Below are 71,295 nucleotides of genomic sequence, written 5' to 3' on the forward strand. Positions count from 1 at the left end.
TAGATTCAGCCTCTCTCCATAGAAAATATTATTTGGAAATGAAGAGAAACATGACAAAGAAAAACCAAACCATCTGTTTCCACTGCGTTCCCTTCCACATCACGTCCTGGTCAAGAATTACGCACGCTCTCACAATAATACTGATTGTTTTGTTATGACAGCGTTGCCTGACGTTATGACACATCCACTTTTGGATGGAGAACGAACGCTGGACGGCAGTCGGAATTTAAAACGTTTCAAATAAATCGCACGTCAATCTTTTTGGTGGACACTTTCTTATGTGACTTAATGTGTTTGTGGCCATACATGCTGTGTAAGCAGGCTTACACAAAATCAGTCCCTTTTTCTAGGTTCATTTTAACTAAAGGTAAAGTTGAAACAACCCAGCATTTTAGAACTATTTAATTTTTTTGCCTGTGGTGAGTTGATATAACTTTAATATAACTTAAAAAGTAAGTTTGAAATTTTTTTGAAAAAGTTTGAGCATAACTTTTTAGATGTGTTTAAGCATTTTTTTTTAATTAAGGCATAGATGTTTTACAGTGAAGCTCTTTTTAACAAAGTTTGACGTATTCAAGTCAATTCCACAGTTTTCCCACATCATTTGTGCAAAAATGTTTGCAGATTCTTTCTCGACGTATACGAAATATAAGCACATAGGCTATATATATATAATTAACTAAAACCAAACCTTTAGTAGACTCGATGTTCGAAGTTTTAGAACATTTCAGTAATAAGTTTCTCATCTTAAAGTTTTTGAAGTTGAGTTTTGAAGGTGAATGCTTAAAAAGTTTTGTAGACAAAAATATAAATGTGCAAATCTAAACTTTTTTTGACAAACTAACATTTTGTTTAATAAAAATGTCTTTTGATGAATGACTTTGATTGAATAATGAAAAAGAGCAGCCAATAAGAGCTGCAGAGTAGATGGGAACTTCTTTAATATTGTTTAAAAAGCCTCTCTGCTGGATGAAATGCCAATAGAATATTTGGCAAAATTCTAGGCAAAAGACTAAATTTTTAAAATATTTTTTTTATTTTATCGCAACATAAATCTCAGATCCCTTTGTGTTGTTGCACAGTTTAGATTAAGCTTACTATTTTTTCTAAAATGTAGAAAAAAATATTAAGTAGTACGAATGTGGAACCAGTTTGTGTGAAACCAAAATACAAACATTCATGTCTTGCACATCTTTTCAGATTGCGTCTCAACTGCTCTCTTTCACCTTTCTTTCAGAAATGAGATCAAAATTCATCTTGTTCCTCTATCATACTGCCAGTCGGGTCGGGTCTGCCCGGGGACAGTTCTGTCAAATGCCAACATATCATGCAAACAAACTGTGGTTTCGAAGTTAAAATATGAGCCACTGGGACCTCTGAGCAATATCCTGCCATGTGCTTTCAACTGCCACCTCCATCTGTGCATCACAGAAGCCGAAATGTGATTTGACAGACCGTCATGGGTAAGTCCTTCTTGCTTTCAGTCAAATGAGATCACAGGGCCTTCTGGTCATTCATATGCATCGATTCCGCAGTATTGTTCGGCTTTGTGACTCACATCTGAGCTGTTTGATGGAAAGCAGGAAAGGCTCCCACCCCCTCAACCACATGAACAGCCTCCTGAGCCCCCACCTCATCCTCCCACCGCCAGGTTTTTAGTGAGGAACTAACACATTCTTGTGGGCACTCCTGCATGAAGCCTGTCCGTTGTTCACCTTTGTTTTGATGTCATACTAGTTATCTCACCATGAAGCCAGTGACCCCGTATAAGCAGGACGCTACCTGGGGGAACAATGCTGGATTTCGGCGTCCGCTGAGATGAGTTTAAGAGTTCTCCTCCCCCGATTTAAGACACAAATCAGCGGACAGAGAGAAAAGATGGATAGCGTGAAGCCCAATTTTCTGCAGATTAAATCAAATTAGCACAAGAGTGCTCCTGAGAAAGTGGACATCAGGGGTGAGGGGTGATTGCTCTTATCGCCGCCCGCCCCTGCTCCTCCGCTGCTTTCACTTGTTGTGCGTCCTCCATCGCACTGCTGCACAGCTGTTGAACGGACCCTCGGACAGACCCTCACACACCCTTCACTAATGCCTCGAGGGCAACGGTGGAAAGCAGGTGGCAGGTAGAGTGATCTGTCCAGGATGGACCACTGGTCAACAGCTGTCAAGAAAAGATATTGTGCTAGTATCTAGTTTCTGACTAAAACCCATTGTAGTCCGATATGACTCTTACACTTTTGTTAAAAAAGCCAATGCCAGCAAGTATCTCATATCCTGAAGAATTCAAAACGTATGATTTGTGTTTGAAGTTGTCATTAAGAAAATGTTGTTGGCATTCTGCAGTTGCTGTTGTAACTCATATTTTCTGAGGTAGCCTTACATTTAAATTACACTTCACTGTCCGGAAAACTGACCTTGACTTCATGTTGGAGTATAATACTGCAAATGCCAAAGCATCCAACGATCGTCAAGAATATGGCATACAAGTAACGCCTAGCAGTGGCGGAGCCAGACAATTTTCATAGGGGTGGACAGACTGAGACCATAGCTCACACAGGGGTAGCACAGAAACTGATATAATCTTTTTTTTCCCTATGTGGCAAGTCACTGTGGATCTAGTAGTGTTTCTTAGTCACTCACTCATTTACTTAAACAGGCAGTGATTGCCATGTAGAATTACATCATGACGATCCACATAAGCTTTTTAATGTATTACTAAACTGATTTAAAAAAAAAAGATCTGAAACAGTGTGGCATTGCAGAAGGTGGTGTCTTTTTAATTGGTGATAAAGCTCACACCATAATGACAATTTACACGACATAAGAATATACCAGAATGCACTTTTATCAAACAAACATTACAATATCACAGAAAAACCAAAATATAGTAACCATAACATTATGCGCAAGCATTTCAAAAATATTCCTTTGCAATACTTTGCATATTATCATTTGGCTGCCAACTGCCAACAAAACATTTTAATTCACTTTCAAGGATATGACACAGACAGACCACCACCATTAAGCTAAATCAGCACTGAAAATTAACTTTACTTTTAATGGCCTTCTACAACGCTCTTTTAAATGACACTGACACAGTGAAACTGTTTATAGCTTGCTACTTTCATACTGGTAAATTAACAGCCTAAATTAATTTAGCAAACTTTACCATGTCTGTTTCAACTTCAGCACGCCAGCCATAATATACATAAATTAAGACAAGAAACATTTCAAACATAGTGAATAAACTTAATTCTTCTTGTTAACTTACCTGTGACCTCTTCTCTCGCGGCGGGAAACAGCCAGTCCTCCTACTGCACGCGCAAAGTCCGTTGGAGCACACGCGAACAACAACAACGCTACTTCTTCTTCTTCTTCTTCTTCTGTAATTGTGTTGGTGGCAGTGTTACCAACTCTCTTCAATGGAAAGTAGCTAAAGCCTGCCCGAAAAGTCGCTAAATGTCGCCAGATGACGTCACGCGCATATCAGTGACGACATCACGTAGTATCTGACAGCTAAGTGCTTCAGGTCTGCTTCATATCTCTACTCTCTGAGCGGTTGTATACAGGATTATATTAAAACAATACACCCAAATGCACAATAAATAGGTTCTTAATGACTTATTTTTCTGTTTCTGTTGGCAGACAACAAAAACGCATGTAACAGTGAGTGAACTCAACCAATTAAAACTACACACCAACAGTCACTTTCGTTGAACAGCTAAAATCCGTCTGTGTTCTTGTTTATGCGTTCATACAGTCATCGCGTTTTAAATCATAAATGCTCAAACAAGGTCAATAAGTGATTAGTTCTTGGAAACGCTGTTTGTACATGCGTATCTCATTCACGCATCAGTGCGGTCTGAACTGAATGTGCTGCTTCTCCTGCCGCGCACTGAACAGAATAGACACAGAGAGGCGGTGCTGCGCTGGGAAGGCAAAAGCTCGCTCTCGCGGAGCAATAGACGTGAAGCAGAATGCTTCGCTAAGCCGCCAAGGCTTATTCAGAAAGTAGCTACATTTGTCGTTAGTCGCTTTTTGAAAAATAAGTCGCTAACGGGGTCTGAAAAGTCGCTAAATATAGCCACAAAGTCGCCAAGTTGGCAACACTGGTTGGTGGTTGAAATTCAAGTTGAGTAAAAAACAACAACAATAAGAATGAATGGAGAAGTACTTGTTTGAGGTGCGCTGTTGAAAAAAAACAAAAAGGAAAAAAAAAAAAAAAAAAAAGATACAAAAAAAAAATAACAGAAAAAAAGAAAAAGGGGGAAAGGGGGGTAGCCAAAGATTAATTTATGGTGGCCTTGGTCACCCCCTGGCTCCGCCCCTGCTAGTCCAAACAATATAATAGCAGGGAAAGACAGCAAACGGGCAGCCTTGAAATCCAACGCACGGCCATGGAAATGGCAATTCATTTGACGACTTGACGAAAGATATTCTTATGAATTTGTTTGATCTCATTTGTACGTTTTAGTAATGCTTGGTTCACACCAAACGCGAACAATCGCTTCCCATGCTTTTTATTACGCGCGGGAAAAGTTCGTTATTTTCGCGTGAGTGACGCGATCTGACAGATATTTCAACCTTCGCAAGAGACGAGATTGACGCGAGTTCGTCTATACGCGTCTTTGCATTGACTATGTATGTAAACGCGTCGAACGCTTAGTTCGCGTTTGGAGTGAACCCAGTGTAAGATGGGGCTCCATTTTTGTCTCATAATCATACAAACACTTTACCCCCAAAAACTGTGTGCAAATACTTGACACAAAAATAGGTCAAGTCCTACTAGTTGTTTTTTTTTCAGTGTAGGCTACTAATAAGAACAAGCGAAACTCTTGAAGAATAAAAAAGATTTAAAAAATCATCTGCCTGTTTTGTCTGTGAATAAAATAAAAAACTTGTTCATTCATATTTATATGTTTATTTATGATGAGCTGTGTTCAGAAGCATGCAGGTGAGACTATTTGTTCTCTTTGTGACTATTCTTCTAAAAAACAATAGTCTAAATTTCCTAGAACAGCACTAAATTCAGTTATGCACTTATTTCTGAAAAAAAATGGGACACAAAAGAGACGTTTGCGTGGAAACTTAAAACAGCGTGTTTAAACAGAAATGTAGGCTACTCAAGGGCAGTTTTATTACATGTTGTATAAAACAGCTCTCTACTTACATCTGCAAAAGTTTGACTAAAACAAAAACTTTATGGACAACATGTTTACACGTCTTGTAAGCATCTCTCATTGTTAGGATAGCCACAGCATTGTGTTTGGTGAACTGGTGACAAACAAAATCTGACAATCCTAATCTTAAACAGATCCTATAAAACAACTTTAAGATGTACAAATATTTCAAATATGCACTGCGAGATTTTTATAAGAAAACCAGAAACATTATGTCCGGTCACACTAAGATGATTTTAAAAGAAACGTCTCGAGTGTACCTTGTACTCTGCTGCCCCCTAGCATCAAAAAATTGTCTTAACACTTGTAACCAAACAAGTTGCCAATTACAAAGAAACAATACATATGTGAGAAAGACAGTATTATAAAAAGAGAACTTTATACTAAGTATAAAACACAAATAAAGTAGAGTAAGAACATCTAAAACATTTTAATTGACTATGCACGGTTACTTCCTATTTGTTGTTAAGCCAGCTAATGCATTCTGGCGAACGGACAGCTATAGAATGTAATTCTACACTCGCTGCCATCATAAAAATTGTGAAGTAACGGTAGAATAGACATTTGCTGATGAGAAACACAGAGGCTATGTTTAGTGGATTATTTGGTTGCATGTAAACGTGGCTGAGAGAAACAGCAGCATCTGTTCTTCCTTCGTGCTAAAATGCAATCGTCTTTTCGTCTCGTTTTCCGTTTAAACAACTAAATTAACGTTAAGGCATGATTATTTCTCTGATCTATCGATGCTGTTAAGCTACCTCAGAAAATTGAAGGTACCCCAATACCTCACCGAAAGTTTTCCAGCTGGCTTATATTACTGCGAAAGTTTTTAAAAACATTCTGAATCATGTGAATCTTTTGTTGTCTGGTCTGCTCCTGAATAAATGCCTCGGACTGTGTGTGTGTTCTCAGCTGGAAGACTATGTGCTCTCCAAACGGATCTGGGGAGTTGTGATATATGCTGGCATCTACGTGGCACTGGGGCAGTAGCTGTTCGCCTCACAAACAACCGCTCTGGAGACTTCCCATCTTCTTGGGAAAGTGTGTTCAGTGGGGTAATTTTGTTCATCCCTCCACTAGCCACTTTCTCAAAGACCATTGAGTGTTTGGGTGGGGATCCTTTGGTGCGCTCTGCCTCCAGCTGGGCAGGAAAGCGGGAGCAGGAGGAGGTCTATCTGGACCTCTGAGGGTTGAGGTGCACATGCTTGTGGGTGGTGGAAGGGGCACCAAGTTTGGCTGATTTTTTTAAGGTGGTTTCAGTGGGTGGAAATGATGGACCAGACGTGTGGGTTTTGGAGATTTGGGTCTCTCGGGAGGAATCTGGGCCCCAGGCGTCTCGTACTCTGGCATTTAGCTCCATATTAGACCTCGCGAGATCATTGCATTGGCCGTACTTGGAGCTGTTAGCTCGTAGTAGAATCATATCAAGGGTCATAGGATGGTGAGGACCTCTCTTTCTAATCCGGTCTCTGACTGCTTTCTCACTCTGGCTGAGAAGCACGCTGTTGGTCTCTTTATCTATAAATAAGAATAAAATGTAAACTTCCTTAAATTTTGTGTGCAAACATCAGTCTAAATCTCTATCTAAAATGTTAGATCCAAATTTAATTTTTGCTTGCACAGTGGAAACATATTAAGTCATCAGCTTTTGCACAATACTGATGCCAGCTTGAATATATAACATTAGGCAAACATGCAAGATAACAAATACCAATACATTTTGAAATTCATGATTCACATTTTCATCCCCTCTTACCCAAATATTGTTAATACAAAAATACAATAATTTTCATTGTAAAAAGTGTTGCACACTTTTGCACCCCAGTAAAGGCTCCAAAAACTAAAACACTTCTAAGCATTTTTACATTTACATTTCTGCATCTGGCAGATGCTTTTATCCAAAGCGACTTACAATGCACTCAAGCTATACATTTTCTCCATTCGTTTTCATGGTTGCGTTGCTGCAACACTTTACCAATAAAGATATTGGAACTATTTGGAATCATTTTATTTATTTTATTTAATATTAATGCAAAACTCCAATTCCTCCAATCTGCTTTCTTACCCAAACTGGTGATGGCACTCCAAGCAGCTAGTGTGTGGTTGACTTTTTTCTCAAAGTCTTTACTGCATTCACTGACAAGACTGCCAGCTGATGGACCAGATCTGGGTTTGGTAAGAAGCTCAGGCTGCAGGTCGATGAAGGCCCTCCTGTGCCGATGAGCCTGAAGCTTACTCCATGTCGTTGCCCTTGTGAGCTCTGGCTGAGCATCTAAACAAGGCACAAAAAAAAGTGCGACAGATGTCATCCTTCACCATCATTATTTATCTAAAAGGTGATGTGTGTAATATTTAGGAGGATCTATTGGCAGAAATGCAATATAATATTCATAACTATATCTTCAGAGGTGTATAAAGACCTTATATAATGAAGCGTTATGTTTTTATTACCTTTGAATGAGCTATTTCTATCTACATACACCGCGGGTCCCCTTACATGGAAATCACCATGTTGTTTCTACAGAAACCCTAAACGGACAAACTGCAATACAGAGCGCATTTCAGAAATACGTTATCTCCTTCGGCAAAGAAGCGAAAACACGCCGATATCTTGGTCCTGTGTCAGCCGCCATAGTGCTTCGAAAGAGAGGGGTGAGAACTTGACTAAGCCATTGGTTGCAATTTGCAACCTCACCGCTAGATGCCACTAAAATTCACACACAGGACCTTTAAAGGGGGCATGCAATGGTGTTTCATGCATACTGACTCCTTTACAATGTTAAACGTGCTGTCTTCTCGTGCTTGACATGGTCAACTTGTCAAAAAACGAGTTGGACGTATGACGTAGTATTTCTGTGCTCGAATACACTCCCCCAGCGTTTGTATAGGTTTCGGAAAGTTTTTTTCGAACATGAAAATCTGTTTCATAACAACTTTTCTCAGTCCCCTATTGGACATTCTCCCTGAAAAGCCCGCCCACGTGTCAACCCGCGAGAGCCAGATGAAAGAGCAACGCGTCAACCTGGGAGAGGGGGAGAAGGAGCATGCGCACACGTCAACCAGCTGGAGCAAGAGAGAGAGAGCACTGCGATCGAAGTTAAGCTGTGTTTGTTTGTTCACGGCATTTCAGTGATGGATGTTATATGAACGGTGGATATAACACTGGATTTGGAGATCGTTTGAAACTGATAGATTGCGCGGTCCCAGCGCTAAAAGATGCCGGACATGAACCGCACGCAGTAAGTGAAACTGAGTCATATGTCTGTGTTGGCAATGGGTGCGCACGTGCTTTAGTTCCACCCCCCGCACGCGTTGTATGTTTTCGGAAATAACCGTACAGCTGTGTCAGTCTTTTATTGATGTGATCAAACTAAAGAGTCTACGCATATTTTAAGGGTGTGATACTATTCTGCAAGTACTCAAGATTAACATGAGATATGCAGAAACCGTCTGAGTTATGGCCACTTGATGGACAATGCTGCTTTTTCAATATTAATTGTGATACTGGTTGACTTTGTTGAAGAACATGATATGCATAAGTGCATTCATGTAGTATAGACTAAATGTTTAAATACAGAATACAATAAATGTCATTCATAAATAAATGAATGATGTATTCTAAAACACACATAAAGCAAGATAACTTGAGCATGCTTCATAATAGGAGTTGAGGGGCTTTTTGGCTTACATGAACTCTTCTCCTTGCTCCAAAGCCCACCGTCGGAGGTGTAAGATCGGCGGAAAAAATTATTCACGGCAGAAGCAGAATAGTCCCACTGTACTTCTGCAAACTGTAGCATGAGAACGGTTCCTCTGGTGATCACCACTACACTGAGAGACAACAGAGAGACAAAGACACATACATCAAACCTCATTACAGCACAGGAGTACAGACAATTGCCTTTGTGTGACATTTTGCTGGATGTGGTGTATAGATGTGATCGGTATTAAGATAAACTCACGTGTTGTGATGTGTGTGCAGAGAAAGGATGGGGCTCTGCTGCACATTCATCTTGATGACTCTCAGACAGTCGCCATTTAGAAAGTTGAAGATCCGGATATTTCCATCCATGCAGCCGGTAATTACCCGCAGGAACAGGAAAGACATTGTCAGCACCTCTCTATGGAGATCAAGAATGGAGAAATTATCGAATCACTTAATCGTGCAATTAGTAGTTATATGAATACATGTGTCAAAAAACTGATGGTGTGTGTGCTGTGCACACTTTGGATGCTGGAAGGTCCTCAGACACTTATTGAAGCCACTGTTGGTACTCCACGCTTTGACCGACCCATCTGAACCCCCAGAAAGGATGTGCCAACGGTCGAGGCACAAACACAACACCGCCCCCTGGTGGCCATTGATTTGCTTAAACGAGAAGACATAGCATAAAGCAACCTAACAAAAACATTTAATTTTTGATTAAATACATGAAAAGTCACTGGAGGACTGGAATGTAAATCTTTTCATTTTTTCTGAAAATAAAACCAGATGAATGGACTCTGGAGAAGATGAAGGAGCATCTCACCTTTATGAGGGATGCGCTCTCCATGTTCCAGATCCTGACCAGACCTCCGGCACAGCTGCTGATCACCACGGTTTCATCAATCTTCACACACGTGATTGGTTTAGGATGTTTAAACTTCAGTCTGTCAACGCACTTCCCTGTCAGCAGGTTCCACACTATGATCAACATAAACACACACAGTGAAGTCGAAACTTCTGAGACCACCGATGAATTTTTTTGCATTCCTATCCAATTGAATACATTTCTTTACAACATGGATTGAAAGATTTCCACAAAGTTTACCAATTATTTTCTGCTTCACTAAGAACTCTTGAATCCATATTTCATGTCAGACCCCAATGTATAAATTTTGATACAAATTATAGAAATAAAACAATTTCATACAGCCTGTTGCAACCACTAAACCGTGTGTAGGCTTCAAACTCCAGTTTTATTTATTTTTATATTTTTAAGTTATTTCTACCACCTACCTTTTACTCTGCAGTCTTTGGCACCAGACACCAGTCTTTCTCCACACAAATCCAGACAGTTTATAGTGCCAAAATGTCCATGAAAGATCCTTGTGCAGACACCCGTCTTCAGATTCCAGCACCTTTGATAGAACACCAAAACTAAATGTCAACATTCTTTATTGATATCTTTGATCTTCATCTGTTAGCCACAAACACATCTGACCTGATACTGAGGTCATAGCTTGCGCTGATAACCAAATCTTTCTCTTCACAAACCAGAACCGCTCTGACGCTGCCAGCGTGGCCCCGAATCACAGGAGGACCCTCTTTGAGTGAAGCAACATACAGCATCCTGACGGTACGATCTTTGGAGCCGACCGCTACCAGCTGACCCCCAGCGTAATGCATCACTCTACTGGGATCCTCTCTGTGTGTTTAACAGTTCCTATCGTTTTATCTAGCCAAAGTTTCAAAATACGTTGTGTTGCAGAATAAAACTTTATATAACCATCTACCTTTTCAGCAAGACAAGGACGTTATACGCTCCACAGTACACGTTCCTTTCTTCCAGTTGGATCGTCTTAGTTTTAATAGACTGTCCTTTGTAGACAGAATCAAAGTCCTGTTCCTGTTTTTTTGAGGAGTTTATTTAGAAAATTAAACACATTAGTCATTGCAATACTGTATTCAATTGTCTATGCAGAACACTGAAATTTTTGTACCACTTCAATGGGAAAAGATTCATCATGCTGAAATTGTTGTTCCTCTTCATTAATGGGCACTTCGACATCACAGATCTTGGCATAAACAGGGTTGACCCTGGATTTGGAGTTACCCTAAGAATGTATGCAAACCTTCAGATTTCACCCACAGGGAAATATCAATGCATTAAAAACCAGTCAAAATAACAAGATTTAGTACATTAAAAATTCACAATATTTTTATTTACACTGTGATACATTTAATAGTGAGTATTGTTTGTTTTGTTTTATTACCCGCAGAATCATGGCCTGTTCCCAAACCCTTTTCTTCCATTCCATTTCTGTTAAGACCTCCTCTGATAGGTATCGCCAGTGTTTGCACACACGCCTGCAGCTGTTTAGAGAGGCTTTGTCCAAAAGCCCTAACGTGTCATTATAAAAAAAATACAAATCAGAGAAGTTCAAAGTTTATTTAACACATACATTTCCTTACAAGGGTATTGAAATGTGCTTTCTGAAAAATGCTTTAATCAATAAAACAATCCTGACATTTTAGTTGAAACGTTTAGTTGCTTTAACCAAACAATGAAGATATGCAAAACTGATCTATATTAAAGGGACCGTTCACCCAAAAATGAAAATACTGAATTACTCACTCTCTAGTTGTTCCAAACATGAATACATTTCTTTGTTTGGTTGAACACAGAGAAATATATTTGGAAGAATGCAACATATTTTGGAAGTATACGAAAAATGACAATGGTAGTCAAAAGTGCCCCAGAGCTGTTTGCTTTCCTACATTCTTCAAAATATCTTCTTTTGTGTTCAACAGAACAACAACACTTATAAAGCAATTTTTCCTACTATGGTAGTCAATGGTGTTTGGTTATAAACATTCTTCCAAAAATCTTTCTCGGTGTTCATCAGAACAAAGAAATGTACTATACAGATTTGGAACAACTCAAGGGTGAGTAAATGATGACAGAATTTGTATTTTTGGCGGAACCGTCACTTTAAGATAAAAGACTGAGTAGGCTAGTATATGACAGCCAACATTTAATAACCACAACATCTAATAATAGTAGTATGCCCATAAAATCCTAACTAGATATTGAAAGTCTCTTAAAAACATCAGTCATTTCATTTAACTGTGAGAATGTGAAAACTTCAAAACAAATCTGTAATAGACTACTTGTTTGTCACATTTATTAACTCCACACTTTCCTCCTCACCCAAAATCCTCTTTGCCACATTCAGTGGCAGTCTTCGAATGAGGTCTCTATAGTGGCTGACCCCTGACAATGATTTAGATGTCCCAGGAATGACTGTAAGGGCGTGGTCATCAGAACTGTCAGACCCTGAATCTCCATTTCCGTTTCTTTCATCCCAGTTCTTTGCTGAATGGCACACATCTAATAAATGGGACACTGGGAGACAAATGTCTTAAAGTCGAAAATCACACCTGGAACCACAGCAGTGAATGAAGATGTTCATAATCATATGTTGATGATAAGTGTGAATGATAGTGGAGGATTAAGAAGCCATGTAAAAAGACAATATAAAAATATTGCAAATTCTCACCTGCATTGCTGAACTGAAGAAATCTGTGTTTTTCCCAATCAATCAGGCTGTGCACCACATTTCCTAAAATGTGCAAAAGGTGGGTATCGCACGAAGACAAGACCCCCAGCAGATATTTGGATTCGGTCCATTGTGGGCTCTTCCTATACCATTCCCAGGTTTCCAGCATGTCCATGCCATGCAGTTTCACACTCCGGCTGCTGTTATTCATGCCTTTAGTGTTATTTGGCTGGTGTCTGAACCTGGCATAGGTGAAATCCTTACCCGATGTCACTTTTAAAACGCTCCGAAGACTCTCCAGGATCTGAAGATTTTGGCAGCGCATAAGGATGCCGGTGAGGAATCTCTTCTGAGATGCTCTGCCGGCATTTTGCATCCACTGGGTAAACTGGTTAAGTCTGTCATTTAGGACACAAGGCTGACAGCGTCCACAAATGTTAAAATCCCCCTCTCCTTTACATGACCATTCCGTCATTAAATCACACGATTCTCTGCTCAAACGTGTTATTTCGGCCATTCTAATAATCCCGGGATGAGCGAGTGGTTTAAACCTCAAAGGATCGACACCACAGAGATCCTTCCTAGAAACTTCACAAACTTAACGCTGATGTTGCCGGGCAACAACCCAAAACTTCTGTTGATCTTAACCCCATCTCCGGAGGCTGCTAATATTTAAAGGGGATTTACGTTGCGGATTTTAAGACATTTAAAAGAAATAAAAGACATACGATTAGACCTAACGAGAAAGCAACATTGGACATATAAGTGCTGCAGTTCAAAGCTCAATCGTTAGCTGAAATTGTGGCACAGAGTGCGCAAACACAAGCTTAAAGGGTTTAAGAAAAATCAAGAGCGATCGTTTCCGTCACAGTAGCAGAGTTAAAAGGTTGTCAACCTGTGGGTCGTGATGACGTCGCTAAAGATCTTCATTTTGGGATGAGATTTCTACGCACTGTGCGTGTCTGGTATATACTGTATATATATTTTTATATCAGAAGGCTAGATTATGTGCTCTTTTTGTCGTAACTGCGTATTGGTGATTTAATGCTCATTGTGGACCATAAAGTGTACATTTTATTTCTTTTATGTGGGTGTGGTGTTTAACGTCGGCTAAATTGTATACAATAAACCGTAATTAGACGCGTAATTTAGTTGATAAGAAGTGCGCCGTCCGGGAATCGAACCCGAATCGCAAGAATGGGAATCTTGAATGACACCGCTACAGCAGCGGCGCGTTTAAACTGAATCATGTGATTTGCAACCATTGTTTCAATGTCCACATCCAACACGTTTAAATTTCTACCCGACAGGCATTTTGAGTCAGTGATTTGTTTCATACATAACATAGAAAACCATAAACAATGCAAAATAAAATATAACAAACATGCAATAGAAATATATGCAAACAATACAAAATCACATATAAAACAACACAATTGAAGTAACAAGACAATAACTTGTCTTGTGTGCAGGATGAAATATAGGCTAGAAATAAGCCATACATATTGTACATATTTACATGGCCATATGTTCATGTTGCTTGAAACATTTATTTCTTACCTGTATCCGTTTGTTCGTTTTGTGTAGTCTGTTGTGAACATCAATTTCTAAACGTGTGCAGTTCCTTATAATTGCCACAAGAGGTCATTATTACATCACTTCTCATTGGAGTCAATTGGAAATACGACACAATTGGATAGGTCTATTATGCTGAACGTTTTACTATAAATGAATTGTAGTTTATGCAATAAATATATAGTATATTTCATATTATATATTCATTTTATTTCAATTGAATTTTAATCTCTTTAATCTTGATAGATTCAATAAACATAACAAATACAGTGACTTAGAGTTTCCATGCAAAATTATGTTTAACAAAACGAAATTATGCAGTTATGACTTTGAATACAGTGCAGATATGTTTTAATTCACTGCTGTGATTACATGTTGTTTTAAACACAGTAAAAATGAACTTGAGAATTTAAATGAATATAATCTTTATGCTTCCTAGCCTACTGTAGTTAATGTTCTAAATCAAGAGTCAATCCGGTCTATCTAGCATTAGATTTAAGATATCTACCGGTTTATCTGAATTTGTCAGACACATCATTCTTTATCTTGATTCTTCCCACAAAAGCAGACGTTTGAGGCCTTTACCCTGATCGAATACCACACGATTGTTTCCCTCCGATTAGATTATTCATGTCCTAATGCAAATCAATGGTGTTCTATTTATTGTTGCCTGTTATCTGTTGATATGCATCAGACCTCATAAAGCATTACAAAGACCAGCTGTGTTACATAATGCAAAGTTAGTTCAATATAGCTATGTCAAAAAAACCGGCCAAAACTGTTCAGTGGTGATTGAACAAAAATAAAAGATGAAAGGAATCAAGCAGGAGGGGAGTAGAGAATGTGGCAAGAAACGGAAGGAAGATGGAGTGACAGAAGATCAGTAGGAGACAGGCGTTTAAAACTGCGGTGACAGCTTTTGCTGTATGAAGAAAACAGTTAGGTTGCAGGTCCGACCTTTAACAGGAAATGGCAACTTCCGCACCCTACATGAACAACTGTGCTCTTAAGACCGTGTGAAGACGCATATGATTTACAAACAGCAGGAAAAAGAAGCATTATAAAATACTGATTTTGTTTCTAGAGTTTTGGAGTTTTGATGAATCGATTGTGGAGTATCTCTCATGTGAAGGGTGTATGTCAGAAACAACTGTAAAGAGAGCGACAAAACATGGTGCCTGTCCAAGATGGGGCATCTACACAAGGGGAAAACCTGCTGCTTCCCCCTAAAGAGGTTAGTGAATTATATCACTTTACAGTCATCAACTGTACCGTTTTTACAACTTTTTGAGTGTAAAATATGAAGTGTGGTCTGATAACCATAAAATTGTAGAGGGTACATAATATCTCAAGCCATTTCTTGTAAAATTCTTGTAAAATTATGAAGTGTTAATGGAAAAATGTTTGATTGTCTCACCGCAGGACAATTTTAAACAATTATGAATTGCAAAATAAGGTGGAAAATGGTGAAATCTTACTAGCTGCTTTCATTTTTTGACCTAAAATCTGCATATCAAAATAAAAGAATAGATAAAAAATTAGACATCTGTGATTATTGCTCTTGTGAAATGTATTTCATTCAACATTCTTGTGTCTCACAAAACTTGGAAACGATGCTGTTTACAATATTTTCAGCCTTTCTGGATCACATGATCCAAGCTGTTGGTTTCTGTTCCAGCAGTGTGTTGGGGTTGCTTTGATATGTCTTTTGTAAAATGTATGTGTATCATACCACAACTTTAAGCTTTTGATGGTGGGTCACTATGGTGAAGTTTCCATACAGCTGTAAAGGGAACGGAGCAGAGACGACAGATGAACTGTCAAATATTGTATTTGCATGGCTGTGTTCCGTGTGGAGCACATTTGATAAGTGATCACAAAAGGTTTCCTGCAAAAGTATTTTCCAGTTTATTTATTTCACCAGATACTATAGCTGTCTTGGATAAAGATACGTGAAATATTTGCTATTTTCACAAAGTCTTTGAATACAGTGTTGAGTTTTAACACAAGTTTATTTTGTAATTTCCAACTGTAATAGTTTTGATTGTTTTTAGTAAAGTTATATATAATAAGTTTTTAGATACTTTTTTTTTAATAATTCAACATTTTTATTCTGTTTGTAGACCCACACAGAAAGTGCAGGGTCCAATAGAATCCGACAGAGACAGGTACTGTATGAGATTCTTTCTTTCTTTCTTTCTTTCTTTCTTTCTTTCTTTCTTTCTTTCTTTCTTTCTTTCTTTCTTTCTTTTAAACTGAATGTTCCTCTTCTCGCAGTCATCCCCTGCAAGAAAATTAGGCATGACCAGAAAACCGAGGGTACAAATTCTTCATTCTATTTAACACATCTCATTTGTTATACATTATAATTTGATTATTTTAAATAAATTGTAATTTTATCATGTTAAAGGTTTTCAAAGAGACTGAGAACCCGGAGGAGATTGAGAGAAAACATAAAGAGAAAGAGGTAGCACTATTAGTTAACTAATTAGTTGTATTTTTATGTGATCTGTTTAAAATCATGAACATTTCTGTCCCTGCAGCTGAAGCCGCTGTACAAGGAGCTTCTGTACACGATCACTCATCGCTTGGGAAGATCGCACACAAAAGAACAATACAGTGACAAGCAGTTACAGGATTACGTCAAAGAGGTAAGCCAACATACACTTTCCCCACTACCAAAGATTTTTTAGCAGTCCAAGTTAATATAATTCTGAAATATGGAGTCTCTTACAGTCGTTTTCCATGACTGACGAAGAGCATAAAACCTTGAGTGAGAAAGTCCAAAGTTCACTGGTAAGACAATGCGACTGATGTTATGACTATTGTGACATTCTTTATGTTGGTACTTCTTAAATGTTAAACAGTATGTGAATCTCTCCATAGGCCCCAGTCTACTGTGTGATGGTTAATGTAAAGCAAGCCAAAGGAATTCTGGGGAAAGATATTAGCGGTAAAAGTTAATCTGTGAACTTCCCATAGAGCATCATTGCATAATTGTATTTACTACTGACATTTTCAAGCTAAAAAATTATAAAAAGAAAACATTATATTACTAGTACTGCATGTATCTAACCATTTCTGCTAACAGGATTTAGTGATCCGTACTGCCTGCTGATGATCTTAAATGAAGGTAAAGACACTCACGGTGGTGGATCTTCTCAAAAACCTCAGAAGGCAGTAGTTCGAGACTCAGTTGAGGGACAGGAGTTCCAGACGACCATTAAAATACAGACGCTTAACCCCATCTGGGACGAAACCTTCAAACTGTAAGTGCCACATTCCTATAGCACGAGACCATTTCATCAGCTGATGAGTTATTTATACATTTGCGGTTGTGTCACTAGTATTTAAATATAATTATTTAAATATTTTCAGAATCCGAATGTTATCAAGCTTTTATTTTTCTGGATATAGCACATTAAGCCGGTTTTAAATGCACAGCAATACATTTATTAAAAATAAAAAAAATGCATTTCCTGCCTCTCATTTGCAATAAGAATTGAATTGATTTAGTTATTGTCTCTTATATTTCCTCTTGTACAGGGGGTTTAAAGACTTATCAAGTGCCAGCTTTTACATTGAGATGTGGTGAGCGCAAAAATAAATACAAGAAATACAGAAGTTGTTTTTACACGGAATATAATTACAGTAATTCGAATGTTTTTTACAGGGACAAAGATGAAGAGGTTTCCCTTGTGCAAAAATTAGATGAGTTTCGCACAAACATTCATGGACTTAAAAGGTAAATTATAGGATTAATTCACACGCATAAAAAACATGTTTTCTGATGTATCCATTTAGTTTCAGTGCTTATTAGTTTATTAATGTTCACCTCCACACAGGATGCTAAAAGATGCAAAAAAAGAAAAAGGTCAGGATGATTTTTTGGGGAATATTTTTCTAAAATTAAAGGTATGTTACACCGTTTTGACTCCCACATCTGTATGACTATACTGTGCATAGACTGCTTTTTAACGGATGATTTGTTTATGTTTCTTAAGCCTGTCATATGTTATGGTGTATGTGTTACAGAACCTGCACTGCACAGAAGACTCGTGGTATATCCTAGAGCCCCGAACAGAGACATACCCAGACAGAGGACAATGCCACCTTCAACTTAAATTCATTCATAAAGAGGTAAGAGTTTATCCTGTATGTTATTTAACATAATGAAATTTGGTAAAATCACAAAACTACAAGCAAAATGTTAAGCTCCCTACCTTGCAATAAAAGAAGTGAAACTGAATGTTCACACAGCATGTAAGACTGCGTTGCTTTCAGTTCATCTTGTAATTTTTGAGAACTGAGCATAAATATATGCACATATTATTTATTTAGATGTCTGTTGTAAGATTGTTGATTCTGCATGTCATCACCATTGCATGGCTGAACAACATATAGCCTTGAATATCATGAATATGGTTGTTTTTGACTACCAGAAAGATGATAGCCTGAGTGCTGGACGGAGTCCTTATGTGAACTACTGTGGCATCCTGCAGCAGTTTGTTCAAGCTCATATCTCTAAACAACAGGTAAATGACCCTAAATGTATGGGTAGCTGACAAATAAATGTGTAAATGTGTCCTATAGAGTGAGAGCACTGTGATGATGATACATCTCTCTTCTATAAGAGATACATCTCTACGCTATTTTATATAATACATGTAAATATTAATACAATAAAATTACATATTGTTATAAAATATACATTTTGCTATGTCACATGGTCGTACGGTATATTTGTAAACGGCTCTGAATAGTGTGCGTTGAGAAGGCAATAGGTTGCAATGATTGTGTACAGTAAATATCTTAACAGAGAATATCAGCGATTGATGAGCAACTGCTGAAAGTTTCTTTTGAAATGATGAAAGATCTGGTTGCTTAATGGGGCTTTGAAACTGGCACTGGTTGTGTAACCAATATTCAGTCAAACAGCACTGCCAACACCACACTAATGTTTGTTCTTGCGTGAAATAGGGCACTCGATACGCTTCTGAGCATCAATTTTGCCATTTCATTTATTCATTTAGCAGACATTTTTATCTAAAGCGACTTAGAAATGAGAGAGCATTTAACATTTTGTCAGTGAGCCAACAATATGTGAATTTTACAAAGTTAAACTGCTTAATGTCAAATGTATATACGTAATGTCAACTATATGTTTTTACTCTTGACATAATGGATCGTGGATGCTCTTTAATCCCACTACACTTCATATGGAGAGTTTATTTGCAAAAACAGATAACTCCGTTTTTAAAAAATGTTCAATTTTTTAATTATGTTATCATGTTTTTATTGTGTTTTGTTGTGTTGGTTAGCTGCATAAAGAAAAACATGATTTTTGAATTATTTTGCAAAATAAACTCTTCATATATTTCTCATTTGTTGTATCTCTCTTCAATCTTACCCCTCAGGACAGTACCCCGTGGAAAGGAGATCTGTGTGGGCAGGGAACTGCGCTGCTCGAGTACTACGCCACGCAGAATGAAATCTCACCCTTTCTTCAAGATCTGGCGTAAGCATGTCGCACAAACTAAACTAACCAAGTAGTCAGGATACAGTTTAATGCTTTTACAAAACCCAAAGTCAGTTGAACTCAATATGTTCTTTCACAGTGCCGATGTAACAAGTTGAATAAACACTGAATTCTGTTCAAATGTTTGTGGGATTATACAGGAAGTGGGTGGCATACAGTAAACTCTACCAGAGCCTGGAGGTGGACTCAACCGTACTTTTCCATCAGCTAACCAGTATAGAATATCACTGGGACCAGCAAGAACTTCCCTATCTGCAGGTTAGTTATTAATGTGAGATGTCAAACGCACAGTTTGTGAGTGTGTGTAGAGAGGGTGTGGATGCACAGAATTAGAAAAACTTTCAGCAGTGTCGATGTTGCAACGGTATCACATGATGTGCTACCATGGAAATCAGCAGTGTGAGATGATATCATAATATCTAGCCCACTGTGATACTGCGGTAAAGCCTTACTCTCACATGAAGCACTTAAACAGCATCTAATAAAGATACACAAAACATTTCTGCTTGAAAGGAGTAGTTCATCTTCAAAAGGAAAATTCTGTCCTACATGTTAGGCCTACAAAAGACAAAATTAGGCCTACATGTTAAAAATGACTAATTTTAAATGTAAATGTCAACAGGTTTGTGTGATGATTACAGTAAAACAAATTCCAAAAAAAACCCTGTTTTTTTCTGTCAGCTGGAGCGACAGAAATATACCGTAAAATAATATTTTTCCTGTAAAATTACAGGATATAAGGATATATAATAAATTGTTTTGTAATTTTTCTATAATTTTACAGTTTTTGACCGTATTTCAAAAATAAACTGTAAAAGATCAAATTTCCTGGCAGCTGGGCTCCAGAAATAAACTGTAAAACTGTTTTTACTCTGTAAAATTACATGTTTTTCCCGTTGTATTTCCCGTTTAAATTTTTACGTTTTGACCGTATTTCTAAAATACATTTTACGTGGAAAATTTGTTAAAATTCTGTAAAATTCTGTATGTTTTTTTTACAGTGTTAAAGTTCTAAGGTTTTTTGCATACAACCATACACAGTATGATATACAGTATTAATACACAGTAGTTCATTTCACATGGTAATATAAGAAAAGGAAAATACTAATGCTAACTAATTCTGTATATATTTTATGCATATAAAAGCAACAGATGTTAGACAGCATGGTAAATGTGTTTTTATGTGTTTTTTAACAGAAGCAGGAGTTAGGTGATTCTCTGCACGGCTTTCTCCAGTATGGGCTCTGCTTAGTGTCCAAATACAGAGACATCTTTCCTCCAACCCCAAAAACAACACCACGGCTACATACATTGCTTAGGTAACACACAGACATGCATGATAATATCCAGCTGAAGTTATTTTATCAATGAATAATTCATTATATAATTAATTCGATGCTTTTGCAGAGTTCTTGTACAGATTTGTAAGACTCGAGCTTTTCAGAATCTCAATCCCGCACAGTTTGACTTGCACATTGAGGTCGCAGACGCTGTTGCTGTGAGTAACATAAATCATAAATTATTATATAGCCTATGTTGATCTTATCACAATACAAAATCATATAAGCGCACCTTTTTAAAAAGTATTTAAACATCTGTTTTCTTAAATGCTGACGATTAATTGTAAAGGAATTTAACTGAATTATTTATTTTTCTATCAGACTGGTACAGTAGAATGGTTCAACATCAAAAAAGGTTTACATCAACCCATGACCAAGGTGAGAGAGCATGTGCATTTATTTTATTTATTCTCAATACGTAGTATACGTATACCTATATTATTTATTTAATATTGTCGTTATTATTACTCTAAATTCTGATATCCAGATTTATCTATGCGTTTAGGTTAATTGTCAGTGCTTTTTGACAGGATCTGTTAGAGACAGTCAGCGCCCTCTCTCGGTTGATTGGAGAAATGCAGGAAGACATTCGGCTCAGTAAAGATGTCTGGAACAAGGTGTTTGTAAGGTAAAATAAAAAAAACCCGTTACATTTTAATGTTTGATCAATGTTTATCTGATCAAATGTTATAGTATTCATATAGAAATTGAGCCTGCCTATGCTGCCTATGTATTGTATTTTTTTTAAATGAATAATTTAATAAGTTAAATAAATGAATTCAAGTTTTAGATGAGAAACTCTGATGTCCCATCTGTGTTCTGTTCTTCTTTGTGTTTTCAGTGCTGTGCAGTTGGACGTTTTTACTGTAGTTTACCAGAAGCTGGACTCCTTGGTGAGAATCAAGTATACACATAATGATGCATTATTGTCCTTATCAGTCTTTCTCTATGAGAAATACATTTGTTGAGTTTGTGTTTGTACCTGCATGTGTGTACAGTTGGCGGATGAGTTACGAGCGACTCTCTCTCAGTTGGAGAATCAAATGGATCAGCCGCTGGCAAACAGTTTGTTTACTGTTTATACGACTTTACAGGCGATACACAAAGAGAAAGCCTATTTACAAAAAAGGTCAGATGTTCGTATTAAATGCATGCCCTGCATCTTTCCCTGCAAATATTTGCATTCATTTTATGAATGTAGTTTCATGACCTCATATTAAATGAATATTTGTCCAATGAACATATTGAAATGTGACTTTGGAAAGGCAAAATGTCAATGTCAAGTTGAAGTTGAAGCTTAAATGTCTTTGTTTAGGGCGAAAGTGCTGCAGCTCTCGAGTTTTCATGAGGACTTTAGAGATGCTCTTCCATACTGGTTAAATAAAGCCTTTAGCACCACAATGGAGAGGGTGGAAAAGGCTGTACAGGTGGATCAGGTAAGACCAGCACTCTTTTCAATCGTCCTCAAAAGCAAACAGTGAAGATGAAAAAATATGAATACTTCACTCATTTCAAAGCTTTATTTGTGCAAAGCAGCTGTTTGTGATATCCAATCTATTTGCAGTTGCTTCCGATGCAGACCGGAGCAGCACCCATCAAGCACAGCTCTTCTGCGGTGGACATCGCAGCGTGTTTGCATCCCATCGCTCAGCTGTGGGAACAGTTAAGCTGGCCTGACCCAGAAGAGGCTTTCATGCTTATGGTCAAACTCACAGAGGTGGGCACCCTTGTTTATTTTCTTTTTTTCTGTTCAGCACTTTGGTCAACTTGCAAACTGCTTTTTAATGTTTTATATAAACAGAATACACTTGTAAGGTATATTTACTAGTGCGTCCATGCACTCATGTCACGCTTCTCTTTTTTTTGCATTGTGGTCAATGTGAATAGACCTTCATGTCTTGTCTGTTTTAGGATGTTTGTAAGATCGCTTCAACATACTGCCAGATGCTGAAAGCCCGTGTGAAGGAGCTCTCCGTGGACTCGGATCACGGCAGTGCTATCAACATGGTAAGGTGATGATGAGAATTTTGAACATGTTTTTTATCACCTGTAGTTTTAATTGTATGTTTCTCCGTCCAGCTGTGTGTAGTGGTGAACGATTTGGAGCATCTGCACACGGTTTTGAACCATCTGCCAAAGAAGCTCAACTGGGAGGGGCTTCGGGAACGTACGCAAAACGTGATTGGAGAAACCCAGTTTCAGAACACGCTTCCGTCCCAGCTACAACACACACAGTCTGCCCTCAACAGAGAGATTCGCTCGGCCGTCGACACACTTGGGAAGAAGGTATGGTACAAGTGACTACGTCATTAGGTTTCTATGGAAGATTAGAGCCGGATGTGATGTATTGTCTTCTCACTTTAGTTAAAGAGAGACATAGAGTCACATGTTCGCAACATGGCTTCACGTCAGAGGCTGCCCTCCAGAACTACAGAGCAAGTAAGACACATCAGCTTACAGGAACAGTTCACCTGAAAATGAAAATTATTTTATTATTTAACACCCTCAGGGCATCCCCGATGTATCGCAGACTTTCTTTCTTTATCACAAAACAAACATTGTTTTAAATAATGTTAGCTTTCCTTGGCTTTGTTATGCCAATTAATGGTCTCCAACTTGTTGAAGCTCCACAACGCACATGCATCCTTCATACAAGTAATCCATAAACTCCAATGGTTTAAAAGTGTGTAAAATTAGGGATACGATCAGGACTTTTGCTGCCGATACGAGTACCGATTTCTGGTCATTGTGATCGGCCGATACGAATTCCTGATTCTGATACTTCAAGCATGCTTAACTGGTATGTAAGCTCTCTGATCACCGTTAACCTTTTTTCAGATAAAGTAATGCCATGTTGCCTTTGTTTTATTTTTGTTATATTTTTACAGTAATTAAATGTAAAGACTTAAGTGCCGAATTGCGATCGGGTCGTGAGTTCCGATCCAGTCATAAAATGTGATTATCGGCCTACAATGATCGTTTGGAGCATCCCTATCTAAAATGAGTGAATTTTCATTTTAGAGTGAACTATTCCTTAAAGGTATAATTTTAAAAATGTTATATCGTTTGTGAATTTGAAAAATATTGAGTGCATATGACCACATTTCTTATCCAGGCTGTGGTTCCTTTAATGAAATATCTGGAGACAGAACTCAAGTATATGAATGAGAATTTGGTTCAAGAGAATTTCAACAGGTATCCTATTGCTTTTTACATACAATTATTGAGCATGACATATGACCCTGGACCACAAAACCAGTCACAAGTCGCATGCGTATATTTGTACACTGTAAAAATGATTTGTTGTTTTTTGTTGTTTCAACTTAAAAAAATAAGTTACCTGGTTGACTTAAATTTTTAAGTTAGTTCAACTTAAAAATATTAGTCAACACAACGAGTTTGCAACAAATTCATTAAGTGAACTAATATTTTTAAGTTGAACTAACTTAAAATTTTAAGGCAACCAGGTAACTTATTTTTTTAAGTTGAAACAACAAAAAACAACAAATCATTTTTTACAGTGCATAGCAAAAGCCAACAATACACTGTTGTATGGGTCAAAAGTATCGCTTTTTCTTTTATGCCAGAAATCATTAGGATATTAAGTAAAAATCATGTTTCATGAAGATATTTAGTAAATTTCCTTCCATAAGTATATCAAAACTTTATTTTTGTGAGCGGATGCGGCAAAATCGCGAACAAAAATGGCTGGAAACATGCCCACAAACATCGCTCGCTACTGCCCCCGCTCTTTGAGAATTACCCTCTAAAATTTGGTATCTAAGTAAAGCTTAGAATTTCTGCTTTCAGGTTCATCTACTTTCCACAACGGCATTACAGCAGAAAGCCAATAGAGAGCATTAAACAAACCTGTTTCTTGTTAGCAACAGCCTGCTATGCATCTCAACATTTTAAAGGCGATTTTCTCAATTCCAGAGAAAATCAGATTCCAGACTTTCAAATAGTTGTATGTTGGCCACATATTGTCCTTACAAACCATACATCAATGGAAAGCTTATTTATTCAGATGATGAATGTCGATTTTGTGGTCCAGGGTCACATATCAGTATTACTACATTCTACAGATTTTGCTACGCTAATAAGTGATTAGATTTACGTACATAATAAAAGTTTTTAATTTCTCCTATTCTCTCTATCTTTTTCTCAGTCTTCTTACTCCATTGTGGGTGAACTCTGTTAAGATTCTGCATCAGATATCACAGCAAGAAGACAGTAATGTGGTTTACTTCCAGAGGTTATTGTACTCGCTGGAGGTCATTATACTGTTCGCCATAACCTTAAGCAAACTTTGGTATACTTCCTGTTGAGTAGACTTTGTGTTTGTTCTTGCAGTGTTTAGAACAGTGTTTTCATGCTGACGGGAACGGACTTCCTCTAGAGACACTACATACTGATGAATATAAGGTCAGTTGTTCGTACTGTTTCCATTTGTTTGACGCTCTTTGCCCGAGACTCTTATATTTCTCCTTTTGGTTTTCTCAGATACTGCGAACACTGCTAACACAAAACTCTTTAAGCTGTAGCCAGCTGATAGAGAAATTCTTCGAGAGGAAAGTGTGGGAGCAGGTGAGACGACAGGGGAGGAAATGACCCGTGAGCACTTGCATGCATTTGTTACTGAGATGTTTTGTGTGTTTTCGTTTTTTAACAGAAAGTGTTTACCGGAGAGAAATATGGAGCCGTCACTCTTATCACCTCATATAGACGCTCAGATAAGAAACTGCATGTGGAGGTTCTGAATGCTGTTAATCTCATTCCTCTCGACTCTAATGGTCAGTGTTATTCATGCAGATTACAGTCAAGCTGCGGGAAAATGACATTGTTAAATGAAATCTAGATCATTAAATTAAATCTATCCTGTCTATCTTTCTCACAAAAGTTGTGCCTCTACATAACATATTCGTTTCATTTGTATGATGTCTTTTACAGGTTCCAGTGACCCGTTTGTTCAGCTGTCTCTCGAACCAAAGCACGTGTTCCCCGAGGTAGAGTCACGCTCAACCAAGATCAAGAACTGTGATCTCAACCCATTGTTTGAAGAGTGCTTTGAATTGTACGTAAACACACACACACCAATCGCTCCCATGGCAATATGCCACTTTGCAGATTCAATTACAGACCAAATGTCATACAAAGAAACCTTTTAGACAATGGCATACTTACCCCTTTTTGTGTTGGGCACAGTCTCATTACATTAGAACAGTGTCAGTCTCCAGGGGCTTGTCTGCTGGTGACCGTACTGGACCATGACACCTTGAGGAGCGATGATTTTGAAGGAGAGGCGTTCCTCTCTCTCAAGGCGGTGCCGGGAGTTGGGGGAGGAGACAATAATCCTACACCCGCTCGGATCCGCCTGCCTCTGATGCATCCTAAACCCAACAGTATGTCACTGTTAAATGCAGTTTTAAAGTTCACCCACCATAGTTGACTACCATAGTAGGAAAAATTATTGTATCTTTTTTTGTTCAATTGAACGCAAAATTAGACATTTTGAAGAATTTAGGAATGCAAACATTTCTGGGGCACTTTTGACTACCATTTTTATTTTTCCCTACCGTGGTAGTCAATGATGTCCCAGTGCAAAAAATTGCTAACATGTCCAGAACAAGGAAATTTATATAGGTTTGGAATAACTTGGGTGTAGTAATTCGTGACAGAATGTTTATTTTTGTGTGGACTATCCCTTTAAATATCTGTACAAGCTACACATGACTTCCAGAGTGTTTGGAGATGCAATATGATTTCATGTTATCTCTTTTTTTTAAGGCGAAAATATCCTGAAGTTACTTGAGGCCAGAAAAGGCGAGAGAGGCGCTCACGCTTTCGTTAAGCTACGCAGACAGAGAGAAAAGAAGTCTCAAGAAACTTAAGAACAAAACGATGACTTAAAAACAACAAAATTCACATCTGCAGGGATGAACATGCTATTTTTTCTGCCTTTTATTTTTTATAGTTCGCCCTTATTTTAACCTTGGGTTTAAAAGAGCATACAGATTAGGAACAACATGAGGGTGAATGAATAATATAAATGTATGTATTTTTTGTTAACTATCCTTTTAAATTATGCAAGCATAAACATATTTTTCTACTTCATAGGGTGCTGTGTTGTTTGTTGTACAGTGACAGCATTGTATTCGTTATTAAAACATCAAAATACAACCATTTCATCCAAAAATATACATTTGTTTATTGTCCTTTACAAAATCAGAAACACTGTATATGAACAAAGCTGAGCAGGTCATTTCTGAATTCACAGTGAGGTCATACAGGAAGTCATCGGCTGACCCCCCATGTAACTTTACCTTCAAACTGAATTCAACCAAAATCATCCGAAAGAAACTTAACGTATTGGAGTCGTGCTGTCTTCCGACAGCTTTAGCTTATCATTGAGATTGTGTGTTTGATGATCAGTGCGTGTGAATTCAACTCTCCACTGATTCCACAGACACCCGTTCACAGAAATGAACAAAAGCTGTGGTTGGGAATGTGCTGTTGGTTTAGTTAACAGGCAAACATACTTAACAATACGCACATTATAAGAATTACTTAAAAAAACTTGCATCTTTAGTCTGAAAACAAAAACCTGAGAATAATGAGATTTCCTTTTCATTTTTGCAGTGTGGAGGTCTCTTTCCATCGAGACCACTCTCAAAATAAAATCCTACAAAAATGGTAAATTTCCTATATAGCTACCTATTATGCTAATCTGTATTGATTACGAAATACCCCCCCGTATGGTAAGTCATTCCAGCTGCACTGAAGATACAAGCACTGCATTTTTTCTGTAAACATATCGGAATGTTTGGGAAGGACATTCCACATTGTGTTTATAAAATGTAGAAAAGATTGTCTTTATATGTGTCTTATGTCTTTTGCTTCTACATAAAGCATATAGGGAATATTATTCAGTATTTGGTATCATCAAATTGTGAAATATTATTTCTATTTAAGTTGTATACTTAAATGTGCCATAATTGAAACAGTAACGCTATTGTTAGTCCTTTACAAAATCTACCCCATCTGAATTTTAACACGGGACGATGGACAATTATAATTATGATAAAAATATTCATAAATCTGCAAGGTGTTTAACCACCGCATTAAACATGAATACATCACATTGGTCATTTCTCCACAAATTTTCTCCAGTAACGTTTGAAAATGATCTCTTCTTTGAGGTCTGGGTGTTAACCCTGCATGCTGGTATAAAGGTTTTTAGGGAAATGGACTTCAATGTGCAGTAAACAAGACTATCACTTATGAAACAAACGGTCTAAGGAGGTTCAGATTAAGACCAAGATTAAATATGTGATGTCTCCTTAAATGGCTTGCATTGTATAAATGAACAGAACAGCCTAGTGGGATAAATGTAGCCCTCGAGATTAAATCAGGTTAATATCTAAATAAAAAGGAAGCTGTGACAGGTCAGGATATATGGATTGTAATAGATTAAGTCTGTGGGATGTTCAGGCTCTGCTGGTGGTCCGTGCACAGCGGGCATTCTGTGGAGGCTGCACATCGTTCACAGTGCAGGCCGTGTTGGCATGGCAACGTGACTGAACCCATCTCATCGCAAGATACACAATATAATCTCTGCTTCCTGAACACAGCCTGAAAGTAGGAAAGATGCAGAAAAAGATGCATTACCAACCAACAAGCTCATTACTCATCTCTACTTGTATGTCAGAATATTACGTGATAATCATCAAGAAATATCCGGGGCCTGTATTACTGCGTAATCAAAGACGAAAATTGAAAAATATGTTTCACACAAGGAAATGAAGTCTATTTCTGAATTTTTTGAAATGTCATCTTCATGATAATGAAGGACATGTTCTCCCTCTCCTTAGGAGAAAAAAAGAAAATCAATCACTTAGGATGTTGTTATCAAATTGTGCAGTTTCTATACTTAAAAAATTGATAGTAATATACAGTTTATATATGTTTTTACTCGTTGTGTTAAATAATACACACATCATTGTAATGTGTAAATATAACTTTCATTATTGTGAAAAAATATCATTGTCATTGCTGTAACTAAACTGATAGTAATACCCAAAAACGAAATTTCATTTTCTAACCCTCCTGTCATTCCAAACACTCATTCTGCAGAACAAAGACATTTTTTAGAAAGTTGGTAACCAAACACCACTGGACCCAACTGACTTCCATTGTATGGACACAAAACCACTAAAAGTGGTTCTCAAAATAACTTTTGTGTTACTCAGAAGAATGAGTCATACAGGTTTTGAACAAGATGAGGGTGTGGATAAATGACGACAGAAGTTTTATTTTTGGGTGAACTATCCCTTTAAGTAATAAAAACCATCCTCATTAGACAATTTATTATCAAACAAATCAACTTAATTGCATTTTACAATCTAAACAATATGAGTGTCTGTGTAAATTATATTATACAAAAATCTACTCGTCCATTTTTTTTGGACCATTATCGTGTTAAAGCGATATTTTAGAGGCAAAAAAAATTTCCCCATGTTTTACTTTCCCTCAAGGCATCCTGATTGAATATGACTTTCTTCTTGAAGAATAATGCAGTCGGAGTTATAATACCACGTATCATTTTTCTTCCAAGCGGTAGAATGGGAGTGAATGGGGGGCAATTTTTTGAAGCTCCAAAAAAGGCATCCATCGATCAAAGAACTGCTCGACACGGCTCCGTGGTCTTAACAAAGGTCTTCTGAAGCCAATCGATGCGTTTGTTTAAGAGAAATATCCATATTGAGAGCGCTATTAACGTTAATGTCTAGCTTCCGTTATCCCTCCACTGCACGTGAACCCGAGGCTTGTTTTTCCGACAAATGACGCAGGCGTGTAAGTTCCGGTGACGAACGCGGCATTTTTCGTTTTGATCCAATAGTATACCGTCTCCTCAGAGCGGGAGCTTTCATCACCGTCATTTGCCGGAAAAACACAGTCATTTGAGCTTCAAAAAATTGCCCCCATTCACTCCCATTCTACCGCTTGGAAGAAAATTATACGTGGTATTATAACTCCGACTGCATTATTCTTCAAGAAGAAAGTCATATTCAGTCAGGATGCCTTGAGGGAGAGTAAAACATGGGGAAATTTTGTTTTGCCTCTGAAATATTGCTTTAAGGTGTACAGTATGATGTGTGTTATCACCTGTTCTACAGTCCGTAAGCAGGTGCAGATCTGGGCCTGAAGGCTGCAGATGGAGCTGAGCGGCAGTCTGTGCAGTAACTGCAGCTGGTGTACCTGCAGGTGTGGGTTTTCTGCGTGCCGTAGACTCTCTAGAGCCTCCTCCAGGACAGCAGCATGTTGCTGTGCCACCTCTTCGGCCTGCCGTGCCCGCTCTGCCTCAATACCCAGCTGTCCCGCCTGGAGACGAGCCTCCTCTGCATCAGCTTTTAAGACTGCCCAGGACTGCAGACAAAAGAACATACTGAGAATACATTCTCAATAAACCTTAGTGTGTCTATTATGCAAGGACTATCATGAGAAACATTCTTGCTCTTTTGAAACAAGTTTAATGTATTTAGTCAGTATTTTGCACTTTGGCTCATCCTGATAGACAGGCAAAATGCTTAGCCAATCATAACATAAGTCACAAGTCTTAAAGGTACAGCGTGTTCATTTCTACAGGTGAGAATTTTTTGGTACCCGAGAAACATCATTAGTAGAGAAAAAAACGCTATAAAATGAAGAATATAGACATTTAAAAAATATAGTCTCGCATTCCTTCCATACACATACACACACAGCTTAGGTCTGACCTGTGTCATCTGTCTCCAGCTGTGGTCCCACCGTTTTAGCACTCTGTGTGCCTCTTCCACTTCCTGTTTGAGACGGGACGCCTCTGCATACATGCCCCCTGTTGAGAGCAGGGCAGGTGGGGTGCCTGGGGAACTCTGGCCTGTAGGAAAATGCTCCCAAATACTGCTGTTCATACCGTTTAAACCTGCAAAACAAATACGATAGGTTTACCAGGAAAAGCAGCATTGCAAAAAAGCAGACAAATAAGTACAATTTATAAATTACGCAAACCTAAAGAACCATGAGAGGTCCCCAAAAAGCTACTCTCTGATTGGCTGGGTTGTGGCAGTTGTGCAGAAAGGAATGGAGAGTGGTGAGCTCTGATTGGCGGAGAAGGTGAGGGCGATCTGAAAGGGGAGGGGCTACTCAGAGAGCCAGGGATATTGACAGGTGCAGAACACTGTAACTGACTGCCTCCTGTGGAAGAAAATAAGCAAGGTCACACACTGTCGTGTGTCTTCCATATACTGTCGATTATAAATCCTTCATCCAATAAATGCCAAAATGTCCAAACATAACAGGCTGTTTTAAGCCCCCACACAGCAATTTTCGCTCATTTTAAACTCCGTATTAATGAAATTTATTTTAATAATGGGTATAATCATATGTAATATGTTATGCAACTGTGTGCATGTCACCTACCCAACATAAGACCCATGCTGGGCAACGCTGAGCTCTCTAGACTTTTCTCCAGAGCCGAGACTCCAAAATCATTCAGATCTAGATCATCTAGTGCCGATTCTAATGAAGAGGAGAAACAGATGCTGTTAAAAACATGTAATACAGCAGTCATAAATCTTGTACACGGTAACATTTAAAAAAATATTACCGTAAAAAAAATGAAGCCTCGGTGTTATTTTATTACTATATCACGGTATTTATGTCCAGTTATGTCTCCAAACCTCCACTTACCCACTACAGACTCCACTGTGTCACTTGTTGGGTAGAAAGGAAGGGCGTTGGCATTCATGCCCGGCGAGGGGCCGGGGGGTGCAGGGCTGGGTGGGGTGGCTGCCAGGCTGGAGGGTATACTGGAGGACATACTGAGAGGACTGCCGACGGGCAGAAACACTAACATATCCTGAAAACACATGGCACTGAATGAATTCACAATTTTAGCAAGAAACTGTATTCGGTAGTAGAGTGATCAGACAAATATTTTGTCAAAAAATTCACTTTAGATCTAAATTTAATCACATAACCCAAACAGCCCCGAAATGAGTAAAATGCACGTGAAAGCATTTCTTAAACAGCACCTGTTTGCTGTGCATGGAGATTTCTCTGCTACGCTGCTCCTGTCCAAAACTTTTATGTTTGCCCTATGTGCAAAATAGTCAAGTTAAAATCATAAAACAAATTCAAAATTCACATTACATCTCTTGCAAGCTTGCATTTTAGTACATGTAGAAGACCCTCAAACAGACAGACAGACACAGGAAATAAAAAATATATGCATATGGAAATATTAAATCTTTATATTCCTATATATATTTCTAGGGTTTCATGATTATGGGGGCCATATTTTTATTGCAAGAATGCACAATTTTTAGAATTATTTTAAATGCAAATAGAGAAATTGGTATTACTATACCTGGTCCTCCCGTTCAAACCCAGGGGCTTTCCCATAACCTCCCTCTCCTCCAGGGCTCACATCAATGCTGCAGGACTCCTCCAGCAGAACCCGTCCCAGCAGCCCCTCCTCTGTGGCGGGACAGGGTCCAATCTGGCTCAAGTCTTCTGAGGGGGCAGAACAGGACCTTACGAGAGGAGGAGAACTGCTTTGTGGAGCCAGATGCTCCTCACTAACACTCATTTCTGTGAAGAAAGAATTGACAAAATGTCATGCGTGGTATGCAAAGATGGACAAATATTTGTACCGACTGCATTGGTATAAAATGGCATTGCACAATAATGTCCGAGTGCGTATTGTAACCTTACTTTCTAAATGAGCAAAAGCACAGAACGGCCCTCTGGGACAGTTTCCACTTTGCTGAATGTCATTGCATTTGGTGGATTTGTAGATCTGTGGATGAAACGATCATTTAAAAACTAGATTTTCTTCGGTGGTTGTCAAGGCATTGCTATAAGGGGTTCTAGGTTGCTTACAGGCCCAAAAGAAAAATAGGCCACTTTCCAGTATCTATAATATTCTGGTCCCTAGATACCGTCCCATAATAGGGTCTCTCTTCCGAAGTTAACTTCCTGATATACCTCAGGGTGGAACTGCTGTTCTGTCCGTGTGTGGCAGTACTGGCATCCTTCACCGCTTTCACATTTACTGGGGTCCCCCCACTCATCGCTGTGTTTCACCGCGGGGCACGGCAGGGCTCTTCAAGCATAAACACAAGCACAGGCGTAACACAAAATTATGATGGAAGAGACGTTTATCACATCCTACAGAGCAGGAAATTGAGAATTAATTGAATTAAGTTGTTACAGAGAGCAGTCTGTACCTCTCATGCTTCATAATTATTTAATGTTTCTATAGTCCAATTTGGCTTTTACCTGAGGAGGTTAGGTAAATCAATTTCGAGAATTTTATATGAATCAAGTAGATTTATATAAACTTATTCAAAAAAAAAAAGTGTATAAGAATGTCCAATTTCCAACAAAGCTGAATTTCTGGTTGTGTTGTGAAGTGAACTGCATTATCATTATCATTATAGACCTTTTTGTCAACATCCAACAAAAAGGAAAATTAAAATAAAAAAATGAGAAAATTGAAACCGCTTAGAACAGCTGTTGTATTTTTCCTTTAAAGGAGCAATGTGGAAATTTTAGTGACATCTAGAGGTGAGGTTGTGAATTGCAACCAACGTCTCACTCCACCTCTCCCCCATCCCTTTCACTACGGCAACTGACAAAGGACAAACACGTCATCACGCTTCTTTGCCGAAGGAGATAATGTATTTACGAAACGCGCTCTGTAGAGCAGTTTGTCCGTTTAGGGCTACTGTAGAAACAACATGGCGAATTCCATGCAAGGGGACCCGCGGTGTATGTAGATAGAAATAGCTCATTCTAAGGTCATAAAAACATAACGCTTCGTTGTGTAAGGTCTTTATACACCTCTGAAGACATATATTATATTGCATTTCTGTCAATAGATCCTCCAAAAATTACACACTGGACCTAAATTGTTAATGATAATTATATAATAAATCACATGCATAAATCTTGTTTATGTCAAGATATACACATTCAGAGCATGTAACCTTCCATACTTCCTCCATTTCAGTATAAACATCTCCCACTTTATCACTAATAAAGAATTTAAAGTCATTCAGTATAAAGCTATGTTATGTGTTGTGCAAACCTGTATTTGTGTTTATGAGGACTGCGTCTGCGGTCTTTGCTGTTGTGATAGTAAGGACACGCATAGCCCTGACGGCACAGCCGTGGAGGTTTTTTGCAAAGTTCAGTCTTGTAGTGGGTCAGAACGAAACTGTTATCTGCACGAGAACACAAAAGCATGACAGATGATACACAAATGTAACGTTTAATTCTTAAAGCCAGCTCTGCGTGTTTTACCATGCCAGCGTGGATCTTCGCTCAGAATCTTTTCTATGAGCGCCGTGCTCGCCACGACCCCTGACTGCCCCTCTCCAGATGGCCCCTCGACCAATCCTGTGGCAGCTTGGGATTCTAAGACCTGAACCTCTCTGAGCAACAGGAAATTAAGTAGATAAATACAATTAATCATAAGAGTAGACAGAAAATGTGAATGCAATATTCTTAATGACTTTATAACTTCAATGGCAGGCTATGAATCAAAAGGCTTGTTTTATTTACTCTCAAATCACTTTTTAACTTGTATATGCATCACACAGGGCTTGACGTCAATGACGTTAAATGGTCACTGGTTCTTGTGTGCCAACTTAAGTGCCCAATTTTAAAATGTAGCAAAAAACATAAGACAGACACAAATTGGAAGTTGGAAAACACGGCACATCAAGTTGTATGACTATGACAACTATTTATTATATTTTTGGAACTTGACACTCGCAAACTACTCTTTAAAAACCTACAAACATAACTCCGGGTTACAACCAACCTGATGTCATAGACAGGGCTACGGAGGTCATGGGAGCCATGAGCAAAAGCACAATGAGGGCCATTTTTACTGCAGTGCCCTTTCCCATCAGTCTCATGGATACAAGAGCCAGTCTTATAGTATCGCAGGTGATAGCGGCGTTCTGTGTCTCCCGCTGTCCGATGCAGAAAAGGACACCTGACATCAAACAAAATAAAGACAAACATCAACATCATCTCAGACAGCGTACCTTAAGCCAGAATTGGAGTTTCTGCAGGTTCTTACTCATCTCCGTCCGGGCACGTCCCTATTCCTTCATCGTATTTAGCACAATACACATCAGGGCTGTAATTAAAGGTCCCGTCTCGCCGGCGAATCGGTCTCCGTCGTCTCTGGTTCAGGAAGTGCCAGTAGAAGCAGGTGAAGGGGCGGTGCTGAGTGCACTTGTGTTGCACAAACAGGGGACACTGTTCTGTTCGAAACTCCTTGAGATACCTGACCAACAGCAAAACAGATCAGACAAACAACTCCTAATGATGAAGAAAGCTAAAGGTCAAGAGATTAAAGGGGTCGTATGGCGCGAACACGTGTTTTTCTGTTATAAGTTGCCCATGCATGTATTAGACACGTAAAATTGCAAAAATAAAAGTGCCGGAACAAAAGATGCATTCTGTCTAAAAGCGAATGCTCACCCAGACCTGCCTGAAACGCCTCGTGTAGCCACACCCCCACAAATCTACGTCAGTTCGTGGTATGAGTTGACTAAGACCGCCCAAATGTATACACAAGTCAGTACTGTCAGTACAATTGTTTTGGAACCTGATGTTCCAAATATGGTAAGAGGCTTTACATTTCCGTCACACGCTTGCAGTATTCGACCAATCACTACGCACTGGTTAACTGGCCAATCATAGCACAGCTCGCTTTCAGAGCCAGCGTTTCAGAGAGGCGGGGCAAAGAGGAGATACAAACATGCACGTATGTGGAAAATACAGCGTTTTTTAACCTTAACTCGTGTATACACATTGCATTACATCTAAAACAAACGATAACATTTGTTTTAGCCGTGTCATATGACCCCTTTAAAATGAGAGTGGACTTTAAAATGAACTTAAAGAAACCTAAAAAAAAGGTTAAAGCCAAATGAAATACGTTTTAACCGTAATATCTACTATTAAAAATAACCATGGTTTATTTGTAGTAAAAGGGTAGTAAACAACAAAAACACTACTATAGTAAAAAGTGAAGTTACTATGATATTACAGTAAAAGTGCATTAGCCATGTTTATATTATATTAAAAGTGTAGTAACTATGGTCACAACACAGTAAAAGCATAGTAATCATGTTACTATATTAAAGGTGAAGTCGTCATCGTTGTACGTGGTATTGCGTCATGTTATTACAGTAAAAGTGTTGTAAGTAACCATGTTTTTATTATATTGTTATTTTGAATAATAGCAGAAGTGTAGTAAGTACTATTTGTATTACCATGGTTTAACTCCAAACCATGGTTAAACACTACTATGTTAAATCTGTGGTTACTATGATTTTACTACAAATACTAAAGGTAAACTACTTTTTACCATAACTGTAAACCATTATGCATGACATAAACAACACACGCTTTTTATTTTGCTTAATAAGCACAAGACGTATTGCCACCGAATCTTTCAAAAACATGCATTGTATCTATTACTACTAATGGGCCTTCAAAAACTGCTCTGGATCCAAATCATCTGACCTCATTAACCTCATGGAAGGCACGTAAAATTGTTAATGCATGAAGGATGTGTGATTTGCATGAGCGATCAGGTGGGTGTAAAGGTGTTTCGTTACGTACGTGTAGTGCTGGGGTTTCTCGGGCTGCGCGTGCAGCACGTTAGCGGGGGACGTCGTGCCACCTGCCGAGGGAGACGAGCACGAGGAGGACGAAGAAGGTCCTAGGTTGGCCGCGGCACCCGAAGAGCCGGGCTGAGATGGTGCTTTCGACATGATTTATCAAAGTATGGCCATCAAACAATTTAATATTGTGAGAGCTGCGAAGTCCGCATTCTTTTTCGATGTGCGCATGCGCCAGATTCGGCGAGGAGGAAATTCCGGGCCATTGTGATGACGTCATGGAAGCGTGAAGTCAGAGACGAAGCAGCCATAGAATTTCCCAAAATAAGAGCGGTTTGTGCTTCAAATGAAGAGAAGGCTTCATATAAACTTGATAAAGTAATTATGATATAAATGTAAATAAAAATTGTTTGTAAATAAATTTACTTTTTTTTTAGAGAGCGAGAATGCACCATAAGGTAAAACGTGTTTTTTTTCACATTTTAATGTATTTTACAGTTTAGACTCCGCCTTGTTTAATTTAGTATCCGTTTTTGTTTTCTTGCTTGTTTTAAAGTGTTTTAAAAGATTTTTGAATAATTATAATAGTATTAGTGACAACAACAGGCTCTTTGCGAGTCTAGTTTTCTTATGTCAAATCAAAACAAAAAGGGACAACACATATTCTGTTTTATGTATTTCTTCCAAAATAGCATTGCACAGATACAGAGTATTACAGTTTTTTTTTACAATATTCATATGTGACCCTGGATCACAAAACCAGTCTTAAGTAGCACGGGAACATTTTTAGTAAAAGACAAAAATACATTGTGTGGGTCAAAATTATCGATTTTTCTTTTATGTCAAAAATCATTAGGATATTAAGTAAAGATCATGTTCCATGAAGATATTTTGTAAATTTCCTACCTTAAATATATAAAAACTTTATTTTTGTGAGTGGATGGTCTGCCACAGTGCCCCTGATTAACAACTTCAAAGGCAATTTTCTCAATATTTAGATTTTTTTGCACTCTCAGATTCCAGAGTTTTAAACGGTTGTATCTCAGTCAGATATTGTCCTATTCTAACAACTCATACATCAATAGAAAGTTTATTTATTCATCTTTCAGATTATGTAAAAATCTCAATTTTGAAAAATTGACCCATAGACTTGTTGTCCAGGGTCACATATGTCAAATATGATAACACAAACAAGAAACTTTTTTAAACAAATTAAAAACTCCACTACAACTCCAATCCACTAGTGATGATGTTCCTCACACAAACCATTCTGTATGTTTGAACCCAGCAGCTGTAAAAAAGAAAGATAATAAAAAATTTACATTAACATAATAATGACTTTTGATTATCTTTTTTATGGTAAAACTTTGTGTTGGCATCAGACTCACCAATACGATTAACAATTTCTTCACACTCACTACTTGTAGCAGCCTGAAGGACCACACAACAGAAACCTATTGGTCTTTCTGTTTGTGGTGTATCTCTGCAATAGTCAAAAAGGCAATTACATTACTTATGGATAGGCGTATGGTGTGAATATTATTCAACAAATTCTAAAGATACTTACAATACACAGAAGGCAAAAATGGTTAAATCAGGTTGGTTTCCAAACCTCCCAACACATGATATTTCTGGGAAATGATGCTGACACAGCTTCTGGTTAGAAGGAGAGAAATAGGCTTTTTAGCAAATAGTCAGTCCCCTGTAGTTCACATGGTAGATTGTAGCGCTAATAAGGCCATGGATTTGGTTTTCAGAAAGCACAAATTGACATTGTCAATTGCTTGAATAAAACAATAAAAATGTAAGTGTAACATTGTATACAAACCTGCTGACTGGTTTTATCAGTGCAGGTAAGGTGAGTCTCCTTTACATCCAGAAGGACTTCCTATAAAACATCGCACAAAAAAAACATGCATGAAAAATGACACAGGTACATGACCTCGCTTTCTCAATTGCAGATATACCTTTCTATCCTGCTTGCACTCCAGGACAACAGGAATGGCGTGCTGCAAAACCTCTTTACCTCCATACTTCAAATAAAAAAAAGTAAGATACAGTAAATAACATGATATGAACAAATGTAACTTTATATAATTGCATTATTTTAGGATCATTAGCTATGTTTACCATATAATGTTATTAAGGTAGTATTGTGATTAAGATCACTCTTATGTAAACAGAATACTGCCATAATAACCTAAGTATAGGAACATAGCATACAAACAGGGTTAAATAAATTGACCATGTTACGTAAACATCTTAATCCTTTTACTTTATACTCTGATTACTGGCAACACTCAGACTCATGGTGTACATGTAAACATCACTTTAATACAAAAAACACACATGCATGGATTAAAACCAAGTAAGAGGGCCATAAAGAAGTTGTTTGCACAACTACTGTACCATTCCTATGTTTGCTTTTCCTAAGAGCTGCACAGCATACAGGATCCTGTTAATGAAACAAGATTAGTCACACAGCCTGGGGTTCTTTATTGTATTGTAAGATTGACATCTTTTTTGTGAATAGATTTCAATGGGGAAGTTTGTTTACCTGCCATCTTTTACACAGGGCGTTTGCCCTCTTTTCTGACCCACGGTTTTATGAGACATCGATTTCGGGCCGAATTGAAGTGATGTGTTTTCCTCTTTAAGCTGCTGTAAGTGTTTAACCAAAGGTTGATAGATGGACCCATTTTCTGCTCTCCATCGTATCAACCGAATGGAAAGAGGCTGACCCTTCAGCTTAGAGAAAACCACACCTGCCTTTTGGATAAAAAGTACTACTAAAAGTCAGATATTGGTCTTCACAGTACGTTTTGTCCTTATTGTAATATGAAAAAAAGCCACACCTTATGAAAATTAATGGGTATATGAGTAAGCAAACGCAAGATGAATGTAGGAGCATATGACATGTAATCAATTCAAGCAACTGAGATAACAGACTTCACACATATTGGCCTATTAAAGAAGCAATGTAATATTGATTTAAGTCAGTATGGAGGGTCATGCAGGGTACACGGTCTGGGTAATATTAGTGTTGACCTGTCCATTGCTGGCATTCCTCAGAGATATTCCATTGATTTCATCAATGATGTCACCAGGCTCTACAAACATGTCCGCCTGTGCTTGACTGCCCTTCAGCAGGTCAAGCACAAAAACACGTCCATTGAGGTACCTTTAAGAGAGAAAGACTGTTTATCTATAACATGCCATAGGATAAACTTTTCTATTACATTCTGGTAAACCTAAAACCGGTACACTTGTACAAATTATTTGCAAAAAAAAAACGTTTTTTTTTTAAATCACTGGCCCAAAAAGTTGTTTTATTATATAACAAAAACAAAACAAGGTAAAATAAAACAACGTGCCAACATGCTAACCTGAGCACCATGCCCAACTCCTGGCATGGAACGGCTTCATAGATTTGACACACCTAAAACACAAGCAAGATTTGCAACATGCAGCTCAGCATTTACTCTTCATGCACATACAGCCAAATCTAGGTGTGCTAAAACATTTCAATCGTACCGGAAGCAGCCAGCTTTCATCCAGGAAGCTGCAATTCTGAGATTAAAGTTACAGAAAGGAAATGTCCATTAAAAGAAAACTCATACAGACGCATGCCAATGGCACTGATTGTAAAGTTAAAGGTCCAGTATGTAATTTTTTGCAGGCTCTATTGACAGAAATGCAATATAATACATAACTGTCTTCAGAAGTGTAAAGACCAGTGTTAATTTTGACAGCAAATTTTGATTTAGTTTTAGCAGATTTTTGATGAAAATGCAATTTAGTTTTAGTCACATTTTAGTCAACCCCATCATTTTAGTTTTAGTCGACGAAATATGAACAACATTTTAATCAAATAAATATACATTATATTTAGTCTACTAAAATCTAAATGGTTTAAATCATTTACTTGGTGAAAGTAAATGTTCCATACAAAGCTTCAACAGTTTTGACATAAATTGACACCTTAGTGAAATTAAACCAGGTCATTACCTTTATTTTTTCAGAAAAGTTCAGTAACTAGATATGCATTGTTGGAACGCAGAATATTAGACCATAAACGACATGTTCCAGTTCATTCAATCCCATTTGACTCAAATGACTCGTTAAGTAGGGCGTGTTCATTCAGTTCATTCAACCAATGAAACGCTCTGACAGGGCTCACACTCAAAGGCTATTGGCTCATGGCATGCCTCTTTGAAGAAAGAGCTGCACTGTCTTTGCTTGAGACAGCAATGAATGAGAAATAGCTTTCAAAAGACATATTATATAAATTGTATTACATTTCCTTAGTCATGCAAACATGCTACATATTTGGTTGGAATGTACAGTTTGACTCACTTCATCACTTCTATAATCAGTAGAGGACAGCGCTTCTTTGGCTGACTCTATGTTGTATTTGACGAATACTTTTCGTCGTAGTTTTCGTCAACGAAATTAACACTGGTAAAGGCCTTACATAATGAAGCGTTATGTTTCTATTACACAGGAATGAGTTATTTCTATCTACATACACCCCTTGCATGGAATTTGTCATGTTGTTTCTACAGTAGCCCTAAACAGACAAACTGCGCTACAGAGCGCGTTTCGTAAATACGTTATCTCCTTCAGCAAAGAAGCGAAAACATGATGACATCTTAGTTCTGTGTCAACCACCATAGGCTTCGAAAGGGAGGGGGAGGGGTGGAGTGAGCCGTTGATTGCAATTCGCAACCTCACCGCTAGATGCCGCAAAATTTCATACACTGGACCTTTAATATACATAGCTTATGCCAAGGTTTAGCAGTGTGATTCTAACCTCAATATTGAGCTTAAACTCCATTTCTGACAATACCATAGACAGTGAGATAAATGGTTCTGTCCAGAGAGAATTGAGAGAATGATTAAGGCAAAGGAACTGCTTATGTCAACTAGTTAATTCAGATGGTTTATATAATTTAGATGAAACTCACCTACAAACTCTTCATTTCTTAATATAGCAACGTTGGGGCTATACCACTGCAAAGACAAGAACTTGCATTTATTATCTGTACGCCACGTTGTTTGCATGGTGTCCATGTCTATCCTCAAGTGTTTGGTATCAAAATGTATACTGTTAGTAAAACTGTTTTGAAAGTACAGTTCATGCTATTTTAAAAATGCATGTAAACAATTAATTGCATTGTTTACAAGAGTTTTTTGACAGGCTCAAGTTTCCATCTCTGGTGTTCACCAACCTCGATCACTCTGTTTGTGTGGAGTAGATGTTTTACTACATTTCCCAGAGTTCTTTTCATCAGCATCAGCCGTATAAAGAAGCGTCCTCGGCCCTGAGAGGTAATAATCTTGCTGCAGGCTGCTGTCTGTTGCACTGCCAAAGAGACTGAACTCAGCCTTTGAACAGACAGAACATCTATATTTGGCTAAACTCTGATAGAGATCAATCAAAAGCTTATTAAAAACATGTATTATCTACAAACAAGAAGGGCAGAATGTGTAAATATAAATACTGTAAGATTTAAAATAAAAAATCTCACCGGCCACATGTGTCGTGCTGTATTAGCTGTTTAAAACACTGCCAGTAATCTCTATGTGCCAAACTCAGAACAGGCTCTAAAACATTAACGACATGCAGCAATATTAACATAGGCTACACTTTTTATTTGCTCGCTTTCTCCTACACAGAACACACACAAATCAAAAGTTTAGACATTTTAGAATGATAAATATGGCATACATTTATGTATCTTAATTTTTTTAGTTTAGTTGTAAAGAAATGTATATATAAGCACAAGTTTGTAGTTTTTTATTTTAAACATGAGAATAAAAACATAGCAAACATTTTAAATCAAAGCATAATTCACATTTAAAGGGTTTAATTTTATGAAAACAAATCATTTGTTTGTTTATATAGGCGTTTGTACAGGAAAGTGCTCGTGTGTGACGCTCACGCTGAAGTCCCTTTCGCAATATAAGCTCCAGGAGTTCACAGCAGGACACCAGGTGTGCGCTGGAGTCTGTCACTGTGCCCTCACACTTCAAATTCAGAATGCACACTGCAAACAAACAGGTATTTCTGAAACTATAGAACAGTCCTTGAATCTTCAAAACTTAAAAACAGCATCATTAGAAATCTTAGTGGAGCTGTGTTGCGTTTCCATGAAAAATATCATTATAAACCATTTGCAGTTTAAAACAATTATTTTAGGGCCTTATAGGTATAGATTAGGGCAGCACGATATATCGAAAATTTCGTTAACTAGTTAATAGTATGCGCGATATCCATATCGCAGAGAGTTGCGATAAATTAAATTTGTCTCATGTGTCAATCATTTGTGTGTTGCATGCTAGATTGTCCAAATTGGACCAATCAGAAGGTGCTATCTTTATACCCACCAAGTAGGTGCTATTATACTATTGGCTAGATCGCGGCTCAAAGCAGAGAGCGGAAAATAAATATGGCAGGAATAGAGACGAGCGAGGAAAATGACAGCGACGAACTTGTGCCGAAAAAGAACGGTACGTTACGTCTGAAATATGGCAGTATTTTGCAGGGCTCGACATTAACGCTTGTCCGGGACAAGTAAATGTTTTGTATGGGCAAGTGAGAGAGAATTTTACTTGCCCGACCGGACAAGTAACTTGAAAAAAAGATCAGTGCGACATATATGTAGAATAATAAGAATATGTTCATTAGACAGAGATGCGTGTTTGTGCTTGTTTGTGTGTGACAATAATCAATGCGCACCGCACTGAGTCCACGCGGACGCGGAATCCTGTTATTTAAATGTCATCTGGCTGTTCTGCGTGTCTGAGTGAATTACGTGCACAGTTTAACATACAACACGAGTGATGGTCGAGGATTTATCTGCGTCTGCACTGTATGAGGATATGAACAAATAAACTTTATCTCAAGAGTTGCTCTGAGTTCATTTAACGAGCGTTTTAGTGTTTGAGTGAAGCTATCTGCAAAAAAGTGTCTTCCCAAAGACCCGTCAAAATAAAAGTCCTGTTAAATTGAACACTCAGACAAAAAATACTGTAGTGTACTATTGAAAATTGAAGTGCCCTTGTAGTAAATTGATAAACACTGTATACTATAGTAAAGTTCAAAAACAATATAGCAGGAATTTTACTGCAGTTTACTATACTAAATACTATAGTATCCTACAGTAATTTATGTGGACAAATATACCACTATTGTATAGTAAGAAAGGAAAAACACAGAACTTAGAAATATTCAAACAAATTTAGGTAATCTAAAAATGATATGGCCCTAATTTATCCATCTGTATGTAACAATAATGTCTTTTGTCAGTTACATCAGAAGAATATATATTACCTTTTTATTTCAGTATGATAGTTACATATACAGTTAGGGCCATAAATATTTGGACAGAGGCACATTTTTTTAAGACAATATCTATTATAAAACTGTAAATCGAAAACATATTGATACACAGCTAAAATAACAAAAAATGTGCCTCTGTCCAAATATTTATGGCCCTAACTGTATATAAATAATAAAAAATAGCATTTCTCTAGGAAATGTTTTATCGCAAGAAATATCGTTATCGCAAGATTCAACAACAAAATCGCATATCGCATATTTTCTCAATATCGTGCAGCCCTAGTATAGATTCAAGTTGGTTCCCATCCACCAGATATCATCCCACCAATAGAACCCAACAAAACTCCAGTAAGTAATTTCCAATAAAACCAATACAATTTCCATTGCAACCATTAAATTCATTCAAATTTCTGTGGAGGTTTCTACAGTATTTTTGTGTTGTTGTTGTTGCAGCAATAGAATGCGATTTTGCATTTCGTTTGATCTTTTTATTATCATAAACACACATCAGCCAGATATACTGTACATCCGTTGGATTTCGTTTGGCTTTCGTTTCGCACTGAGTTGCGTTTTAGGAAGCTAAATGTATAATGTAAGATGCGCTTTAGAAGTATGTCACCGTATAGCTTAACGCGACGCGCTGTCTTACAACGCGACGCCTATGTAAAAAAACAACACGCGACGCAATGGCCAAGGGCGCGTTCACAGACCAAAAATGAAACAAAAAGCGCAGATGTAAAACAGCAACGTATACTGTGTCAGCATATGCCTCCACTACAACGAGACCCCACCTCTCAAATTCAATGCGTTTTGTGTGAGCACGCATCTTTTAGCTTGGCGCATCACACACCACCGCTCCCACAAGCTCTCCTTCCGTTTGCTTAACCAAACCATAGCAACACGGTATTGAAACCGCAAACAGGCAGGCCAAAACTGTTTTTTTTTCGTACTCGTATGATATGATCGCACAGTGGACATTAAACCTACCTTTAAGCTTCTCAATGAGAGGATCTTTAGCTGGCATTATGGTACATGCAGTGCGTTTCGATCCCCTCTACGCGCATTACGCACCGTTCATCCAGTTCGGCAGGGCTGAAAGCAAATGCGCCTTTAGCGAAATAATAACCCGTCATTGGAGGTTTGTTTTCTCAAGGTTGGTTAATAAGTGAAACACTATAATGTAAGCTACAATGTTGATTAGAGCGCAGTCTTTATACCGTCCCTGTATATGATCGATATAATATTAAAAATCATAATTTTCTCCATGATTTAATACTCAGTTTTACTCGAGTTACTCCCAAAAGTATTAACTTTTCAAACAATGCTAAATACATAAATGCATACAAAAATGTATTGTTCAAAAATTATTTAATGAATAAATAAAGTATAAAGTTAAATAGAGTCTGCCGTATACAGTAACATACTATAAAATAGATACTTAGAGACAAGACTTAAAATAGTCCCAGACTAAAATGAATGTTTGAGCTGTCTTAACTGAAAATAAATTGCCCTGTCATATCTTTAAATATGCCAATGCCATTGTTTTGTCTCAAGATGCACACCAGTAATGTTTTTATCCGGCATTTTATTAAAAGTGACTTAAATATCCTAATTTAACTAAGGCATAGTCCTGGCTTAAGCTAAGCCTTGTCTGTGAAACCGGGCCTTAATGTTGGTGTTCTGAGCTTTATGCAACATATATGTACATTGAGGAGGGATTTGCAGGAGGAGGGAACTAAAATTCATCAGCTCATTGTCACTGGCTGTATGGAGTGCTTTAAATTACCATATAAATTAGAATGACCATTTGCTCAATCAGTTTAAAGCTTATGTATGGTTGCCTTGGTAACACATATATTGCAGGTACAGAAGCATCATATATTGCTAGTAACAGTAGCACTGATTACCTTTACCGATTTTAAAATCCAATCTTTCAATGTGAGTTAATATTCCATATTCACATTTCCATTTATGCATTTGGCAGACGCTTTTATCCAAAGCGACTTACATTGCATTGTACTATACATTTGTTTCTGACTATGTGCAACACCCTGGGATCGAACTCATGACCTTGGCGTTGCTAGCGCCATGCTCTAACCGCTAATTTAATTGAATACAATCACTGCACTAATAGATGACATAAACAAATGTTATGTGGCCCAAACTTAACTTCTGGTAGACCTCTGCAAAGAATCAAGAACTGTTGAGTAGTTTTAATTGAATTGAATACAATTAATATACAATAAAATAATATATAAATAAATAGTAATTCTAAAATAAATTGTTATTACTGTATAACCAAACACAGACCGGAAGTATCTTCTTTCCCGGTCTTTAATTCTGTCCAGTAAAACATCTGCAATTACTTCAGTGGCATGTTTACCCTTTGTTTAACACCGGTTAAAATTTACTTTGTCTTGTTTTTGAAAAAGTCGAAGATCCTAATTTGACCAACTTCGCTGAAGGCACAAGTCTGCTGGGACATAATGTATCTGTTCGATCCTCCGAGCATGCTTTAACTTTGAGGCTCCTACATTAGAACTGATTGGAAACGTGAGTAAAGGGTCGTCCCTACCTGTTTCACCCCAGTGTGATGTTTAAAATGATGAAGCTCATGAGGCGTGCAGCTGGATCTGTATAACAGATGTTTTTACCATTGCCCCCAGAGAGATGGCAAGACGAGGGCAACAAAGAAAAGTACACGATAACTTCATCTGTACCGGGGGGTGTGAGGTGGGCAGATGTGACATTGTTAGAGGCAAAGAGCAGCCAGTACAAGTTATATCAACATCAGAAGTCACCTTATGCCCTGGAGAGATAAGACAGAACCCTGTGGCTTAAATGGTGAAGTTTCCCTTGACTGTACAAACGGCTATCACATACAGTCGTATTTTCAGCAGAAAGCCATTAAAATGTGTGGGGTGATGGTGTGAAGAAAGCACATGCTGTCTTGCATTACTTTATCTTTTATTATGTAGACAACTACAGTACAGAGCATGTTATAAAGCAATTCGCTTCAATAAAAGAAACATTGAACACGTGTCAGGAATGTTTGAATGTATCACCTTGCATGTCGCTGCAGATTCAATTCTTTTTGTACTTTGTTTAGCACTGAATAAGAGCCAATATACAGTAGTGTGTAAGGTGACATATATATCAGCATTTTGATTCATACACAATTGAGTTTTGTTTTGAAGAGTGCACGTGCAAAAAATGTGTTGTGGTGAAGCAATGAGGTTTTTTATATCGAGATATATTGTGAGGACATCCAATAAACTTCCTTTCATTCTCCTCATAATCCCAAATAAGATAGGAAATGAATGGTGTGACACATTCTTCTCATCTCGCTTCAATTAGGCTTCAAGTCAACACACATCCCACCCCCCAACCCCCCTGCTGCTAATTCTGCCCAGCATCATATTCTAATTGGTTTGTGCAACCGTTTCTAATAAAAGTGACTCTCTTTTTTTTTATAACATTCTTATGTTTATTATCCAGGGGTCAAAAGCTCAGATATGATTGGGTCGTGATTAAAAGCTGAACCAGTGACCGCTGTCAATAGGACACATGGGAAGATTAATCACGAATTAGCATCATCAGCAGCAGCAGAGGGCCACAAGTACTGCTTTTGGCGCTCGGCAGATGTCCTCTGTGCATATGCCAATCAGTTTAACTCCAGAGTGCCTCTTGAAAATGTGGAGCATGAGAATGTGAGAGATGGGTGCCAAAGTCTCCTGCACAATTACATTTTGGACACACAATTCACATTTTCAAAGGTCAAATTTAGCATCCTAATTTAGCAAGAATGACAGCAGCTGGTGCTTTACAAACAAGAGGTCCTTGTTAACAGATCTTCACTTTTTCCAACGAATCAGGAAGTGTCATGGGAAGTAAGAAATAGGATATATGTTAAATAGCTACGTTCACGTATAGCAGCGTCATATGTTAAATGAAGCAGCAACAGGGCTTTTTCCACAGATGTAGCAAATCAGAGAGCACATATTACCAACAATCCATCTAAGCATCAGCGGAGACGGAAGCTACACGCTAAAAGAAGCCAGCTGGCAGATCCCCAGTGTAGCTATAAGGAGAAACAAGAGAAGTGGATGTACATCTTCATAACATCTTGAGTGATGATCGATTGGAGGAAGATGCTTATGCATTCTGTTGCTTAGAAAATGTGACACAAAGAACAAGGCTTTGATTTCATTGCTTTATTTTGTAAATAATTGTTTATTCATTAAAGGCATAGTTCACCAAAAAAATGAAAATTATGTTATTATTTACTCACCCACTTGTCATTTCAAAGCTGTATGACTGTCTTTCTTCAGCAGAACATGAAAGAAGATATTTTGAATAAAGCTGTACGGACACAAAACCAATGCAAGTAAATGGGTGCAGGTTTACAACATTCTTCAAGATATCTTCTTTTCTGTTGTACGGAAAAAAGTCATGCAGGTTTGAAATGACAAGAGGGTGAGTAAATGATAACAGATTTTTAATTTGGGCGAACTTTCACTTTAATTCATTGGTTGTTATTCAAACATTTTTTCTGAACTTGAGCAAAAATAGATTTGGTTGTGATTACAGATCCCAGTGAAAACATTGTAAAAACGTTATGTTGACATTCAACTGACACAAATGTAAGTATTTAATGGTGCAAACAAAATCAACAGTTTTTTGTGTTTGTCCATGAACGCTTGTGAACTAAACCAAACCGTTTCCTACACAACAGATCCCTAAATGAGCTCAGGCAAGGTTTAAAAATACATTGAGATTTAATAAAGAAGTCGTTTATTAATTCAGAGATTTGCTGGATCAAATAGTTACGGATGTTCAACGTCAAAACCATTTGGTGCCAGCAATGTGCGCCGATAATAAACCAGACTGCACCTCTGGAAAACTAAACCATGTGTCACAAGGGTCTGCACAGTCGCACAACACAGCCACCACCGCACCGCGACGAAAGCTGCCAGCATTGAGAAAACACAGACGCGAGAGAGCATTTTAAACATCAGTCACTGTCCTCATGAGAACACAAAAGCCCTGCTTCCTTTCTATTTAACAACTTTTCTTACATAACCATGTCACAAATGCTTTTAAAAGCCTCTGGAACAAAAGAGTTATTAAACGCTGAGTGCAAAAGGTTATGTCACATTAAATGTCATAAAGGTGCTTGTCATCATTTTCCTGCCGCTTTTGCTCCACAGGCAACCCCGGGATGACCCCTCGCTCTGATTGGAGCCTTCGCTCGAAGCCGCTTCCACCAAGCTCACCGTCTGCGCCGGCTGGATGGTGTGAACCCGGTTTACGACCCGGTTATGGAACGCACAGCCGAACACTTTCCTGAAGCCTTTCCGGAAGTGTTTGGACACCAGCGCGTACACAATGGGGTTGAGGCAAGAGTTGGTGTAAGCCACCAGGTGAGAGAGAATGCGGAGGACGTAGGTGGTGTGGTTGAGCGGGAAGTAGCCAAACCACATGCACAAGATGACCAGGTGGTGTGGCAGCCAGCATATGCAGAAGAGCACAGCTACGATGATTATCATCTTGGTCACCTTGCGCTTGGCCTTGCGGGATTCCGACATGTCCTGCATGGGGTCCACAGACGTCCACAGGTAGCGGATGGTGCGGGCGTAGGTGATGCCGAGGATGAGGACTGGGATCAGGTAGCCGAATATGAAGGTGCAAACGTCCATGGCTCTACGGTGCTGGATGTTCCAGGCTGGAATGCAAAGGGTGGCTCCATCAAGATCCATCTGTCGGTAGTAGCTGAGATAAGGGCTGGAGAAGAACAGAGATAAAGCCCACACCAGACTGATGGAGGCCAGAGCGTTACGGGGTGTTCTCATCTCTCTTGAACGGAGCGGGTAGCGGATGGCGAGATATCTTTAGAGAAGAGGGCAAAAGAATTAGAATGTATTAATCCAACCTAGAGAAGATTCATTATGAATTATTTATAATGCAATCAAATCTTTTCATCACAGAAAAAATAAGAGTCTATTCCAAATTTTCATTTAATCAGCACTTATAGATGTATTGTGGCCATTCCAGTCCAGTGTCTGTTAATTTTCAACAAAATCAAACGTCAGGAGTGACATAAAGTCATCCAACAGCAATGTGAAAGACTGACAGCATGACAAGACATATAATCATTTTTGAACTTTTCCTACATTCAGGTACAAATATTACTGTTATATAGCCTAAATCTCATTCAATTAATTTTCCTTCATAATATATGTTTTCCGAAATGAACGAAAAAATCATTTCAAAGTCACTGTAAAGAAAAATGAACATAATGTTTTCCCCCAAAATAGATTATTTGCACCACAGACCTTAAAAAGCAGCTCAAGTTTTTCTTTACAGTTCTATTATTAACTGATATTCATCGTCTATCTTTCTGTACTAATACTGAATGCAATTCCCGGTAATTTAACCTTTACCAACGTTTACACATTGCTCGAATTATTTAACTGTAAAGAATAGCGCGCACATTGCGCGCAGCAGGATGGAGACGCACCTGTCCAGGGACACAGCTGCCAGCGTGAATATACTCGCGTACATGGTCAGATAGATGATAAAGTGCACAGCTTTGCACACGAAGGGTCCAAAGACCCACTCGTCCATGGTGTAGATAGTAGCTTGGAGAGGCACGCAGAACACGATGAAGCAGAGGTCCGCCAAGCCAAGATTCAGGATGAACAGATTGGTGGTCTTTGTGTTCATCTGCCCGTTACGAATGAGAACGGCGAGCACGAGGCAGTTTCCAACGGTGCCCACCAAAAAGATGATGGAGAAAATCACAGATATTATAATCGACTCAACTTTCCAGTTGGCGGAGAAATGAATCTGTTGAGATGTGTTCATCGTGGCTACTTTCAGACCCCTGAAATGTCCAAAAAGCTTATTCAGCACTGCGTAAAATCTATATGGACACACATAAAAGAACTTTGACGTCGTCCTTTTACCGTAACGACTATATTACTCAGTAACCACAAGGAGAAGAAAAGCATTTCGTGTCCAGTTGGGTTTTCGTGCACGTGAAGATGAGGGGGGATGTGGTGAACATCTTATGGTAATTCTTACGCTTCACTCCCATCAGCAGCCTCCTTCCCTAAAGGGAATTCTCAACACCCATACCCTTATACACAAACTCTTACACTTACAATTATAGAAAATAAGATAAAACACACCTAGAAAATGATCGTATCAATTGACGAATAATTCCGTTTAAATGCAGAAACAGACACGTATTTGAGTAATCATTGGCCTAGGTATAAATAATGCTAAAATAGTTTGCTCCTAAAGAACATTTATATTACTAAATATTAAAGAACACATATTAAATGAATAAACCAAAACTAATGCTATTATTTATTTTTATAAAGTCAATTCAATTTTTTTAATTTTGGATGAATTCAGGTAAATTCATCCTAAATAAAGATTTTACTAAATTGTATTAAATGTAACCCTTTTTTTTCTGTGAAACACAGATGGTGTCGTGTCTACAATGGAAGTCAGTGGGGGCAAGTGATGAAAGAATTTTGGGTCATAACCAAGATCATAATAATCAATATAAAACATTTACAAAGGTGGGAGAATTACATCAGACAGCATATCATGTTCATATTGAAACCATACATCAATTATTATATAGGCTCTAAGAAAGTCATTACATACATGTACATTACATTCACTTCTATGAGAAAGAACCAACATACTGGTTTCCCTGTTACAACCGAAACCGGGACATTTGACACAGTTCCCCTATTCAGCCAGACCTCAGTCTGCACCCCACCAACCTCACAGTGAGAGTCACTTTTTCCACACGCAAATACCCTCCCCCCCCACACACACACACAGACACACACACACGCACGCACTAAGTTTAACCACTGCTTTTTATACCACTGGGTATCCAGGTGGAAATACAATGAGCTGGGCCATTTGTCCATTAGTTTCCATTGAAATTCTGTAGCATTACAAGAGAGTTTTAATTACCAGCAGGAACTGAAGAGATGATAAAGCAGATTGATGGGAGATCATGGAAAGATATGAGAAAGTATTACATGTTATATGTAGAGTTGCTCTCATGCGAACATTTTGCCTTGTAACTTCAGATTTGACCGTTATTGACCAAGTGTGAGCTGACCGCATCATGACATCATTTAATGCATCAGCGTGTAAACGCACAAATGCACCACTAGAGCGCAGCACTCAACCAGAAGATGTTAACGTGTCAGTGGCGCCATACAAAATTCAAATGCACTGGTCCTCTAAATTCTGTTGTGTGTGTATGTGTTTAAGAAATCTGATTTATAATTAAGGTACAGCATGTATTGAATCGGTTTATCGTGCAACAACCATGATTTGAAATTCTGTTCTTCAAAACTGTACTTGTATCTCCATTGGTAAATCATTGCATTTGCAGCACAAAGGTCATGGGTTCAAACCCCAGAAAACACACCTAATAATGTAAAAAATGTATAGCTTGAATGCACTGTTTGAATATAAGCACCTGTCCAACTGAGGAATGTAAACTTCAGAACTTTATAGAGGTCAAACCACACATTTTAAAACCAGAGGTTCTGTAAAATAAACCAAATATAAAGAAAACATGCCTTCAAGACATCCACTGGTTGGTTACTTCTTAAAAGATAATAATAAAAAAACCTGAATTTTCTTAATATTGCAAAGACGATGTCTTGGATGTCTCTATAATGACTTAACCGTCTGCTGAGTTACTGTCAAAATAATGACTACTGCCTTTCAACCAAACAGCACTCCATTCATTCAGAGAAAGAGAAGACGAACACAGGAAACTTTCCCTTTCCTTTCCCCATTTATTACTTTCTTTCGTATCCTAAACATCACACAGAATATAAGGCTCCGAATGCTCCACTGATCCATGGATAATGGTGGGTGCTGTATTTTCCATCTGTAATATATTGGACGGACTGCTTAGCCAACTGTTAGTGCAGTGAGGTTATCATATCAGGTGAGCTTGGCCCGAATGATCCCTTTCTGTGCATACTTGCCATGACACAACAGACTGTGAACTTGTTGCTCTGGTGGGCTTGGCTCGGTCAGAGCCGCTGGGTGATATGGGGTAACAAGAGCTGACAGCTTCATGCTGGTCACACATGGGAATATTTTGAGGCTCAATCAGTAGAAACCATTTGAGTGTGCGTCGACCGGGTGGCAGAGAGACGAGACGTTATGGAAAATATACTGTAAGCGCAACGCATTTAATGGGAAATAATGTTTTTTTAATGATGTTTTTTTTAAGAGGGAAATGAATAAGCTAAATATAGACTGGACATCATAACATTTGCATGCAAAATCATTGTAATTATTTCAGGCACGTTCGTGTCGAGATGTTGTAACAACCAACCAAAGGAATTTTTTAGAAGCACAAATATGTTATGATCTTATTACCCAGAGCTGTTTTACAGCATTTTGTGACAAGTCGTGCAACCACGAGAAGCCATTTAACCACAGGAGCCGCTGAGTAAATATGAGACACTTTCACATCTTACATGCAAAATATTTTTCATATTTCACTCGCATAATATTTTGATCACTCTTGGTTTCGCATGCATCGCGTCTTAGTAACGGCACAGAATAGACACTTTTTGACTTTAAGTAATAGTTTAAGTTTTAGTTCATTGTTTGACTTTTTAATGGAGGCCTGCTGAAGTCATGGCTTAATGTTAAAACGATAGTTCAACCTAATTTTTTTTTTTAATAATTATGTTATGTTAATAATTGTGTTATTCCAAACCTGCATGACTTTCTTTCTTCTGCAGAACACAAAAGAAGATATTTTTCAGAACATTGGTAACCGAACAACATTGGACCCTGTTGACTTCAGTTGTATGTACACAAAGCCACTGAGACATATCTATTTTGAGTTCCACAGAAGAAAGAATCATATACAGGATTTGATTCAACATGAGGGTGAATAAATGATGACAGAATTGTCATTTTTGGATGATTTATTCCTTTAATGCTTTTTTGCAGATGGTTAACTTTAATGTATTCTTTCATGTTGCATTAATTTCTAATAAATATAACTTTATAAAAACACAAATTCATATATATGAATACAAACAATCTCTCTCGCTGCCTCTGGGCTATAATGTTGATCCATGCCTGTCCATCAAATTACAGCATCCTTATTTAAAGTTAGACGGTCTACACCTGTCAGAAACCTCAAACTGCTTTAATTAATCGAAACGAGTCCAATTCGGATTCAATATGTAGGACGCGAGGAACATTTGAGGAAAAAGTATGGCAACCATGGTAAATTGATATGTTTTCTTTCGCAGACCTGGGTTCCGCTAGGCTTGAGTTTCTCATCCCCTAAAATGCCTTCTCCCCCTACTTTCCATTCGTGATAGCCACACATGTTATGAATAGCGTGCATTTTTAATGTGTGTGTGTCTAGTGGATAGCGTCACTGCTTTGGGAAGGGGTCTAAAGGAGTGTTTCATTATAAACCTGTACCATTAAAAGGCTGCTGGCGAAATCTGTCTTTTGGCTCCTTCTCAAACTTTTTTATTTCAATACATATTTTGTGTGTGTGTGTGTGTGTGTGTGTGTGTGTGTGTGCGTGTGACTACTGAGGTCCCATAATGGACTAAGCTCATTGGGACCAGCTTTCAGTGCTCTTGTTATGAATGTGTCTGAATGTACACACAATTGGTCTCTTTTTTACGTTTGTAATGGAAAAAGTGTATAAATTCTAGCAGTGAAGCAGTAAGCATCCACATGACCAAACAGCAGAAATATATCCTTTAACAGTCACGGTTAAAGGACTCAAATGAGACTCAGTTTGTGCTTTTATTATTTCAATCTGGAAATGTGCAGACAAGAGGATGAGGTAAGAACTAAACTTAGGCCGCTTAAAGATTTTACTCTGTCTTTTATTTTCCTTCGCTCGGATACCTGACCTCAGCTCTCCGGAGTTCAAAGGTCACGGAGGTCAGGTGGCAGTGCGTGCAGGTGCTTCTGGGAGTTTGGGAACGAGCGTGGGGAGATGAAGGGGGAGCACGCACAGGCGGCGGAGCCACAATCACGCAAGCTGCGTGTGGTTTGGCACTGGCAGCCAAGACCTCTCACTCTGCGCGTCTCAGACTTTCTCCCAGGGCTATCCAATCTTTCCTCTATCCTTCCATTCACTCCGCCGCCCGCCCCTGCCTCCCAACCGCACACAAATGGTTTGAATAAAACGCCGGCATGACTGGGCCATGTCTTCTGAAGCAATCCCAAAGAGTAATAGTTTACTTAGCCTAAATACCCCCGATTAGACGAACTGAAACATTGTTGTTATGCGGTGGAAACTCGTGGACCCATAGGCCAGGTCTTTTAACCCCGTTCCGGAAAGGAGCAATAGCAGTTTTGTGTCAGAAGTGAATTAAGGTGTCTGGTGAACTTCAAAGAATTCAGAAGGGGGGAGACAAAACATCTCAAGAAAACAATCACTTTCCGTATCCATTAAAAAAAGAATGTCATGGTACGCGAGCTGATGAAACTACTGCAAAACACATCCGACCGCAGGAGCTCTGTCCTGCCTCACGAAACCGAGTGCATCTTGTAATATTTTCCTCTCATATCAACAACAGGATTTCAACATCCCTAATGCTAATCAAAGTCGAAGTTACTGAATAACTTCGAGGAATGTCAGAGAAGCAAAACCGCCTCATTTCTGGAAAATAGGATTATATAATAAAACAGAGATTGACTTTTGACTCCAAGCGTACCTCCTGTTTGTAAAATAAAATGAAATCTGAATAATCTTATTAAATCTCGTTCTGATTTTCTATAGTATATCATTGTTTCCTGAATATTTTACAAACAACCAACTACTGTACTTCCTCACATAAAAATTCCTGACATGTGCGGCTTCTATTGACACCCAATTAAGGAAGCACTTTGTGTGAAATATAGGAAGTCTGACATTGTTTGGAGTTCATTAAGAGGTCTGTACTCTGTACTGTAAAAATCTTTATATTTGACCATACAATGGGTTAAAACAGGTTAGAAGACAACCTGACGGTTGGGTTTGTCCCTTTTTTACCCAATGCTGGGTTTGAAAAAACTGCATTTCACAGAATGCGAAATTTCTCTGCGCTTTTTTGAGAATACCCATCTCCCATCTCCACAGCTGCAGATGCTTCAGACGAGAGGTCATTTTCTCCCCAATCAAGGTGATTGGGGCCGTATTTCCAGTGCTTTGAACTTTGGACACGCTCAGCCAGCTAGACGCGCTTGTTTAGCTGCGTTCGGCTGCCAAGGCCCATGTTGGGAATAGCGGAGCGACGCATGTCAGGTATTTAAAGAGAGAGTGATTTTAGAGCGCACCTGCATACGGCGCATGTTGTCAAGACCTGGCAAAGCTCACATGCACATCGGGCCCCTCTGTGTCATTAAGGGCCTTCGGCATCTTCAGAAAAATGAGGGCATTGAAAATTCTTCTTTGCATGAAGGTGAACAGCTTGTAAATCCACATCATTCTCAGGCCCTCTGAGAGGACATTTTTCTATAGGGAAATTTCTTTATGTAGTTTCATTTCATTCATTATCAGAAATGAACAATATATATTTTTTGTACAGTAGTGGCCAAAATTGATGTCTCGGGGGCTTATTTGTACAATATTTGCTTTAAATGCCCCCCTCAGATTAAAATAAACTCAATAAATCAAAATTTGAAATAAATAATAATGACATAATTAACAAAACACTAACTTATAACTTTTAGAAATGTATTTTACAAAAAAGCAAACCACAGTGTATCAGGAATTATGGGGTTTATTTTAACATAAAAAATCTTACAAAAAATAATGCATGCATTGAATATATTTGATCTGTTAATAACATTTCTTGATTCAATTGTGTAGTAATATTTTGTAGTCATTCCCCTGGGCTATGTCATTATAAATTTTGCACATATGTTGTGTTTAAGGAAGCTTGGCAAAAAACATTAAATTCTTCTCAAAGCTGAATTTCAGTTTATACAACTAATACAACGTTTATAATACATCTTTAATATGAATATATCTAATATAAAATATTTAATTATTTAATTTATAAATATTTAATATTTAAGAAATCAATTGTCCAAAGCTAAACATCACTTTTGTCCACCACTGTACCTGACTATGGTCCATTTTGAACTATTAATTATTTTAAAGGGTTCACATTATAATCCCATGTCACCCATGTTTGGATGATCTATTGACAGAAATGCAATATAATATACATAACAATGTCTTCAGAGGTGAATAAAGACCTTACATAATGAATCGTTGTGTTTTTATTACCTACGAATGAGCTATTTCTATCTACATACCAGTGTTGGGTGTAACTAGTTACTAAGTAATAAGTTACTGTAATTTAATTACTTTTCCCTTGAAAAAGTAAAGTAAGGGATTACTCTTATTTTTCTGTAATTTAATTACAGTTACTTTTGATGTAATTAAACTAAATACTTTGTGTAATATATGTGTGTGCAATAGTGGAATTGACATCAAAATTCAGAGTCTAACTTTAATCTGTGCTTTAATGTATAATTCTCACATTTGTAATACTTTGGTCAGTTAATAAGAGTACTTTATGTAGTTTAATATTATTTATTTAAATGAATTAAAACAGCCCTTTCATGCCTATCCTTGAATCACTTAACTAATCAAGATTGATATAGGATATAGATAATAAGTAACTAAATACTTTTTGGAGAGAGTAATTTGTACAGTAATCTAATTACACTATTGCATATGTAATTAGTAACTAGTAATTTATAACTTTTTGAGAGTAACTTACCCAACACTGCTACATACACCGCAGGTCCCCTTACATGATATTCACCATGTTGATTCTACAGTAGCCCTAAATGGACAAACTGCTCTACAAGCGCATTTCGTAAATACGTTATCACCTTTGGCAAAGAAGCGAAAACGTGACGACATCTTTGTCCTGTGAGAGCCATCTTAGTGCTTCGAAAGGGAGTGGTGAGTGGAGAAGTGAGCCGTTGGTTGCAATTTGCAACTTCACCACTAGACGGCACTATATTTTATACACTAGACCTTTAAAAACACAAACTTTTTAGACTTTCTTCTCTTTTATCCTCAACAGTAAAGAATAGCTTGCAAACCACATAAAAGCTAATATGATTAATTGGTTATAATGTGAAACAGTTATGATGAAATAAACATTCTTGAAACATGTGTAACACTCATTCTGTCCTTAAATCTTTGTGAGACTGTGATTAAACATATACGTTGAGATCAATACAATAGCTGTAACAGCACCTTACAGGTATCAGATGTTCTGTTTAATGATGTTGGTCACACGTGATGAAAAGGTTCCATAAGGGGTGCTTTTTCATTATTTCACTATAACAGTGCAAATAAACAGCGCTCGCACACTAGGTTTCAGGGAAAGCAGGATTTCTCGTAAAAGTGATTTGAAAGAATCACACGTTTTTTCTTAGTATCACCAATAGATAAAGTGAAGGCTTTCCAGCTTCATTTGCATCCACCTTTGAGCTTGGTTTAACTCTATGACCCATCCAGACTGTTACTTCACCTGAGTCAGACTGAAATAACCTGGAATGTGGTCTATTAACTGCATTCTAAGACCTCTCCAGAGCCTCTAAAATAGACGGAGAGAGCCGTTTGCATGCCTTATTATCCTCCAGAGGAAGCAGGGCTTGAAGTCCCGGCAGACGCAGACTGATTTTCCACTCTTTTAATGAGAATGACAGGGGTTGGAGAGACCACTCAACGAGTATTTATAGAAGCAGCTGGAATGTGAAGAACTAATTGTGCTTAGACTATTGCTCCCTGCATCGTCTGTTCACCATTACAGTGTTTTTAAGCGGCAAATGCTGAGAGATACACACTTAAGATCTTATAGAAAGGTAAACAGAGGAAGGTACTTGAATTTAGCACATGTGGCCTGCTTTCACTCCTGTTGGCATTATAGGGGGCTGAGTCTCTCATCTATCTACAGTGTGACATCTGGTAGTCCAGAGATATATTTCTTGCTATAAATGCCCAGAGAAAATGTTATTTTCTTTTTGTTCTTTTATAATTTATGTCGTTTATAGATGTTGTTCTTTTATAATTTAGGAGATTTAATGGAGTTCTCAGTAATTTTCCATTTAAGTAACTCGAGTATCAGGATGTTTCACCCAAAACTGTTTAGGAAAAAAAATAGAAACATGTAATACAATTATCATGGAGTTGTAATGTGAATGCAGATAGGTTAAATATGCTATTGGAGACATTTGCGAGATTTCTGGGTCTTTTTCTCAGGAGAAATTATCTGACATAGAGTAAGCAAAAGTTTTCCTCTAGAGATTCCCTTATAAGATCAACGGCCCTCATTAACTTCCTCCTGTCTCTTCAAACGAGGAAAACATGAGTCGCAAAACGAGCAAAGTGCGTTAATGAAACGAACACCGTTTCCTAGAATCACTAAAATGATCAGTTGCAGTTAAAGGCGTGTCGTGTTTACTTTTTGTTGTTCCTAAACATGGTTCCACAGCCTGTCTGATGGGTGGTTGGGGTTACTTGTGCGTGTTTGAGTCATAAACTCTATCAAGGAATCCTGCTACAGGTATTTAATGCAGAAAGCCTGTCATCTCTTGGAGTAGCATAACAAAAAAAAAACATTCCTGCTATGATTGCTCTTTGAAATGAAGAGAAAATCTTTTGCAAAATGAGCCGTATTCCCTGTAATTTAACATATTAAAGGCAGGACAATGGGCCGCAATCAGTTAATCTCCGCCTAAAGTCAGAGGTGGGTAGTAACGCGCTACATTTACTTCGTTACATTAACTTGAGTAACATTTTGGAAAATATGTACTTTTTAAGTAAAATTAAAAGTGTGTACTTTTACTCTTACTTGAGTAAATTTCTAATAGAAAATCTGTACTTTTACTTCGTTACATAACTTACATTGCGTGACGTTCCTTCGTTCCTTCATTTTATTGAATAGGCTAATGAATCAGTTCAAATGATTTGTTCAGTTCGCAGCACGATCTGAATCATCTGAAGCAGGATTACTCACTCCTCGTAGCACGAAATTTAAGAACACGCAGAACACAAAGCGTTGGATGAAGTGGATATTAATCTATATCTATACAATCAAAACTGCAAATGTGTCATATTGTTTGCCAGCAATGAAAAATGCCCGCCATATGCGCGCACCCACGCGACCTGTTCGACAGACACAGCAACATGCGCGTTACCTGTCAGACACAGAGACGTGAGCTTGCAGAAATATACATTTGAAGAACAGAAGGAAGAAAACTTGTTGATGGGCGTGTGGTTCACTGTTTACTGTTTGTTTACAAGTAAGAGCGTTTCACACACGTGACACAACACGAGAAAACACGAGCTTTGTTCAAAAATGTATATTTCATTTAAGAGAGCACTGCAGATGTTCTAGATCATCTTAGGAGTTTAGTTCATGCTTTAGTTTGACATGGTCTATTATTCTAAATAAGTTGTGTAAACTACATTGACATCAGGACTAGATGAAATTTACAGAAATGCTTGTCTCTTCTGTGTTTGTCTATTCTTTAGTCTCTCTAGTATATTGCAAAGCTATCTGCTTATGATTTTGTGATAATTAAAATAAAAAAAATTAATTATGATAATTAAAAATATTGATGAAAATGTAATATTAAAATATTGGCGTTAATATTAATTTTATGTAGTAGGCCTATATAATCAGATACAAAGTAACTAAGTAACTAGCTACTTGAGTAGTTTATTCATTGCATACTTTTTTACTTTTACTCAAGTAATTTTTAAACTAGTGACTTTTACTTTTACTTGAGTAACAATTTCTCTAGTTACTTGTACTTTTACTTGAGTAAAGATTTTGGCTACTCTACCCACCTCTGCATAAAGTACACATCAGAGCGAAGACTGACATGGAAATATGGAAAAAGCGCGTCACGCCGCAGAAAATATGATCCCACGGAACACGCGCACGCAGCCGCGTGTCGCTTCGCATACGACAGGGCGTTCGCGCGCTGCTCACATCTGCGCAGCACTCGGCTCCGCTCAGCGGATTTTTGTTTGCATTTCTCTTTGATGACAGTGCGCCGACCTGATGTGAAGGAAGGGCGAACTTTAAATAGCCCATCCGTACATAACCATGTGCAGTCCGTCTCGAAAGGTGACGTCGCCCTTCCCCTAGCCCTGTGAGTTAACAGTCAACCGATTATTTATTTCAGGGAGTCACGAGACGGTGTTTCTCCCCAAACAGACTGTGCTCGAAAACTATCTGGATGAACTGTTTACCAAACAATACAGACAAGCACCTGCTCGCTTCTCTCTTCATGGACATCCCACATCGAACTGCTCGCTAATCGTGATTAAAGAAAATCACACGAACCATCTGTTAAATCGTCGTTTCGGATCGGACGGCGGAGGAGGAAGTGGCACTCAGTAGGGATGCAACAATACAGCTCTCCCACGGTTCACTACGAACCTCGGTTTTTCACACACGGTTTTCGGTTATGTTCGGTTCTGATGGTTTGGCACATTCAAGTGTTTTTTCATTGTTCTATGCTTATGTGACAGGAACGGTAAAAAGTTAAGAAGAAAACTAGTACTGAAATTCTCTTTATTTAACTTTACTTAGGCTATTTTATTATCTTTAAGCAAAAATCAACTTGTACAAATTCCTGGCTCACAGCAGTTTTTGGTTTACTGTTCATCAACATGCCAGTAAAATAAGATTCTTGAAGAGGTTTTGCACATCAGAGTATTTAAAATAACGTAATGCAAAACTTGCGATTGCTGTAACGGAAGTACACGTGCGGTGCGCGTAACACTGCAAACACTAACGCTCAATGGGAAAGGCCAAAGATAATATATTAACAAGGTGCGCCACTGCGATTGCAATAAAGTGGAAAAAATGCAATGCTAAATAGCTGCTTGGAGGCGCTCTTGCTATGACGTAAATAGCTGTCCGAAAGGCCGCCGAGTGGAATGACTTTCATTAAACGGACTTTGGCATGGTGCCGTAGACGCTCTTTCTGCATGTGCTGGGTGAGAGCAACGCGAGGGTGCTGCTTTCGTATGCAGTGTAAAAATACATTCTTGATGTGCCAAATTAGAAGATAATTACTTTAGTATAACGGGCATACACTAAAGCCAGCCCGCGTCTCTCAACAGCACATTGCTTCTCATGTTGCAGGCAGCCTCGCTTCACCGCCCGACCACCACTCGCTATTAGATACAGACAAACACGGACAGAGCCAGTTCAGAGTGTAATTGAGCGCACGGAAATAATTTAAATGCAAAACCGGAAAAGCGCAATTCACTTGTGGAGGTCGTACCGAACGGTTCAATATTAGGCTATATTGAGTATTGTGGCATCACTAAGCCACTCAGGCCGTTTTCCTGTTCACCTTTTTGTGAGTTCTCATAACATCCCGAACACAAAATGGAAAAAGTGCAGTATTTCGTGTTGTGCTTTTTTTAAAGCCCCTCATATAATTTCTAATGAGAATAATCGAAAGCAAATGCAGACCATATTTTTATAGTATAAAATGATTGCATAGTAATTTTTAATGACTTGTTTCTCAGCCTTTTTCCTATCTCTCTTTTTTTGACGTGCATTTCAATATGCAGAGCCAAGAACAAAAGGGACAGAATAGAGTTAAAGGGATAGTTCACACAAAAATAAATCATCTGTCATTGTTTATTCACCCTCATGTCATTCAAAACGTGTATATGTTTCTGTGGAGCACAAAAGTAGATATTTTGAGAAATGTGTTCAGTCAGTGGGGGCCAATGTTGTTTGGTTACCAATGTTCTTCAGAATATCTTTTATTGTGTTCTGCTGAAGATTACAATTTATACAGGTTTGGAACAACGTGAGGGTGAATTCAAGATGAAATATTTTTTTATTTTGGGTGAGCTGTCTCTTTAAGAGCCTCACTGGTTGTCTGTCAGACAGCAGCATTGTTCTTACTGGGCTTTACTGGTAGGGGGTCAGTCCCTGGTTTGCCATTTTAAAAAGAACTTTAGTGTCAAAGTGACTCTTATTTTTACCCTTAGTACTCTTCCATCTCAACCATGAGATCATCTGATCAGCTGCTGAAAATCTAGAAAGAAATCCAGAGTGAATAGATTTTTACCTCTATTGAACTTTTAAAACTAAGATTAGAGTCGATTTTACGGGCCAATCATATCATAAACGAAAAATGTTCCTCTGGCCACTGAGCAGGAAACAGATATTGTCATGATTATTAATATCTTTTGTTTTGTTGAAAAAGCACAGCTCGATATTTTATGCTCGGTATAATTTGTTTGACTTGACCGATTCAGGTCAAGCGTTGCGAAGAGATGCACTGCCCAAAAAATACCTCAGTGGAGTTCAACAAGTTCTGCGAAGAAACAGTGTGAACCTCACAGACTTAACAAACTTAATCAGAATAGCCACAGACCTTTATTCTGAGAAATAAAATGCGGTTCCTCAAAACAGTAAATCAATGCTTGTTGCGCACATAAGCTTTGCAGGCAACAAATGAAAAATCCAGAGAGCATGTACAGTACAGTATGTTTCTACATTTTCATTGTTCATCCGTCACAATGAAGTGCTTGTAGCAAAGATGGTGCATTGCTGTAAGAGAAAATTAGACTTTCTCGCATCGCTGGCTGTCTGTTTCACACGCTCGTGCAGTCCTGATGATTATATTTTACTTTCCTTCCTTCCACCTGTATGGCTGCTGCTGCCAAAGAGGGAGAAGTGTGTGACATGAGGACCACCAGAACACACGGCTCACTCGTCGAAACCTCGGTGTCATGCCCCCAGGGCGCGCTGAAAAGCCAAAAGAAACAAAAAGAGCATGACGTCACCAGCAGAGGGGAATAACGGTGAAGCTGAAAAAGGCTGGTTTGCGTCGTCTGTGTTATTTAATCCACTTCCTTCTCTATTCAGCTGTGTAGACCATTAGCAGAGCTATGCACGGGAATTAGGGGCCTGCCTGAGGATTGCTCCTAGCGCCGGGCTACATTTTCCGGGGTTCTGACAGACAGATAGGCTCACGGAATGGGGACGGCTGGTGTGTGGTCCCTGGGCTGCTGGGTGATGTGATCGAAGCGAAATATGACTATAATATGTATGTGAATGCAGTTCTGCTGAATGAACCGAATTTTACCTAGAGGAGAGTAAAAATGAATTATCGGAGAAACTGTGGTGGACAGTATGGTGTGTACCTCATTATATACTTTCACTGACAGTATAATATGTTACAATGGTCACACGTGTGTCTTGAAAAATATTTATGTGGAAGATATTTAAAGCGTGAATTACGTTCATACTTACGTTTATACATCTGCTTGCGTTTCTGCGACAGCTGAAGGGCGTGTGTCCCGCTGTGAGTCATCGGGAGAGTTTTTGGTATGTGATATTCTGCAACATGAAAAAAGTTCCCACTTTCCAGCACTGTTAAATTAAATAGTATGTAAAATTGGGAATCTCAGGTCCTGTACACGCACATGAACTAAACATACATGTAAACAATTGCACAAAGGTAAATGTGCATGTATGTGCAAAGAAAAGATAATACAATCACACAAATAATAATTATCTGTAGTGAATTAGTTTTCTTATTGTGTAACGTCCCAAAAAATGTAAGCATAACATGGAACTTATATAGCTTATATAACGTACAGTATATACAGTAACTTATACGTATAGCCCCGGAGTGACAAAATCATCCAACAGCGATGTAAAAGACTGACAGCATGACACATGAAAACTGACAAAAATCGAGGTTATCACATAAAAAATAATTGTAAACTTTTCTTAAATACGTGTACAAATATTACTGTTTTATTGCTTAAAAGTGAATATGAACTTGTTTTCTTTGCAGTATTTAAAGTCTGAAAAAAAATATTTTGACCCGTTTCCCCAATTTTCATTTTCTGCGAATAAATGCAAATAAGAAACAATATTTTTATTTAAAATTTGGGAGAAATATTGTCGGTAGTTCACAGAATGAAACAAAAATGAACATTTTACCTAAATATACCTATAAATAGTAAATTCAGAAAAACTGGAAAAAATGTGTCTCTTAATTTTTTTTGCAGCTATATATAAAATCTAGAAATTACCCGAATACCGCTTTATACATTTCTGTATAAAATATATTTCCTCACATATTGCATGTATACATGCTTTTGAATAAACAACATATACTGTATACTGTATATGTACAGTATATATATATACAAATTTTATATAGATACAAATTTAAAATCACTAACTCAAAACTTAAGAGAGTGTCAGCTCAAACCAGCATCTAAAAACCATTTTTAGGTGAGATACTTGATATCTTTACCATTCCTCTATAGACAGCTCTCAGATGCTTTTACTAAACTATTAAGGTGGTCTATCCAGCCAACACAATCAAATCCACGTCCAAAGGGTACAGTTCTGCTCCTCACTCAAACCAGTCATGGCTTCAAGTCAATCATGCTAGATGGTCAAGATATTCCATTCTGAAAGAACATCTTAGCATCGAAAATACTGTAGCAGATAACTACAAAAACATTGTAAAAATGCATGACTGATTTCAGGCATGTAAGAATTTCAGAATGCCCCATACGACAACTCATGTTCTGCATTCGAGCACCGCGGACCACCGCCGTTCATAGTCTGCCCCCCGCAGCCTGCGGTTATTCAACGTCCGCTGTTTTTCTCTGTTTACTGAATGTGCACAGCTAGCTTCTCCGCCTGGTCAGAAGGGTCCGGGTGAAAGAGACCACCACAAACCTCACATTGTGTTGACTCAGTTGCCTTGCCTCAGGCGCGACAACATCCCCTGAGGAGAGTGACAGATCTGGAGACCCTCTTCTCTGATCCCTCACGCTTGTCAGGGGTCACCGCTTTCCAAGCCCAAAGCTTAGTCTGTTCCCCTCCCTTCCTTGTAAACCAGTTTAATCTACCACATTGTTTGTCTGAAGACTGGTGGCCTTTTCAAGCCCTCCTCATAGTTCAAAACATCATCAGGCTTCTACATCATACAAAAAGAAAGAGAGAGAGAGAGAGAGAGAGAGAGAGAGAGAGAGATGCCTTTTACCATATTTAACTAATTTATCCGTAGTCTGCGTGAGCGCCTGCGAATTACAGTAGTGTGAATTCGATCATCGATAAATCTGTCAAAGTCTTATTTATGTGATCGTGAAAAGGAATTTCATACATTTCCCGATCAGACCGGGATATTTCAGCCATCTTTCAGTCTGTTAGTTTATTTAACTCTATGTCGTGACTCACGTTAGGCGGAGTGCAGGGCGAAGCGTGCCACCAAACATCAGGACCAACATCTGTGAGTTCAGAAGACATCAGGTTAATGCCGGCCGACTCTAACATCTTCCCGCACTTGGGAGAAGAAATCCAAAGCTGAAAATAAGAGAAATATTCAAAGAAGACAGAACCCGCTAACACTCTCCAGACGACAATTGAGGGAACCCAAATGGCAACAGTCAAAGGCTACTGGCCGGCCATAGCGTAGACTCACCCACATCCGCATGGATTCCAGGCAAAACTGTTTACTGGTCTAGATGGAACTGCAGAACGCTGATCATCTGTCCAGTTTAAGCCCCCGGATCTGTCAAACCTTTTGGATTTGACACATTCGGCCTGTAATTCGTTGCGTGTGTCACAAGCAATTTTATCGATTATGTATTATAGTTTGTTTCATCTCTAGGACAATGCTTGTTGAGTTATAATTCTGCAGCGTGCCAAGCGATTGTGTTACGCACCGGGAGATTCGATAAAAATACTTCTATTTTGATTTACTATGAGTTCATAACGGGGTTGACTCATGACTAAACGTTTTATTTAGTTTTGCATAGACTTTAAAATAACTACTTATTGTTCTTAAGCGTCATTTTCGAGCAATAAAATGTTTCCTGTAAAGCTGCTTTGTAACAATGCGCATTGAAAAAAAAGCGCTACAGAAATAACATTGAACTGAACTCGTGTGTCAATGTTGACATCAAGTCCAAAACACAATTGCATCACATGACCTCAGCTGCTCATTCATTTTCTTTACGGTATGCTGGTCACGTTTGCCCGACCGGTCGTAATGTTACGACATTACGACGTATATTTTTCTACCGGATGGGACAGAACCACGGCAGAGATTTGATGCCATATCTGCGTCTTCAGTAAAAGTAAATGGATGCGGTCGCGGGCGTGGACCAGAATTCGCTCTTTTAGTCACGCCATTTGAACATTTTCCACATCAGCTAATTCCCTCCAATCGTCTGTTCCTCTTCACCACAACCATTAGTCTTTCCCCCTCTCACTTTCTCTGTCCACAATCACAAACTCGCGCACTCACACTGCATCCTCCAGCTTTACTGTAATCTGTTCCAGAGAAGAGCGCTTTCAAGAGCGTGCTGTCAAACGCATTAACCTGACAGCTTCTGAGCTCACAAATGTCAAGTCTGATGTCTGGTGGCACGCTTACCACGCTCGACCCAGCCGGCTTTCATAATTATGCCCCGTATGTGTAAAAACAGAGTATTCTAATGACACATAAAATATGTTTATATTGTGATGTATTTTATCGTGAACATCTTAAAGCTGTAAATTGAATCAAATGAAATTTATTGGCTGAGAACTTGATCAGACATGGGCGTCCAACTTTTTGAAGGTGGTGTTAAGGGGTAGGAGTGGAAAATATGTAGGATACCCAGATAATATAAGTCTGGATGGCTCACATCCATCTTCCCGATGAAGGCTTATCTTATTTCTACCATAAATGCCTGGTATTACTCTTTGACATTAATACCATTGCATGAGCACAATCCTTTCTTTGTTTCTAAACTTTTTTGACCTTGTTGCCTTTATTTTTTCCGATTCCAATAAAGGTCATTCATTCATTTACATTTGTCTTAGTGGAAAACTTTTTCCCATTGGGCTGCTGTTGCTACAACTGTGTGTGTGTGTGAAGGGTTGTTCATTGTGCTTCTAAACAAAATGAATCACATTTTTGATTCATAAGGCTGATTCAATGCAGCCCTATAATTATATTAGAAACAGCTTCTTGAGCGTGTGAAAAGGAAAGTTTTCTTATATCATTTCGGGGTTTGTTGTTGTTTTTACACAGGCGGTTTAGTTATTGCCAAAAATTCTCTGACTCTTTCTGTGAAGATAGTAGATTCTGATTCATCTGTTATTTTGGCTGTCCATCTCATTGCGTGTTCGCACCATTAGTAAGCGCCGCAGCAAAAAGTTCAAGGATGTAAACAACAATACTTCAATACTTCAGATATTCGTCAGTACTTACAGTCACTCAAATTTGCAGATGGAGCATAAACTGTTACAGCCCTTTAGCCCCCAAGAAACAGATTTAATCGATTAAAATCCAGACTGAAGTATAAAGTAAAACCAGAGAGTTATCCGTCAATTTTTCATTTTTATAAATAGATCTGCACAACTTTTTAACCTCAGTTCAACATTTTAAAACGTTTGTTTGATACTGTACAAGCAACTAACAGAAGCAAGATTACCGCTTTAAATCTCGCAGATAAAGGGCACCAGTACTTTTTCAAACCAATCTGCAGACTCGAAAGAAGACATATGACTCAAACTCTAAGTTCTTGTTTGCGATCCAATGACTTTCCTCAAACATGGAGACAGACTGCAGCAGTCATTTATGTCAACGATAGGCAGCATTCATCAAGCTTCGACAAATATGAAAGGAAACGGAAATACCAAACAGATCACCAGCATTGCCAATCGATGACCCAGAGCCTTTGGCTCGAATGGAAAATGCTGTATATTAAGCACAGGAACAGACAAATTCACACATTTGATCAACAACATTAGCTTTGTTGGGGGGGGTTAGAAAACTGATTTCCTGGTTGTGTACTTGCAGTTCACAGAGTTGAGAAAAGTGTTCAGTGGGGTCAAAGTTAGTAACTCTGACTTTGCCATGGTGGATTGCCTCTCCACGCTGTGGTCCCTGGAAACAGATTTTTTTTACAGTAAAAAAAATGGTGCTGTCACACCATAGACACACGTACAGTAGTTTTATTTAAAAAAAATGAAATTTTGTATAAAAGTTAATAGTCGTATTATTATATAGTATGTCATTATTTACTTTTTATTTTAACATCAATTATAACCATTTTTATTGCATATTGGGAAATTATAAAATCATGTTAAACCAGATATCAAAGCACAGGTGTTCATGGCACAATTATTATTCCTTCCCACAGCATTTTCCTGTGTAAACACAAGGCTGGCCAAGTCAAAGGTCAGCTGATTATGGCCATTATATCAGCTTCTCCAGAGATCTCACCCTACCCCTCCTATGAGCTTGAATGAGGTCACGCTGTTCAGGAACCCAGTCATCGATAAGGACAATAGACTGCGTGTTGATCCCAACTGAGCCAAGTTGAGTCGCACCAATCACATTTCTGGGAATAAACTGGGCACACATTCAGCTTTCTGATTAACCCCGTGTTCGCTTGTTATCACAAATGAATTCCAATTAAAAATTCCTTATTGCCAGGAATCAAGTAAAATATGGAAGTGGTGTGTTTACATAACTATAGTTTAAAATATACTCTCTACAAACTCTAAAACACTGCAGCATTGACAACATCGAAGAATATCAGCTTTGTCACGCAACGTAATGGTAATGGGCTAGTTGCACAAGATGGCCAGAGTCCGCAGACTAATTTACAGTCATATAACACTATTGAGTTGTTTTGGCTTAACGAAGTGCTCAGCAATGTAAAGAGGATCTGTCATATCGCTTATATATTACTTTCTTCTTTTGGTAACACTTTATAATACTGTTTCATACTTAATAGGTAGTTATGCAGGAACTAATGCAGAACAAATGATTAGTGCTGCATTAACACTGTATTCTTTACTGATAACTACTAAGGAAGAAAGATTAACTAATCAGTAGGGAACTGCATACTGATGTTTAAAGTAAGTAACAATTAGTTACGTATTACTTTTTTAATAGTCGTTAATAACAAGTAAATGCTGTATGCCTTTTGCAGAACTTTACAATAACTTAGGCTCATTAAAATCCATTAACCCTTCATTAACAGTTGCTTAAAATAATTTAGCCTATAAACAGTTAAAGATACCTGTTTGGTATTAAAATTAATTATACAAATAGTTTTAATTCATTTGAACAAATTCTTTCTGGAACTGTGATATTTTATTAATATTGATTCAAAACAAATCAATCTATTGTGCTTTTCAACCAAAACTAGTAAAAAAGAATCCCCCTCTTAATCATTGTCACTAACGCTTCTGTGGAAAAAATGGAAATGTTCCTTGTCAATCAATCCTAACAGTATTTCAACCACAACCACAAATTATGCACTGTTACTTTAAGGGGGAAGGGCATGAACATGACGTCACCGTATGCGGAAGTCACAGCAGCAGCGTGTTCAGATTGAATGATGCTAAAACGCTAAACCACATATATAATTAGAAAGACCAGTTGCGCAATTTACTTTATTGATATATTCAACATGAAATCGCCACTGTGATGAAAGCTACAGTAAAGAAAAGCAAACAAGATGCTGTGATTCACAAAAACAACTGGAAACTAATAATCGAAACTTGGATTTACAGTTAACATTTTGTGTCAGATATGTTAAGTTTTGCGAAAAGACTATACCCAATTTCATATATTGCATTGACTACTGTGACTATTGTGTAACTGTAAAGTTTTTGTTAGTACTGTATTTATGGCTCTCACTAAATGTTTCGAGTCAGATCCGTGGGCCTGGCTTGTTAGTTTTACGACAACAGTTCAAGTTTCCCATGCCATTTGTGCAGTCAGATAAAGACGCTTTATTTTTGCATTTGTAAAAGTATTAATGGTGTAATAAATGTTTATGGATTCAAAGATATTTTAAGAGCCCATAACCCCAATCCCTACCTTTACCCTAAATCTAACCACTTGTCAACCATTAAACACAAAACACGAGTAAAAGTACAGTCACATGTATTTATTCTATAAAATGAACAAAACAGTATAAACGTATTACAAACAAGTTGCGTTGCAGACCTTCTGAACTGAAACCATATGATAACTTTATACGAGGAACTCCGAAACGGACATCAACACATCTTTTAACAAACCGGAACATTACAATGACGTATTCAGTAAAGAGAGCCAATAGCATTTCACGCTGACGCAATAACGCTGTCTGTCTAGAGTTCTTTCATTAGGCTGACGTAACTTGGCACCAGAATTGAAAATCGGGAAACACGGCAAAAAAAAGCTTTCCGTTCCTCATATAATCGATCGTTTGACCTTGATACACTTGGAATATTTGTAC

At 38.1% G+C, this 71,295-nt stretch overlaps 5 protein-coding genes across 7 annotated transcripts; 1 reads left to right on the forward strand and 4 right to left on the reverse strand.

Annotated features, from left to right (window-relative positions):
* Positions 1-6,296: 6,296 nt before the first annotated feature.
* fbxw10 (F-box and WD repeat domain containing 10) lies at positions 6,297-13,117 on the reverse strand. The gene is made up of 13 exons (XM_057359022.1): positions 12,444-13,117; positions 12,095-12,289; positions 11,157-11,284; positions 10,884-10,997; positions 10,677-10,789; positions 10,385-10,588; positions 10,180-10,301; positions 9,710-9,864; positions 9,407-9,549; positions 9,143-9,301; positions 8,869-9,011; positions 7,246-7,452; positions 6,297-6,698 (listed from the first exon to the last, which is right to left on the reverse strand). The coding sequence occupies exons 1-13, from the start codon at positions 12,958-12,960 to the stop codon at positions 6,352-6,354; spliced, it is 2,547 nt and encodes an 848-aa protein (XP_057215005.1). The 5' UTR covers positions 12,961-13,117; the 3' UTR covers positions 6,297-6,351.
* A 1,776-nt stretch (positions 13,118-14,893) lies between these two features.
* Positions 14,894-26,797, forward strand: unc13d (unc-13 homolog D (C. elegans)). Its single transcript, XM_057358125.1, has 34 exons — positions 14,894-15,252; positions 16,142-16,186; positions 16,296-16,337; positions 16,429-16,485; positions 16,562-16,669; positions 16,755-16,814; positions 16,905-16,971; positions 17,110-17,287; positions 17,565-17,609; positions 17,692-17,763; positions 17,864-17,933; positions 18,054-18,158; positions 18,461-18,553; positions 19,436-19,536; positions 19,698-19,815; positions 20,755-20,876; positions 20,965-21,055; positions 21,219-21,275; positions 21,428-21,525; positions 21,739-21,790; positions 21,896-22,026; positions 22,213-22,333; positions 22,462-22,614; positions 22,809-22,904; positions 22,977-23,183; positions 23,262-23,336; positions 24,013-24,092; positions 25,066-25,171; positions 25,251-25,322; positions 25,401-25,484; positions 25,570-25,690; positions 25,848-25,971; positions 26,103-26,299; positions 26,685-26,797. The coding sequence occupies exons 1-34, from the start codon at positions 15,190-15,192 to the stop codon at positions 26,786-26,788; spliced, it is 3,315 nt and encodes a 1,104-aa protein (XP_057214108.1). The 5' UTR covers positions 14,894-15,189; the 3' UTR covers positions 26,789-26,797.
* Positions 26,798-28,367: 1,570 nt separating this feature from the next.
* On the reverse strand, positions 28,368-36,831 carry unk (unk zinc finger). The gene is made up of 15 exons (XM_057358126.1): positions 36,588-36,831; positions 35,032-35,241; positions 34,768-34,944; positions 34,245-34,375; positions 34,030-34,165; positions 32,925-33,042; positions 32,652-32,736; positions 32,305-32,528; positions 31,970-32,032; positions 31,626-31,794; positions 31,356-31,454; positions 30,945-31,130; positions 30,674-30,858; positions 30,063-30,323; positions 28,368-28,529 (listed from the first exon to the last, which is right to left on the reverse strand). Exons 1-15 carry the CDS (start codon positions 36,737-36,739, stop codon positions 28,368-28,370), a joined length of 2,358 nt encoding a protein of 785 aa, XP_057214109.1. The 5' UTR covers positions 36,740-36,831.
* Positions 36,832-37,254: 423 nt separating this feature from the next.
* si:ch211-250n8.1 (uncharacterized) lies at positions 37,255-45,141 on the reverse strand. 3 transcript variants are annotated; one of them, XM_057358128.1, is made up of 16 exons: positions 44,919-45,139; positions 42,532-42,636; positions 42,118-42,193; positions 41,818-41,974; positions 41,554-41,599; positions 41,400-41,458; positions 40,121-40,156; positions 39,973-40,025; positions 39,635-39,767; positions 39,144-39,355; positions 38,996-39,041; positions 38,554-38,619; positions 38,415-38,474; positions 38,154-38,239; positions 37,975-38,069; positions 37,255-37,877 (listed from the first exon to the last, which is right to left on the reverse strand). In XM_057358128.1, exons 1-16 carry the CDS (start codon positions 44,953-44,955, stop codon positions 37,843-37,845), a joined length of 1,302 nt encoding a protein of 433 aa, XP_057214111.1. In that variant the 5' UTR covers positions 44,956-45,139; the 3' UTR covers positions 37,255-37,842. The 3 variants fall into 3 exon arrangements, with proteins under 3 accessions (XP_057214111.1, XP_057214112.1, XP_057214110.1); XM_057358127.1 differs by having other exon boundaries at positions 37,256-37,877; positions 38,154-38,242; positions 44,919-45,133; XM_057358129.1 differs by lacking the exon at positions 42,532-42,636 and having other exon boundaries at positions 38,154-38,242; positions 44,919-45,141.
* Positions 45,142-48,185: 3,044 nt separating this feature from the next.
* Positions 48,186-51,192, reverse strand: LOC130568906 (galanin receptor 2a). Its single transcript, XM_057358130.1, has 2 exons — positions 50,452-51,192; positions 48,186-49,820 (listed from the first exon to the last, which is right to left on the reverse strand). Exons 1-2 carry the CDS (start codon positions 50,796-50,798, stop codon positions 49,079-49,081), a joined length of 1,089 nt encoding a protein of 362 aa, XP_057214113.1. The 5' UTR covers positions 50,799-51,192; the 3' UTR covers positions 48,186-49,078.
* Positions 51,193-71,295: the final 20,103 nt, after the last annotated feature.

The sequence above is a fragment of the Triplophysa rosa genome, linkage group LG18 (assembly GCF_024868665.1).
Source record: "Triplophysa rosa linkage group LG18, Trosa_1v2, whole genome shotgun sequence".
NCBI classification, from domain to species: domain Eukaryota; kingdom Metazoa; phylum Chordata; class Actinopteri; order Cypriniformes; family Nemacheilidae; genus Triplophysa; species Triplophysa rosa.

Coding starts and splice junctions, on each gene's coding strand:
- si:ch211-250n8.1 (XM_057358127.1), bottom strand. CDS start 44,955: ATGCCAGCTAAAGATCCTCTCATTGAGAAGCTTAAAG. Junction 41,600..41,817: donor ACACAAACAGAGTGATCGAG/GTTGGTGAACAC, acceptor TTGTCTTTGCAG/TGGTATAGCCCCAACGTTGC. Junction 41,459..41,553: donor AAGAAATGAAGAGTTTGTAG/GTGAGTTTCATC, acceptor CTCTCTGGACAG/AACCATTTATCTCACTGTCT.
- LOC130568906 (XM_057358130.1), bottom strand. CDS start 50,798: ATGAACACATCTCAACAGATTCATTTCTCCGCCAACTGGAAAGTTGAG. Junction 49,821..50,451: donor GCAGCTGTGTCCCTGGACAG/GTGCGTCTCCAT, acceptor TCTTCTCTAAAG/ATATCTCGCCATCCGCTACC.
- unk (XM_057358126.1), bottom strand. CDS start 36,739: ATGTCGAAAGCACCATCTCAGCCCGGCTCTTCGGGTGCCGCGGCCAAC. Junction 34,945..35,031: donor ACGTGCCCGGACGGAGATGA/GTAAGAACCTGC, acceptor GTTTGATGTCAG/GTGTCCTTTTCTGCATCGGA. Junction 30,324..30,673: donor GCTGGAGACAGATGACACAG/GTCAGACCTAAG, acceptor TTTTGTCTGCAG/TCCTGGGCAGTCTTAAAAGC.
- unc13d (XM_057358125.1), top strand. CDS start 15,190: ATGGTGCCTGTCCAAGATGGGGCATCTACACAAGGGGAAAACCTGCTG. Junction 16,815..16,904: donor AGAAAGTCCAAAGTTCACTG/GTAAGACAATGC, acceptor ATCTCTCCATAG/GCCCCAGTCTACTGTGTGAT. Junction 21,526..21,738: donor TGGAACAAGGTGTTTGTAAG/GTAAAATAAAAA, acceptor TTGTGTTTTCAG/TGCTGTGCAGTTGGACGTTT.
- fbxw10 (XM_057359022.1), bottom strand. CDS start 12,960: ATGGCCGAAATAACACGTTTGAGCAGAGAATCGTGTGATTTAATGACG. Junction 11,285..12,094: donor TGTGGCAAAGAGGATTTTGG/GTGAGGAGGAAA, acceptor ATGACACGTTAG/GGCTTTTGGACAAAGCCTCT. Junction 10,302..10,384: donor AGCTATGACCTCAGTATCAG/GTCAGATGTGTT, acceptor GTTCTATCAAAG/GTGCTGGAATCTGAAGACGG.